Source organism: Pinus tabuliformis, chromosome 9 (assembly GCF_031772625.1).
Source record: "Pinus tabuliformis cultivar Carrire ecotype Pingquan chromosome 9, CPIR1, whole genome shotgun sequence".
Lineage (NCBI taxonomy): Eukaryota > Viridiplantae > Streptophyta > Pinopsida > Pinales > Pinaceae > Pinus > Pinus tabuliformis.
In genome coordinates, this window is record NC_142307.1 from 1,734,796,094 (window position 1) to 1,734,868,182 (window position 72,089).

At 35.6% G+C, this 72,089-nt stretch overlaps 1 pseudogene; it reads right to left on the minus strand.

The window, feature by feature from the left end:
• Nucleotides 1–36,324: 36,324 nt before the first annotated feature.
• LOC149155640 (salviol synthase pseudogene) lies at nt 36,325–36,726 on the minus strand (annotated as a pseudogene).
• Nucleotides 36,727–72,089: the final 35,363 nt, after the last annotated feature.

Sequence of the window (72,089 nt, forward strand, 5' to 3'; positions counted from 1 at the left end):
GAAGGCTGCAAAGACTGACACTAACATTGGCTCCAATGGGGATGGTAGCTCCTTGGAGGTGCCAAGAATGACAGATCTTTGGGAGAGCAGACCAATGCCTTATCCATTGGGCAATGGAGTCAAAAACTCAAGATGAAATGCATGACTGAAAACTGATGACTTGACGACACAAATTGACTCTCACGTAACTAAAATCTAACTCGATACTTAAACACAATCGAAAAACTGGAAAAGATGCTCAAGGTTGAGCTTATTGATCAAAACCTACTCTAATTGTTCTTTTCACCACTCGATCAAGTGAAATGCAATAGCCAATGCAACCATGTAAGCATCCTGGCTGCTATTTGAATTCTTCGTAAGTGCTCACTTAGGAACAACAAGGGAGAAATGTTGAAAGGCAACTCCCATGAAAACTTGGGATCAAGTTGACTACTCATAAACTTGCAAAGCATGAATTGATAGGATGACTTCAAGAATACTGCAACAGGATCTTCATAATTGATTTCCATTAACACATTACTACTTTGGTCCAAGTAATCTTCATAGCTAGATATTAAGACTTTCCTCACATTCATGCTGTCTTTCTTTGGTGATTGCAGCAAGTTATCAAAAGGATCCTGAAATTCATGAAAAAGCAAACTCTGGTGCTGATTCCAAACAGAAAAAAAGTTTCCTTTATCAATCTCCTCATGTGACTGCAAACCTTGGTCTAAGCTTTGTAATGAAATGTTTGTTAAACAAGACAATGAAGGTGACCTTCGAATTAGATTATTATCAACATTCTTTTCTGGAACATGGTTAGCTAATGGAGAAGAACTTTTACAGCAAACAGAATCCAACACATGAGCAATAGTATCATCGAAAACTTGAGAAGACTGCTGCGATGTATCCTTTAAACCTGTATGACATCCTACTGGCTGTTCATCTTTTTCTTTAGAGATATTACAAAGATTCTGTTTTATAAACTGAAATGCTTCAAAACAAAAGGGTACAGAATCCTCTTGCATCATTAAATCATGTATTTCGGCTGCCACACCTTCATCTGTAATTTGACCTTCATCCTCAACATTAAAACCTAGAGATTGTTGATTTCCTACAGGCTGCTCATTTGAAGATTTACTATGCAATTTACCCTTCAAAAACTGAAATGATTCAAAACAGAAAGGTAGGGAATCTTCCTGTATCATTTGATCATATGTGCCAGCTTCCATGTCTTCATGTGCAACTTGACAATCAATGGCATTTTGGGGCAGGAAATCTGAATATGAGAAGTCTTGAACAAGGTTTTTATTGCCCTCAAGATGGTCCAAATCAAGACTTGTTGACAACTAATTTCTGATTGCATGGAAGTTGTCTCTGATGAACTGAAATGAATCAAAACAAAAAGGCAAAGATCCTTCACTTACTTCAAAATTTGTTGCACTTTCCTCCTCACTGTCATAGCTGAAATGCATTAGCTGATCACTGTATTCAAGCCACTGAAAGTGAACTTCTTCCTCCCACAAACTAGCTGCTGATTTGTTTGCAAGATTAGCTTCTGTTTGGAGAACATAATCATCGTCATACTGATCAAACTAAGGAAAATCATCACTATAAAAAACATCATCAATCATACATGTCATATCAATAGATCTCCCTTCTCCAAGATGATCTATAAGACAATCATTATCAGATCTATAACAACTGGGATAAGAAAGAAGATGTTTTGGATCAGCAACTTGTTCTTCTTCAATCAGCGAGCCATGGGCTTGAACATTATACTCATTCCTTGCAGTGATATTTTGCATCATCTCTTCCAGTGCACTTACCAAAATGTCAAGCTTTACCTCTAGAGATGTCGATTCCTCCGGAACTATATTTTTCATCTCTTCTTCCTTCAACCTTGCCCTTCTGATCAGCAAATGAGCCTCTACATTTACTGCACTATTATGTATCTCTTCAAGTGTTGCAAGATTCCTTTCTCTCAACTGAAACTCCATTTCTGAATCAAAGGCACCCGGATAGTGCAAGAGAGCAGATCTAGGAGGAGGTCTTATATCAACCGACATTGAATAATAAATTTGATTAAATCTGGCTGAAAACTGTTGTACTATCTCCGGGCCTGGTAGTCTTTTCAACTGGTTATAATCTTCTAAAATAAGGAAAAGGTTATGTCCGATCATCCACCTATCGAGAAAAACTTTGACAAATTGTCGAAAATCTAAGATGCTTGCATCAGGCAGGGTTTTGAACCAACTCTTGACATTGCCTTGCAAAGAAAGAGCAAAAAGCCTAATACTGACATCTTCTTTATCAACTTCAAAAAGATCAAGAAAAGTCTCAACATTCTGCACATGTTTCTCAGTGTTTACATTCTTACATTCACCATCAAATCTTGGCAAATATAGATCATAGTTTTTGGGGAAAGCATGGAGAACAAAAGGTAAAACAAGAGGTTTATACCTATTTGGGATCCATCTGGTTAGTATAGTGGTGTATCACCAAGACTGGCAAGGAAGGGCTATAGCTCAGCGAGGTAGAGCACCTTGTTTACACGTGCGCCAATGGTTTTTGGGAGAGTTTATCGATTCGTCTGATCAACGAAATAGATGCTATGTGAAATAATCTTACTCTATAAATTTGTTTCTCTCGGGAACAATAGCATGACAAAGATTAAGTTCGATCTAATTCGAATTACGGATCTAATTGATATGGTCAATCCCAGCTCTGTTCAATGCCAGGCATAATGAGTATAATACGGGGACCTCAAAATAGATTCTTTTCGCTCTATGAACTTTTAGGTGTATGAAGTGTCATATTTTACTTTTGGAGCAATAAAAGAGACTCTATTTGAGTCAATCTATGCCCGAGCAAGGCAGACCTATGTCAAAAAAACCTTTTGAATAACTTTGGGATTGCTTCCGAAGGGTAAGAATTTGGAGCACATGGAGCCATATTAGTATCTTACCGGAAAGAGGAGAATGGCAGACTAACCGATCTTTCCTATAAAAGGTGTACGAGTATATACAAGAGCTACAGGATCAGGTTTTTTTTCTTTAGGCTCATCGCACTGAAAAGAGTCATCATGAGATGTGGGAAAAGTAAGGAGGCCAGGATCAAAGGAAAACTCAGTATTTACACTTTTTGAATAGATCGAGTGAATATTTTTATCACCTTTATCATACAACAAATTCTGAAAAAATTTCAGGACAGCTTCAAGAACAACAAAGAAGTAATTTACAAGAAAGCAGACTTGATCCTGAATACCATTCCATTTTGGATAAATGAACTTTTTGTAAGATCCTTCCATTGTCTCAGAGAAGAGTTAGTCCTCTAGTGGAGTCTCTACATTGAGTTGGAGTCACCAAATGAATGATTTCAGCCTTCTTATGTCTAATCATTGTCCACCATCAACCATCAGACCTAACTTGATACATGTACTGGGGCGATCATTTAGATCAGATGTTCATTTTATAAACTAGACTGGAGATTGACTGAAGTAGCTTTTATCGACTTGCGATAATGCAAAGAAAAAGTGTTTCGAAGGCTACCTGGCATAACTTCAGGCTCTGTTTGTATCTTATAAAACAAATGACATCAATAAACAAACCATTTTCTTCCCCAGTATGGTCGCCACTATGTTAGAGCCTAGATTTGCCTCACGCTAAAAAGATAAGGTTCTAGGTCCACATCAAACCATGCTCAGCCTCGTAGCTAGCCCTACGAGGAGAGGAGAGGGCTCTCTCCGAGTCAATCTCAACAAAAGATAATCAATGGGGCTGGAGATGACTGATTTAGCAACTAATTTTAGGCTAGGTATTAAGTGCAAAGTTTTGAGTTGAGTTTTTGGGAGTTTTGTTGGAAAAAAGGGACAGGAAAATTTTGGGTCCGGGGATGAGGCCTAGTTTTTGCAGAGTTCAGGTAGGGGCAAGATAGGCAGTAGTTTTGATGCTTTGGATTGAATGAATGGATGAATTAGACTAGTGAGGAGCCAAGGATGGCAAGAATGTCTCAAGAGTCCTCCTCAAACAGATGATAACATGAAGAATTAAACAAAATATCAAGGCAGAGCATAGCAGTCTAATGAATTCTACCTTAATCACTCATTTGTTCAATTGAAGAAGAAAAGAGAAGGGAAAATGATACACATAAAAATCAATGAACTTACAAATACATACAGAAACACACCATCAAAACATAGAGCCACATGGATCCCGACAATTGCTGCAAAACCCTGGTCTTTCCTTTGCCAAAATTGCAGAAATGAAATGTACAATAGAGTGCCAAGCAATCCCAAGTTTCCAACCGTGAAAATGAATTAGAAATTACATAATATATACAAGCCAAGCCTATTCCCTTGCCTCTAAGGTTCGAGCTCATTATTGTAGGAGTTGTTTGAACTAATTCTAAACAAGGAACTGAAATCTAGGTAGTCAAACAACTTACCCCTATATGCTAGGAAACTGATTCATTCATTTAATTTTCACCTTTTAGTGAATGAATCCTCTAGAACAAGTAAAAATGTGTGAATATTACATCATTTTTATCAAATTACATCATGAAAGGTCAAGATTTACATCAAAAAGAAAAACTGGTCAAAACTGGGAGAATTTCTAAGCTGTACAGTGAAAAATAGGCCAAAATTCTCTATGCGTCGTGCCCAAATTCTCTATGCATCGTGCAACTTTGGAGCTGATTTTAAGGCACTTCCTCAAGTCCAAATTGAGCCAAAGTGTGATTTTTGGAAAGCCCTTCTTGTCTACTTTCCAACCCAGGTCAAATTTCTGAATTTGGATGTCATTTGCCCCTCCAAAACCTCAATCTCCCAAGACTACTTCCTGTGTGTCAAAATAAGGGCAGTGAGGTCATTTTTAAGGTGTTTTTGACCCTTTAGGCAACCCAGAACTTGATGAAATCCTTAGGTAATCCATGAGCATACATAACGTTTGATGAAAAATCCAAAAATGTAAATTTTTCCTCTTGGAGATCTCCCAATTATAAGCGCGCGCCAAGTGGCACTATGTGTTGGGCAAAAAACTCTGTTTTGTGACCAAAAATTTCAAAAATGACAAAAGTTTCTCCAAAATCCTTGAAATTTGGACTGAACATTTATCATTAAGTACCATGCTCAGCAAAAAAGGCTTCAGCCAAGATTCAGAGTCTATCCTCCCTTTTTCGACATTTTAGTGCCCTCCTGGTGCATGCAGTTCTGTGGTAGAATCACTGTCTCGGTTGTATGATGTGTCGGTGTCTGCCAGCTCCATGGTGCTACAATATGTATAACAGGTGTATATTTTGAAAATGAGAAATAGGTTCTTTGTTTCCTCTACCAAAGGGAAATGAGGGATTGCGAGGAATATGGGACAGTAGGAAAGTGGGCTGTCAAGTGAGATTAAAGTGAAATAACCAACACTTGACTATGTTTAGGGATGTGGGGTTTGGGAATTTGTTACAAATGATATGGGATAGGGAGAATGATTAGGGAATAGTAGGTTTAAAGATAGGGAAAATAGGAAACAAGGATATGGGTAGTTTTGGATCATAAGGGAATGGGGGTTGGAAATGATAGTATGATTATAGGGAAACAGGGGATAAATGATTTTGGCACCAAAATCACATTTCAAAACTTAAATTCGAGGCCGTTTTCATAAGAAGTAGGATTTTAATTTCAACGTTCAAATTCTCCAAGTCAAATTCGAAAACCACACCAAAAAATATTAAAGAGCAATTGCGGGGTCAATCGGACTTACTCGAGGCAAATTGGCGCGAAGACAAATGATAAAACTGGCTGTTGGCTCTATGCACTGCGCACTAGCCCAACGCGTCATGCACGCCATGTGTGCCATGGCAGTGTATTTTTACACTGTGAAAAAATGCCCAATGCGCCGCGCATGCCATTTGCGCCGCGCACAAACCCAATGTGCCACGCCACCAAACCCTATTTTCAGTGCTTTTTGAAGGAGAATTTTGGAGGCCATCCTGGTGTTCAAATTGGGCGCAGGATAGCTCATTGGAAAGGTATTTGAGTCTAATTTCCAATCCAACTTGAATGCTTCAATTTGGAGCTCATTTTCCCTATAAAAAATCAAGTCTCCAAAGACTGGTCAAAATGTGCCAAATGAGGTTGCCTAAAGGCAGAGTGCTGTTGCAGTCAACTTTTGAAGGTGTTCCTCAACTCAAAATTAAGCTCATGATAGCCCATTGGAAATATATTTGTGTCTAGTTATCATTTGATTCATCAGGTAAGTCATTTGGCTAACCAAGCTAGGAGAAAACTTGATTTTACCAAGGTCACTTCAGAGGTGCATCAATTCTCCCGAGGAAATTGTATTTTTGACATTTCCCTAAAACCATGACACCTGTGTAAAAACTGAAGGATTTTTTCTTCCTTGGCCTATTTTGGACAAAAACCTCTCTCAGGTTTTCCAAATTCATCTTTCCTTGCTCAAAAACATCATTTGAGTAAAATCTACCCCGATGTGTGGAACAAGGGATTTATCGAAATGAAGAGAAATGAAGGGGATTGGGAGCTTCTAAATTCTTGAGGAAGTTTTGGGAAGTAGGGAGGGATGTTAGGAAGTAGGGGGAAGTGTAATATCAGAAATTGAGTGAGGGGAAGGGGTCCAAAAGGGCAAAACACAGACCTAGCCTAGAAAATAGGGTTTGTAGCAAGACACTAGGGTTTGTGAGAAAATGAGGAATTTGTGGGATCTCAGTGATGGGAAGTGTTTAATAAGGTACATTAAGGATAGAGGAAGGTGTATGAACATCAGGAACAAGTTTTACTGATGATTTGACCATCCAAGAGAAATTGCCTTCAAAACCCTATGAGAGAGAAATGAACCTTACTTAGGCACAACTGAAGCATGAACAAGGTGTAAAATGACCCAGTGGAACTTGAAATGATGATGAAAACCCTCTGAATGATGGTACACTCAGCTGAATGGTGACATGGACTGACACTTGGACAACTTTGATAAGAGTAAAAGCAAACCCTAGAGCTAGATTCCTAGTGAACAAATTTTGCTTGAAGACTCACTGAAATGACAAAATTTGACCTCGAAACCTTAAAATCACTTTGTAAGATCATGCTTGATCACTGGAGGAAGGCTACAAAGAATGACACTAACAATTTCATTTTTTCACAATATTGAAAAATGGGAAAAAAATATGCTTGGATTTGGTTTCATTTTTACACAAGCTAGAAATGGAAACAAAGTATGCTTGGGTTTGGTTTCATTTTTACACAAGCTTGAAATAAATATAAACTAGGGTTTAGTTTGGTTAGCATGGCCCCAACACAATGACTCAATTCGAGGTACATTCCCCCCAGGCTTCATTTCATTCACCTAAGTAGACTACTGGTTACTAACAGGTGGATGGAATGAAGCTGCGCTTACGTGATCAAGTGAAAGACTCGACTGGGAATTTATGAGATCTAATCAAAAAATCAAATTGGAAGGAAATTTGTTTAATTTTTTAGCAATATTGACACAGGAAAGAACCATGATCATGACACCTTGTTTCATCTTGTAACTATCTTGACACAATAAAAGAGCCATGCTCATAGGGACCTATTTTATTTTTTAATGAGGTTGACATCGTAAAAGAACTATCCTCATGGTACCTTGATTTCAGTCTATAAGAGGTCATATCTTCTAAGAGGTTCTCATCATATGGGAGAACAATGCTCTGCAAGGGATACATGTCGAGGAATCTAATGGAAATATCAGGTTCCAATTCCCCCAATACATGATGCACTATATCACTGAGTAGATCATCAATAGACACGAGAACATATTAGGGGCTGCATAGTACCCTGTGGTGTGGGTGATGCCACTTGCATACAAGGACTATTTATGGAATATGGTTGATCGGGAGTCAAATTAGGACCAACGAATTAAAATTGATCAATGGCCACAATTTTTCTTTCATGTGGGAAAATTATGACATGAAAGAGAGAAGAGACAAGAGCTCCCATGACATAAACATAGTCAAGACCGAGGAGTAAATTAAAATAGAAAGGGTCTTGAAAAACCATCACACCAATATAGATTACTTTTCCTCCCAAAGTAATAGGCAACTTCGGAGGGATCCCTAAGGGTTGACTGGTTCTTTTATTAAAAGCTAACATATTGTGGGAAATTGGCACAAGTTGCAGAGAACCTAAATATTTCCAAGTAGTGGGGGACATAATACCAACATATGTGCCTTCATCTATGATTTTTGTAGCTATGGGTATATTATAAGCATGTACCATAATCTAAAAGGTGACATAGGAAGGAAGAAAATATCCTCCCAGTCGACTCCAATCAAAGAAAGTGACTAAACTACATGGGGAGGGTGTGATCGGAATGGGAGGACTACCCTCTTGCGTTACGGGAATAGGAGGATCCCCCCCTGTACCATGGGAATAGGATGATATCCCCCTTCTACTATGGGAATAGGAGGATTAGACCCTAATTCTTTGGAATCTCAAGAAACTAGAAGAATTGCAGCGGTACGAGCTTCACTCTCTACAGATAGATATGATAAACTAAAAGCAGAATCGGGTCAACCATTTTTTAGAATGATGGTTGGTAGGAAATGGACTCATGGGATTCATTTTCAGAGAGGTTGGGATTGACCAGAGATGAATTCTTGTAAATCACTTGATAAACTAGTGGAGGATCGAGGGAAAGCTTCTGATAACTAGTCAGAAGATAAGGTTATCCAACACGCTATATGTTTCATCCATATAAGGAGAAAGGTGAATAGGATGATTCACTTCACATAACCTACATGGAAATTTGAATTTTCCCTTATTCCCATGGGCTTTACTATCACTAGTTCAAGGTTTGTCACCAACATGATGTTTAGAGGCTGATGACAAAGGTCTATGTGAACCTGCAGACCACACTTCTAATATCTTGGGAATACGAGGACATTCTCAAAGAAGGTGGTCATCCTTACAAATATTGCAATGAAATTTCAATTTATGGGGTTGATTGGAATATTTTCCAACATCAGTTGCATTTGTAGCAATGGTCAATTAGTTTCCCCTTTTCTTACTTTTCTTCTTATTAATTTTCCTTTTCTTTTTCTTATCCACTTGGTTACTAGCTTGCAGACTTTCACCATACAAAGATGAAGGAGAGGAAGAAGACCAAACATGCGAAGAAGGAAAAGGTTCAACTTTAGGCTCAACCCGAGGTTGATACTATTAAGGTGGAGGAGAGCCCAATTGAGGAGTAGTTTGGACATTCGGAGCCATAGTGGTAAAAGATAACCAAATTGACAAACCAACAGTAAACCTAGGAAGGGACAATGTTGCCATATAGGGAGCACCAACATTTCCAAAGGAAGGAAAATGACTAGGATTCTCTTCATAGGGGTTTCCTTGGTTGGTGAACTCGGGAATTGTTGCCATTAGTCTCAACCTAAAATATACTAAGGCGTATTTCCACAGGAAGGATGTTTTTCCATAGTCAACTAATTGATTTTAGAACTTAACAAAAATAAATAAAAAATGGGTAGCTAGGCATAATGGTTTACCAAGCAACCATGAACTACAATAAACACCTTGGTGAACCAATTACTTAATGTATGGCATCCAATCTCCACAAATGTTGTGTTCGGTGTATCATGGGATACAAGGTGACATACTTAGTTACCTGTGGATGGATAGCAACCTATTGGGGACTCCGAAAATATACGTGATTGTATGTGGCGTAACCATTCAATGAGAGCATTCCCATATACTTGCTATGCATGGAGTACCTCCGATATACCTAAAAGTACTGGATAATAGTCCTACACATTTTTGTTCATGGAACAGGATTTCACCCCTAGGATACAACATTGCAAAACAAAGATAGCTCCTACGGTTGACAACACTGGAACATGTCTCTAGCCTAGACCTTTAAATTTTTTCTTTAATGTTCCAAATGATCCTTAGTTTAATTGAGATAAATTTTAAAGTTGATCTTGGATTAAGTTTTGGTTTTAAGGCTGAAAGATAGATGTCACTTGAACACACCTATGATGCAACTCGTATGAAAAATGATTCTTTTCAATTCAATGAAAGATATCTAGTGTAGGAAAAAAATTCAAACATTGATGCAACAATCAAGTATGCAACAAACAAATCTTCCTAACTAGAATTTTTTCTTTCACTATTCCAATGCATCTACAAAAGGTAAAATGTTTTTTTTTTACTTTTCTTCTCAATGCATGAAAATGCACTTTTCATCTTTCAGCACTTAGAAATGTAATCTATTCTCAATGATAATCCCAAAAATGACTTTTCAATGCAATGTAATCTAATGCAATTCAAGAAGTAAACTTTGAGATGAAAGCTAAGCAAATGCAAATGCGATTTATTTTATGGTTCTCAAAAGAACTAATGCTGCTTTAATCAACAACAAATCGGTATTCCTTCCACACATACAAGTAGCATACATTATATTCAATTGACCCAGTAAATAAAGACTTAATCAAAATTCACCTTCACCACTTCAAACAATGGGTTGGGATTTTGAAAACCAATAAGAAATCATAAAAAATAATGGAAAGTTCTATGTAGACAGAGTAGGAGAATAGTTCAGATATACAGACACACTAGACCTTTCTAATAAAAACCCTAAACAAATCTCATTTTTTTGGCTTATTGCTACTTTTATGGTCAAAATCTGCGCTAAAAAGGTGGATCAACACTACTTTTATGGTTAAAACCCATTTTGATAGGGTCTTCAACATGATTGTAATGATCGACAGGGTCTTCAGCACGATTGTAATGATCGATGCTGACAGTGCGACTTTTTTTTGACAAAAAGTGCATCGAGTGAGAAAGACTTAGGAAAATGGGGTAAATCCAAAGAGATATCTAGACTTGACAGTCTAAAGAATGTACTTCTTAGCATGCAAATCCAAAATGACCAAGGATAATTTTAGGGGCGAATGTTCGCCCTTTGGCGAAATTAAGGGGTTTTAAATTTTTAGTGGGCGAATATTTTGTATCATAGTACATTTTTACAAATCACCTCAAATAGCCCACCTTATTTTAAGGGAGACGGTAAAAAAGGTAAATTTAGCCCTTGAAATTAGGACTTACAACCTTCCATTCGCCCATTTTCAAGAATAGGTTTTATTTAAGTGAATCCATTCGCCCATTTTCAAGAATAGGTTTTATTTAAGTGAATCCTATGGGCCAAATACCATATTTACAAAAGAGGTATGGTAAATTAATAAAAATATAAATAAATGAGAGGTATGGTAAATAAATAAAACATTTTTTATATTTACTCCATAAGTCACCTTATATACATGTAATGGTGTAAACAAATAAAAATATAAGTAAAGTGGAGGTATGGTAAATAAATAAAACGTCTTTTTATACTTACTCAAACGGTATGGTAAATAAATAAAAATATAAATATACTAGACGTATCGTAAATAAATAAAACCTCTTTTTATATTTAGTCCATAACCCTTGTTCTATTTATGAAGGCTCAAGAAAAAGGTTTTATTTAAGTGAATCCTATGGGCCAAATACCATATTTGTAAAAGAGGTATGGTAAATTAATAAAAATATAAATAAACGAGAGATATGGTAAACAAATAAAACATTTTTTTATATTTACTCCATAAGTCACCTTATATTTACGAACACTCAAAAAATGGGTTATATTTAGGTGAAACCTATGGCCAAAATACTATGGGACAAATACCATGGACTAGATTGTTATTAATACCATGGAAAAAACCATTATTAACCCTAATATTAGAATTAATAAAAATAAAAATGGCACATGGTATTGACCCATGGTATTCACCAAAATGGCACATGGTATTGACCCATGGTATTCACCTGGAATGTAGCCTATTTAAATGGGGGAATTAAACCAGCATGTAGCCTATGCTAAGATTCACTAGGACTTTACAAAGTTTTATTATTTAGTGAAAGACTCGCCAAGATCTTACAAGATTTTATAATTGAGTAAAATATTCGCCATGCCTGGTGAGAGATTCGCCAAAAAATTATATATACATATTATATTATTGATAAAATCGCCTTCCATTTTTCCTATATACCATGGAGATTTGCCCATTTATTATATTTATAAATTTAGGGGGGGTTCTTAAAATTTTCCCTGAAAATGACCTTAAATCATAGATCATAAGGAGGTTGGTCAAGCTAATCAACAAGACCAAACATAAAAAGGATGTTTGAAGGGCTATAAGCTCCCTAGTAGAGTCACCATTTTGTTGTGCAGGAAATCCTTTCTGCAGACATAAATGATCCCTTTAGTCCTATGGGAGGATCTAGCAACAAACTAGAAAAATATGTGCAAACTTTCTTATTTTACATCAGAAAATACAAAGGAAGATAGGTTTCCTACCTCACTCTAATGCTAACACTCGTTGATGTCATCCTCAATACTCTCACTTCCAAGTTTAGTCCTCTCTACATCGTTTTGGATGAATACCTACAAGGAAAATCAAACATATATGACAAAGGCATACATAGCATAATTTATTCTAACATAAACTATGTGACAAATCAAGGACTATCACACTAAATGAGTAATGATTTACACACTAAGGGAAAGAAAACACATAATGTATTATTAATAGAAAGTAAGAGAAGCATAAAACCACTTAATTCTTGATGTTGAAAGCCTCCTTTAGATGAGTTTCCAATTCTTATCCAAGACCTTCAAGCACTCCTTTCTCTATAGCAAGATGGACAACATTTAGGCATAGTTTCAACATAGGAGGGCAACCAATCATTAGCGAACCAAAAACTAACCAAAATTAGATGGTATGGGTTTTATTTATAGGGAAGGAGAGGGAATTGAGGATCCATAAAAGGAGGGAGAGGTTCCACATTTCGAGGGGAAGATCTGTAAAGTAGGATCAAGAACCAGGAATGGGAGGTCTCTCTCTAATCCTAATTCAACAACAATGAACTCTTCGTTCTTGAGACTTGTAGTAGGAGAAGATTCTTGTCCATTTTAGGAAAAACTTCCTGAAGAGGGCTAGTGTGGATTTTCCTATCAAAAGGTGTGCTACTAGCACAAGTCACCAGTTAGACAAAATGTTACAATCATGGGTTTGTTTGCTAAAAGTAGCATTGGGCTTGCAAAACTAGTTTTTGGACAAGTTATTCATAATTTATTCAAGGCAAGTCCTCTTCTTCCTTAGGGGATTCTTATGAACAGGTTTCATGATGAATACATTGTTTTTGACAGCTTTCGTCACTTTGCGACAATTGCGACATTGACGACAGAAAGTGCGACATTTAGGATATGAGACTGGGAGTGTGAAAAAACACTATATAACATCCTCCCCAGGAATACCTATATCTCCTTTTCGTTCCTTTGAAAGGGGATGACACTGATTACTTCTACCCTCTTGAGGTCAATTCCTACTTCTTCCTTTGAGACTATATGTCAAAATATTTTTCCTTCTCTGGGAGAAAATTGTGACTTCTTTGGATTCAAAGAAAATACATATTTCCTACATTTCTCAAAGGTTTGTTGTAAATGTTTCATATTCTCTTCATCAGACCTGAAGAACACAGTTAATTCATCTAAACAAATTACCACAAAATTATCTTTCTCCCTGTTGACACCTAATCATTGGGATTGGGTGAATATTTGTAAATAATGTGAATAGTAAATAATGGATAATAGGAATATGAAGAGACACTGGGAGGTGAAGCCGAAGAGTCTCTCCCTCCTTGTATATATCCATGAGAAATCTTAATGAATAAATACAATTTAATTTGAGGAGTTACCTCCTGCCCTGACATGGTATCAGAGCACAGGTCCCAGCCTCTATTTTTGGCTCTCTTCCTATCCTCATAACTCCCTCTCTACATCATTCCTGCCATTATTTCCTGTCATATTTTGTCCTCTTTCCCTATTTTCTTTGCGTCTGGACAAAGTTTTCTCTTCCTTATACATTGAACAATTTGATGTGTATGCTACTCTGGGTGTTGGAATAAGTTTGAGTCTGTTCATTCCTACAATAAGTTGGAGACTTTGTAATGCATGGTGCATAATCGGAGTGGTGCAATAGAAGCATGGTGTCACTGCTCAGCATGGTGCGACTCTCGGTATGCATTATGTTGGTGTGGTTGTTGGTATGCATTATTTTTTTATTCAAATGTTGTTGCAGTTTGGTTTGCCGTAGATTTGTTGTGTGTTCGTATGTGTTCCTCTGTATACACTCCTCCCCACGACATCAAAACTTAGTTAGATTCAATGTTGGTGCCTCATGGTGGGGCCTACCATGGTTCTGTTAATATATGTGATTCCATCATTTTCTTACACCATCCAAATACCATCGAATCCTCTCCAACATATTCATATACGACTGTGTTGCATATTCATATATCAGAATTGTCGTTCGGTTGTTGCCTAGGTGAAAACTGCCATAATTGACATACCATATTACCACACACTGGTTTCTCCACAGCTTGATATCACCATCTCTACATAATACGCTCCCACATATAACTATGTCTTTTCACTATGCATATGACATCACTTGGTGGTCATATGATTATATATTATATAATCATATAAATCCCCTCCCACGCTGTGTTAATATATCTTATACCACCTTTGCTGACATCCACGTAGACCTGAAACCACTACCTATGTTGCCATCCATGGGTATCCAAACCCTCCCCTCACATAGGCCCCCCTCCATACTACCTTCCCCATATACACCCTCCCTATATAAACCGTCACCAAATACACCTCCCCAAAATATAATGCTTATATATATATATATATATATATATATATATATATATATATAGATATATATATATATATATATATATATATATATATATATATATATATATATATATATATATATATATATATATATCATAATTGTATTTTTACAATTAGAAGTGAATTTTTTTTATATATTGCAGCAGATTACATGTTTACACAATACACATTTTTAAATGCATTCATTGATCACTATAGTTGGAGTAGTTCTCTCTAGGAAAGAGAACTATTGAGAATTATCTTGGAAGATAAAACATACTCTCATAATTCAATGAGTTATGGAATGGAGTTTGTGTAGGACAAGGAGTTAATGAACCTACAAATCCCACCTTAGATAAGGAGTTTGCCATTTGGGAAAACAAGAACAACAAGTCCTATGCCTTCATTGCAACATCTGGAAATGAAGAGATGAGTCACCATATTTCACAATTTTCAAATTCTTTTGAAGCCTCTCAGAAGTTGAAGGAACTCTATGACTCAAACTCTGAACTTGAAGTTGTCCAATTGTTGATTAAATTTCTCAATCTTGAATTGAAAAGTGATTATCCTCTTACCTTAGAATCAAAAGTAAGATCTATTTTGCATGATATCAAAACCACTTATTTTCAACCAGGAATTTCTCTCATAGATTTTTTCAAGGCACTATATCCCACTTATTCAAATTATCTAAGTCATTGCAAGCAAGTGGAAACTTGAAATAGATTACCTTTGACTCCCCTATGAAGATATTTGCTGAGAGAGAGAAATATTTTGGGAACAAGATAGCTCCTCAGTCCTATGAAGAAGATTTGTGTCTTGCACATAGAGAGAAGAATCATGCTAATATTCTTCTAGAGGAAGAGGTGGTCGAAGAGGAAGATGAAGAATACATTTCAGAGGCAGGGGGGAAGACACTCTCAAAGAGAAAATTCCGATCTTGCAATAGATATCGACATGATGCATATACATCTAAAATTCCTTGGAACAAAATCAAGCAAGAAGGAAATCAAGCCAAAGGTAAAAACAATGAAAAAGAGAAAGGTAAAGCACCTAAATCTTCTCACTATGTTGTGGTACATTGTAATATTGGAGTAAATTAAGACTTGTTTAATGCTTCACTTGCTTGTTGGAAAAATGATTGGTTGCTTGATTCAGGAGCAACTTGCCACATGAATTTTAGAAGAGATTTTTTTGAAGAATTTAATGACAATATTGATGGAGTAGTATAATTTGTAGGCAACTCAAAACTCAAGCCAACAGGGATTGGCACCATCAGGGTCAAATTGCCTAGTCTTCGAGAATTTCTTCTGCATGATGTTTTATATCTCCCACAGTTGAGGAGAAACTTGATGTCATTGGTCCACATACACTAGTAATGACACTAATTCATATGTTTGATCACAAGGCTGAGGTCAGAAAAGAATCAGGTCAATCACTTGTCATGAGAGGGATAGAAGAAGAAAGACTTCTGAAGCTACAAGGTACCTTTGTTAATGCACAAAACTTCTCATACAATTCTTATTATGATGAAGGTACATTTCCATCAAGTATTTTATGGCCTGCTAGATTTTCACACTTGAACTATGACAACCTTCTGTTGTAGAAGAAAAATGGTGTTACTAGTTTTCCTACAATTACTAGGAAACTTAAGCAATGTGATGCTTGTATTCTAGGAAATCATAGCAAATCGTACTTTCATGATTCACATTCCAGTGTGCATAGAAAAGTTAAACCCATTCATTCATATTTATGTGGTCCAATTCTTGTTCCTTCTGCAAATGGAAATAAATATATGATGGCATTTATTGATTACTACACTAGAATGTGTTGGGTTTATTTATTGAAGGGAAAATCTGATGATTTTCAAGCATTCAATAACTTTCATACATGGATTGAAAATGATGCAAAATCTCATATTGGATCTATTCACACTCATAATGGAAAACAATAATCTTCAAATGAATTTGAAAATTATACTTTGACGAAATGGGGTCAAACATCAAACAATTGTGCCTTATAATCTCCAACAGAATGGAGGAGCTGAAACAATGAATATGACAATCTTCAATATGGTACATTCCATGATGTTTTTCAAGAATGTAGAATTGATTTTTTGGGTTGATGCAGTTCTATGTGGTGTGTGTGTAAAGCATAGATGTCCATGTAATGTTATTAAAAACAAGGCTCCCTATTAAATGCGGTATGGCCACATTCCTTCGGTAAAGCATCTCAGGGTCTTTGGTTCCACCTGTTATGCCTTGATACCAAAGGAACAAAGAAACAAACTTGGTGCAAGGACTCGTAAGTGTATATTATTGGGGTATTCAAATAGCTCTGAAGCATACCATCTCTATGATGAAGTTAATAAGTTTGTTGTATCTAGAGATGTAATCTTTCTTGAATCTTCCAAAGCTGACAATGTTGTTGAGTGACAGATTGATCACTTAGATAGATTTAGACAAGAAAAATCATTTCAATAATTTTATAATCAGATTCCACATCTTGAAGGGGGGATTCCTATACTGGATCAATATGTGGAATCTTGTTCTGAATCACTCTCTCCCCCACATGAAGATACAACCACTGATGATACATTGAGTGATGTGATGGACATAATTGGGAGACTCAAGCTTGATTCAGTCCCAACTCAGTCAACTAAGAAGCTTGGACAATATCATAAATGTCGTCCAAAATGGCTGACAACAACACTTGAAAGTGTTCTTCCCGATGAGGTTGGAAAGATAGGAACACAAAGTACAACTAGGAAAAATGGAGGTGATGTAGATGATTATGATTCACCTATTGATATGGATGTTTCTGATGATTGTGAATTGAATTTCTCTACAGATTTTGAAACAACTTCCTTCCTAGAAACCGCTTCTCATGATGAATGGAAAGAAGTGATGTAAAAGGAGCATGATGCCTTAGTAAACAATGGCACTTGGAGGCTGGTTGATCCTCCATTAGGAACCAAACCAATTAGCTGTAAGTGGGTCTATAATAACAAGTGTAAATTTGATTGCTCTCTTGACAAGCACAAAGCGAGGCTTATGGAAAAAAAATTTTTCACAGAAGGAAGGGGTCAATTATGAGGAGACATTTTCCCCCATAGCAAAATGGGCTACCATCTGGACACGCTTTGCCTTCGCAGCTCATAACGGTAGGAAATTCCATCAAATGAATGTAAAAATTGCTTTCTTGAATGGGGATTTGAAAGAGAATGTTTTTATGTCCCAACTAGAAGGATTTTTTGTGAATGACCATGATCATAAAGCATGCAAACTTGTGAAATCCTTGTATGGCCTCAAGCAAGCACTGCGAGCCTGGTATGAAACGTTAACTGAGAATCTTTTGAAACTCAACTTCAGACATTATGATCTTGATGATGCAACATTATTTATCTAGAAAGTTGGAAGAATAGTTGTATATGTTGTGGTATATGTAGATGATCTTATGATGACAGGGAACAATGAGATACATTGCATCCATAAAGAACGAATTGAGGAAAGTTTTTGAAATGACTAACTTTGGATACGTTCACTAATATCTTGGTATTGAAGTAACTCAACATCCGAATTGCATATTCCTCACTCAAAAGAAATGCATTGAAGATATGTTGAAAAGGTTTGGCACGGTTGTGCGCAATCCTTTGACTGCTCCAATGGAACAAAACTTGAAGCTCACATCCATTGAAGGAAAAGAATTTGAGGATGCAACAAAGTATAAACAACTTATAGGAAGTTTCAACTACCTGACTACTACTAGAACAGACATTTCATTTGTTGTTGGAATCCTCTATAAGTTTATGCAAAATCCTTGTGAGGGACATTCGTCTACTCCAAAAAGAGTTCTAAATTACTTGAAGGGAACTCAAGACTTTGGACTTGAGTGTACACAAATGGGAAACTTCATCTTGATTGAATACTTTGATTTAGACTTCGATGGAGGTAAAGAAACTGGGGTATCTACTTTAGGTTATGCTATGATTCTTGGATCAAGAGCTGTCTCCTAGAGATCATGAAAAAAAATAGTTCCAACAGATTCCACAATAGAGGAAGAATATGTGGCAGTAGCTGAGGCAACAAAAGAAATTTTGTGGCTCAGGAAAATTCTAGAATATTTGTAGATGAAACAAGTGCATTGAAATCCACTCATCATTAACAACACCTATGCAATAAACTTGGCCAAGAACCCAAAGTTCCATGATCAAACAAATCACATCAATACAAAATGCCATCTGATTCAAGATCTTGTTGAGGTCAAGACAATCCAGTTAGGCCATTGTTCCACTTACGAGCAGATTGCAGAAATCTTCAACAAATCTCTTGGAAGAGAGTATATGTAAATAATGTAAATATTAAATAATGGAGAAAATGAATATGAGGAGACACAGGGAGGTGAAGCCCAAGAGTCTCTCCCTCCTTGTATATATCCATGAGCAATCTTAATGAAGAAATAAAATTTCATTTGAGGAGTTACCTCATGGACTGACACTCCCCAACAAACATTATATCCATGGCTCTTTTGAAAGTGTCTCCAGAATTCATGAGACCAAACGGTATTCGGGCATACATGAATCTTCCCCAAGGTGTGGTGAAAGTTTTCTCCTTATAATCTCCAAGATGTACAATGAATTGGTTGAACCCAGAGAACCCATCAATCATGGACAACCTTGATGACCCCACAAATGTATGCAAAATATAGTCCGTCTTGTGTAGGGGGTAATTATATTTTAGGGAGGCCCTATTTAGAATTATAAAAACCACACACAATATGATCTTTCCAATCTTCTTTTGATAGGGACCGGATTAGCCACCCAATCTCAATATCTCAAGGGAACAATAATTTTAGCCTCGCAAATTTTCCTAATTTTCTTCTCTATCAAAGGGAGAAGCAGAGGATTGATCTACCTCAGTTTCTTCTTATGGGGTTTAATTTTAGACTTCAAGGGGATCTTTTGCTAAATAATGATGATATTATAAGTTTTCAAATCATCATAAGGTCAGATGAAAATATCAGCATACCTTCTTAAAAGTTTGAGGTACTTTTGCTTATATCTCCCTAGAATCACTTTAGCCAACTTAATTAGTTTGGGTTGCTGATCTATGCCAATATTATAGTCTTCAATATCCTCTTCAGCCTCCTTCTTAGTTATTTTGATAGCCACATCATTAGCATTGAACAGTCTTTCCAATGGGACTAATCTGTCAGCCCAGGCAGTAACTCCACAAAACAAAAACTGATTCGTGTATTATTCCATTAGGTAGGTCTTTGTTATATACAATAGGGAGTGACTATTCAGTTCATCTCCTGATGACTGCTCACATTCCTAATTTAATTATTTACATAAATTCACCCAATCATGAAGATTAGGTGTCAACATTCCCCCCCTTAATCTAAAGGGATGTTGGTGAGTCCAATCATCATTCTGAATCGTTCAAGCTTTTCTCTTCCAAGCGCTTTGGTGAAGATGTCTGCAACTTGCTCATTTGTGGAACAATGATGGAGATGGATTGTTTTGGCCTCAACATGATGTCGAATCAGATGATATTTAGTATTGATGTGCTTTGTTCGATCATGGAACTTTGGGTTCTTGGCCAACTTTATTGCAGAGGTGTTGTCAATCATGAGTGGAGTTGATTGTACTTGTTTTACCTGCAAATATTCAAGAATTTTCCTGAGCCACACAATTTCTTTTGTTGCTTCAACTGCTGCCACGTATTCTGCTTCTGTTGTGGAATCTGCTGTAACTGATTGTTTGCCTGATCTCCAGGAGACAGCTCCTAATCCAAGACTCATAGCATATCCTGAAGTAGATACCCAAGTTTCTTTGTCTCCATCGAAGTCTGAATCAGAGTATCCGATCAAGTTGAAGTCATCCACCTGTGTGTACTTGATTCCAAAGTCTTGAGTTCCCTTCAAGTACTTTAGAACTCTTTTTGCAGCAGACCAATGTCCCTCACAAGGCTTTTGCATAAATCTGGAGAGGATTCCAATAGCAAATGAAATGTCTGGTCTGGTGGTAGTTAGGTAATTGAGACTTCCTACAAGTTGTCTATACTTTGTTGCATCCTCAAATTCCTTTCCTTCAATAGATGTGAGCTTCAACTTTTGTTCCATTGGAGTAGTAAGAGGATTGCACTCTGTCATGCCAAACCTATTCAACAAATCTCCAATGTATTTCTTTTGAGAAAGAAATATGGACTTTGGATGTTGGGTTACTTCAATGCCAAGATAGTAATGAACATAGCCCAAACCAGTCATTTCAAAACTTTTTCCCAATTCCTTCTTTATGGATGCAATGTAGCTTTCATTGTTCCCTGTCATTAAAATATCATCTACATATACCACAAGATATACAACTGTTTTTCCAACTTTATTGACAAATAAAGTTGCATCATCAAGATCAAAATGATTGAAATTGAGTTTGAGAAGATGCTCAGTTAGTTTTTCATACTAGGCTCGCGGTGCTTGTTTGAGGCCATACAAGGACTTCACAAGTTTGCATACTTTATGTTCATGTCCTTTCATAGCAAACCCTTCAGGCTCGGACATAAAAACATTCGCTTTTAGATCTCCATTCAAGAAAGCAGTTTTTACATCCATTTGATGGACTTTCCAACCGTTCTGAGCTGCTAGTGCAAAGAGTGTCCGGATGGTGGCCCATTTTGCTGTGGGGGCAAAAGTCTCCTCATAATCGACCCCTTCCTTCTATGCAAAACCTTTTGCCACAAGCCTAGCTTTGTGCTTGTCAAGTGAGCCATCAGCTTTATACTTGTTCTTGTAGACCCACTTGCAGCCAATTGGTTTGGTTCCAAATGGAGGATCAACCAGCTTCCAAGTGCCGTTCTTAATGAGGGCATCATACTCCTTTTGCATCGCTTCTTTCCATTCATCATGAGAAGGAGCTTCTTTGAAGGAAGTTGGTTCAAAATCTGTAGACAAGTTCAATTCACAATCATAAGAAACATCCATATCAACAGGTGAATTAGAGTCATCTACATCACCTCCATTTTGTCGGTTTGAATTTCTGGTTCCTGTTTTTCCAATTTCATTAGGATGAACACTTTCAAGTGTCTTCATCAGCCACTTTGGGGGACCTTTCTGAGATGGTCCAGGCTGCTCTGTTGATTGAGTTGGGACTGAATCAATATTCAGTCTCCCAATTCTATCAATTACATCACTTAAAGCATCATCCGTTGTTGGAGTTTCATGTGGGGGAGAGTGTTCTTCAGAAGAAGATTCCACATGTTGATCTAGTATAGGAATCCCCCCTTCAAGATGTGGAATCTGATTATCAAATTCTTGAAATGATTTTGCTTTTGCGAATCTATCAAAGCGATCAAGTTGTCGCTCAACAACATTGTCAGTTTTGGATGATTCAAGGAAAATTACATCTCTAGATACAAAAAATTTCTTATTTACTTCATCATAGAGGCGGTATTCTTTGGAGGTGTTTGAGTACCCTAGGAAGATACACTTACGACTTCTAGCACCAAGTTTGTTTCTATGTACCTTTGGTATCAAAGCATAATAGGTGGAACCAAAGACCCTGAGATGTTTTACCGAAGGAACATGTCCATACCAGAATTCATAAGGAGTCTTGTTTCTTATAGCATTAGATGGACATCTATTCTTTATATATGCAACACATAGAACAACATCATCCCAAAACATTATCTTTACATTTTTGAAGAAAAGCATGGATTGTACCATATTCAAGATTCTTCTATTCATTCTTTCAGCTACACCATTCTGTTGGGGATTATAAGGCACAATTGTTTGATGTTTGATCCCATGTTGGAGAAGATAGTTTTCGAATTCATTTGATGTGTATTATTTTCCATTATCAGTGCAAATAGACCCAATATGAGGTTGTGCATCATTTTCAATCCATTTATGAAAATTCTTGAATGTTTGAAAAGCATCAGATTTGTTCTTCAATAAATAAACCCAACACATTCTGGTGTAGTCATCAATAAATGTCATGATATATTTATTTCCATTTGCAGAAGGAACAAGCATTGGACCACATAAATCTGAATGAATGAGTTCAAGCTTCCTATGTGCTCTTGAATGTGAATCATGAAAAGACTGTTTGCTATGCTTTCCTATAATGCAAGCATCACATTGCTTAAGTTTCCTAGGAATTGTAGGCAAACCAGCAACACCATTTTTCTTCAATAAGCGGAGAGTGTCATAGTTCAAATGTCCAAATCTAGCATGCCATAATAAAATTGATGGAAGTATACCTTCTTCATGATGAAAATTGTATGAGAAATGTTGTGCATGAGTAGATGTTCCTTGCAGTTTGAGAAGCCTTTCTTCTTCTATTCCCCTCATGACAAGTGAGTTGTCAGATGCTTTTCTTACCTCAAGCTTGCCATCAAACATATGAATGGAGTGACCTTGCTGGTGGATGTGGACCAAGGAAAACAAGTTTCTCTTGAGCTGTGGGAGATATAGAACATGATCCAGAAGAAAGTCTGGAAGACCAGGTAGTTTAAGCCTGATTGTGCCAAGCCTTGATGGCTTGATTGTTGATTGATCTGCAAAGTATACTGCTCCATCAACATTGTCAGTGAAATCTTCAAAAAAATCTTTTCTATGAGTCATGTGACAGTTGCTCCTGAATCAAGCAATCAATCATTTTTCCATGAAGCAAGTGAAGCATTAAACAAATCTTCTTTTACTCCAATGTTACGTTGTGCCTCAACATAGTGAGCTGATTCAGGTGCTTTACCTTTGTCTGTATCATTAGTTTTACCTTTCTGTTGATTTCTTTTCTGCTCAATTTTGTCCCATGGTAGCTTGCATGTAGAGGCATCATGTGATCCATTTCTTTTGCAGCGAATGCAGTGCAGATCTGCCTTTTCTCCTTGAGAATGTTTGCCCCCCCTGCCTCTGAAATATCTTCCTCTTCCTCTTCGTCCACCTCTTCCTCTTGTAGAATCTTGAGTAGGATGCTTTTCTTTATGAGCAAGGCACACAGTCTCTTCAAAAGATTCAGGGGTTGTCTTCTTTCCAAAAGCTTTCTCTCTTTCAGCAAACTTTTTCACAAGAGAGTCAAAGGTTATATCTTTGAGATTTCCATTTGCTTGCAATGACTCAAGATAATTGGAATAAGTAGGATAAAGTGCCTTGAGAAAAGAAATAAGAGGAATATCCAGCTCAACCTTAGTGGAATTGATATCATGCATTATAGACTTTACTTCAGATGCAAGAGAAAGAGGATTATTATTTTGTAGTTCAAGAGTGAAGATTTTATCATACGTTGAACAACTACAAGTGCAAAATGTGAGTCATAGAGTTCTTTTAGCTTTTGTAAAGCTTCAAAGGCAGTTGAATATGACGAAATATGGCGACTCACCTCTTCATTTACAGATGATGCGATTAATGCATAAGCTTTGCTATTCTTGTTTTCCTAAATGACGAGCTCTTTGTCTAAGGTAGGCTGTACTGGGTCATTGTCTTCTTCTCCGACACACACTCCTTTCCACAACTCATTGAAAATAAGAGTGTGTTTTATCATCCGGGACCATTCAGGATGGTTCTCCTTGCCAGTGAGAACTATTCCCACCATAGATATGATTGAATGCATTGTAAAATCTGAGAGCTGTAAAAATACTTTTGCTGCCAAAAAATGTGCTTTTGTGGAGAAAAAAAACTTCTGTTGCTAAAAGAAAATTGATTCCGATATCAAAATGTATTCTAGCCTCAAACAATATATTAAACACAGTCAAACGCAAGAGCATTAACTATGTTAGTCACTTTGAAAATAGCTTTATGAAAACAACACTATGGCAGCCCAATAGCGTGGTATATATAGAACAGTAGCCACACCAAACATTATATACAAAGTGTATTAAAACCATCCAAACGCTATTCATATACTATTGACCATTGGAAGGCATGAATAGAATTCTGTTGCGCTAAAGATCTTCATCGCATATAATTCCTTGAAGCTATAGCAAATAAATGTTATTTAAATTTCAATACTATTCACACGCATATACTGTCATAATTTTAAATTTCAATACTATTCAAGAGTACTCATCCGGGCAGTGCCACCACTAGAACGGGGTCTCGGTTTTGGCCAGAGCTTGTAGACCGCAACTCCCTGGCAAAGCCCGCGTCCATGGCAGAAACGGTCACCAGGGTCTGCAAGAGCTGGACATACTTCCGCGTGAAAGTGAGGACGCCAGAAAGCAAGATTAATATCTAGCTAGAAAGCCTGTAATTTCGAGTACACATCCATCTGGGGCAAAGAATTCGATGGTCGAAGATTGGCTACACCATAAGTGTTTTGCCCTTCGTCAAATACATGAGTCGAATCCTTAACGGAAACGTTCTCTCCATCGGCAGGCTGGTAGGATTTCGAAGCGAGTTGCAAAGCCTGTTCGGGTTAGGCAAGGAGGCAAATGACCGACAATAGTAAGTGAGGTGGGAGTCCTTGGTTCTGCTCAATAGAACCTACAGCGAGCGGGAGATGCTGGGGATCCGCACAGTGATAGTATGCAATGGAGGATAGAATAATCAGGTGAAGCAATTCATGCAATGGAGGCACAGGTGCAATAACGCCCTTTTTTTTGAAACGTTTATGAACAGTGAGAGAACTAAATAGTCAGACAGGATGGACAGCGCTGGATATCGGAGCAGTATGGGCAGTATGGACAGTGGGGTAGTTACCATGTCAGGAGCAGCTAATTTTATGGAGAACCTGCTCAGCTATATGGAGAGCAGACATGGAGTTACAAGGGACACAAAGGCTAAAAAGAGTTGGCTTTGATACCATGTCAGCCCAGGCAGTAACTCCACAAAACTAAAACTGATTCGTGTATTATTCCATTAGGTAGGTCTTTGTTATATACAATAGGGAGTGACTATTCAGTTCATCTCCCGATGACTACTCACATTCCTAATTTAATTATTTACATAAATACACCCAATCAAGAATATTAGGTGTCAACATAATCCCTTTGGGATTATGTCCCCCTTTAGTCGGAAAATTCTCTTCCTAGCTATAGATTCAACCCAAGGAACTCGCACTTCAGCTGGTTCCATTTCCTCAACACCTTCTCCCTCTTAGTATATTACAGTGTTAGAAATCTCCCCAACCACCTCCACAAACCTTTTAATTTGATGTTCATCTTCGAAAACCTCACAATATTTATATTGTCAGGCACTCAAGGCCTACACCTAACTTCAACTTCATAGCTCAGTAGGCTATTGTTGGGGGTTTGAAAGTACTGATGGTTGTAGCCAAGGAATCTATGTTTCTATTTTTCTCTGTAGAAAAAAACTAAATATTGAATGCTAGAAATAAATATTCAACTCAATCCCACAGTTCATTTCTATAGGAACTAATTCTTTATTTGTTTCATAATCAACTATGAATCTCCAAAGACCGTCAAACATTCAATTTTTAAGTCTCTTGGAACTTGTATACCCAAAGTAAGGCCTCGTACTCAACAATGTTGTTTGTAGTTTTGAATTCCAACTTGTATGCAAGAGGAGTGATGTTACTCTTAAAGGATTTCAGGACTACTCCTACTTTGTTTCCTTCTCTGGAGTAGGCTTCATCAAAGTACAACTTCAACACATTGCCAACTTTTGTTTGCTACAATTTAACTTGGGAGGGAATCTCCACTTTGGTATCCTACATAAGTTGATCATCTATTTCTAACAAAAATCATGAAAGATCCTTTTCTAGTCTATATACTTTAGAGTTGTTGGAATTATATTCTCTTGTGATAGTTTTTACAAACCTCGATTCTCAATACAATCTATGCTTTTCTCCACCAAGGACTAGAATAGTGGCATATGTAAGGTCTAATTTGATAGACACTCAAAGCTTCATTCCCCGAGTATTGGAGAGGAGCATACCAATTCTTGTAGGAATATTTGTAACGACAATGTCCATCACCACACATTTAGAGGAAATTCGAGCTAGATTGGCAACCAGACATTTGATCATTCCCGGGAACTCGAATCTTTTGGAATAAAAGGAATATAATTCCTTATATGGTTTATTTATTTGCAAACCTATTTGTTCCATAATGGACAAAGGAATTAGATTATGAGAGGCTCCTAAATCGAGCATGCAATTATGCAACAATAAATCATGGATCACTAAGGTGGCATAGAATGGAGGAGTGGAAGGGTACTACTCCTCCACATGATAGCTAAACATGACTACAAACCTTTCCTCCTACCAATTTAGATTGTCTTGAAATGAGCAAATGAGAGTTACATCCATGAAGTTACTTAGAAACTTATTTTTTATAACAAGGTTGTTTCAATAATTCAGTGGAAGGCATAGATATCTTGACATTTTCTAACTCTTTTTGCAAGATGAAAATGGAAGGATTCCTATCAAATTTAACTGGCTCAACTGGTTCTTTATTATTTTGATGTATTTCCTTTGTTTTTACTAGTCTTTTCTCTTGATTTGAGGATTTAGACTTGGAATTCGTGGGGTTGCAGACTTCTCCCCTAGTCAGTGGATCAGGCTTGATAGGTTTTTTCCCTTTATCAGATGGTTTTGGGGGAGCGGGTTGGGCAGTTTCTTCATTTTGATCCTGAGTCTGGGATGTTTTCCTAGATCCCAAATCATATTTCCTATTCAATTTGGCTTGCACGAAATCAGGAAGTTTCCTACAATAAGCATCAATTTCTTCTTCATCCAAAGAAATGTTGTTATCCGCCTCCTCCCCTTCTTATGCTTCTATTTCAATTTATTCTTTTGAGAGAGTAAGTAGAGAATTGATTTTCTTGAACTTCAATGGCATCTTCAATATTTTATTCAAGGTTATGTTCTAGTTACAATGGAGGTTGTATTTTGTCTAATTGGTCCTTTCTATATCTTTTCAATAATTGAATAGGAGGTCTCCTATATTGGGGATTGAAGCTTATGTTAGGAGCTTGTTGGATCTGTCGAGGAGGAGTATTTATTCCAAACTCTAGCTTAACCATTTTATTTGAAAGATTCTTAATCAACTTATTCATTTCATATAGCTTCTTCTCTTGGGTATACTTTGTTTGGCCAAGGGAACTAGCCTCTTCTACTCTTGCAGGCACCAATCTACAAGAGGAACCAATCATTTTTTTCTTTGCAAGCACCCACTTACTAGAGGCACCAACTCCCACTTATTTGCAGGAACCAACCTACTAGAGACACCAATCTTCCTAATCTCCAAGAATAAAATTGCTTCAACCACTCTCTTTTTCATACATTTTCAGACTCATATCTGTGGCTCTTTAATTAAAATATCACAAATATAGAAAATTTAATACCAAATTTTATTTATTTCTTTGTTCTTTTCTTTGCAGCAATTTCTCTTCCTATGATTCTTTGGTTCAATTGAATTTACACCAAATCACAATAACTCCCTCATAAATCTACTTATTGACACTTCTTATTTTCTACGATAACCTTGCAATTAAAACTTTAACTCTTCATATCTATAAATTTGCTTGAAACAATAGCTCCATATCTCAACCAATCTACACATTCAGCCTCAGGTTAACACTCCTCTATTCATTCTATCTTAGATCATATTCATTTTACAGTTTTCTCCTTCTATTTCCTATAACACAACACTCATTATTGTTTATTTTTGAATTATTTCTCTTTTCGTGTGCCCATTCCAGTCTACACATTGATTTTTCATGAGAACACACACCTTTCATGTCATATTTCTTTAATTTTATGCCCCATACATATTAGATTTGTCCCATCATAATTTTCATTTTATTTTATCCCTTTAATGTTTTTTGGCACCTAAGACATCAAGTTTTCAACCATTAGTGCTCGAGTGTTTGGACTAAGGTATTAACACCTTTTCATCATATTCAAGACCTAAATAGTTATGTTGATATGATTTTCACTCTCCCTATATGCCTATTACCCCAATTCCTCAACTTCTAGCAAATATTAGTTCTGCCACATGATGGTACTTTCTCTTTTGGAATAAAAGAATATAAGTCCTTATATGGTTTATTTATTTTCAAACCTAGTTGTTCCATAATGGACAAAGACATCAGATTACAAGAGGCTCCTAAATCAAGCATGAAATTATGCAACAATAAATCATGGGTTACTAAGGTGGCTTAGAATGGAGGAGTAGAAGTGTCCTAATCCTCCAGATGAGGTCCAAACATGACTACAAGCCTTTCCTCCTACAAATTTAGATTGTCTTGAGATGAGGAAATGAGAGTTACACCCATGAACTTCAAAAATTATTTTTTATAACTTTGTTGTTTCAAAAATTCAGTCAAAGGAATAGATATCTTGACCTTTTCTAACTCTTTTTGTAGGATGAAGATAGAAGGATTCCTATCGACTTTAACTGGCTCAACTGGTTCTTTATTTTTTTTATGTATTTCCTTTGTTTGCACTAGTTTTTTCTGTGCATTTGGGGCTTCATACATGGAATTGATGGGGTGGGAGACTTCTCCCATAGTCGGTGGATCAGGGTCAATATGTTTTCCCCCTTTATCATCTAGTTTTGGGGGAGCCAATTGGGAAGTTTCTTCATTACGATCCTGAGTCCTGGATGTTTTCCTGGATCTCAAATCATATTTCCTATGCGACTAGGCTTTCATGAAATCATGGAATTTCCTACAGTAAGCATCAATTTCTTCTTCATCGAAAGAAATTTTGTGATCATCCTCCTCCCCTTCTTGTGCTTGTATTTCATTTTCTTCTTATGAGAGAGTAGAGAGTTGATTTTCTTGAACTTCAATGGCATCTTCAATATTTTCTTCACAATTATCTTCTAGTTATAGTGGAGGTTGTATTTGGTCTTGTTGGTCCTTTATTTCTCTTTTCAATAATTGCAAAGGAGGTCTCTTAAATTGGGGATTGAATCTTACGTTAGGAGCTTATTGCATCTGTCGAGGAGGAGTTTTTTTCTCCAACTCTAGCTTCACCATTTTATTTGAAAGGCTATTAATCAAATTATTCATTTCATCTAGCTTCTTCTCTTGGGTATATGTTGTTTGGCCAAAGGAACCAGCCTCTTCTCCTCTTGTAGGCACCAATCTGCAAGAGGCGCCAACCATATTTTTCTTTGCAAGCACCCACTAACTAGAGGCACAAACTCCCATTTATTTTTAGGAACAAACCTACTAGAGACAACAATCTTCCTAATCTCTAAGCATAAAATTTCTTCAACCACTCTCTTTTTCATACAGTTTGATGCTCACATCTATGCCTCTTTAATTAAAATATCACAAATATAACAAATTTTAATAACAAATTTGATTGAATTCTTTTTTCTTTTCTTTGCAACAACTTCTCCTCCCATGATTCTTTAGTTCAATTGAATTTACACCAAATCACGGTAACTCTCTCATAAATCTACTTATGGACACTTCTTCTTTTCTAAGATAGCCTTACAATTAAAACTATAACTCTTCATATCTACAAATTTTCTTGAAACAATAGCTCCATATCTCAACTATTCTACACATTCAGCCTTTGGTTAACACTCATGTACACATTCAATTTCAGATCATATTCATTTTACACTTTTCTCCTTCTATTTGCTATAACGCAACACTCATTATTGATTATTTTTTAATTGTTTCTCTTTCTTGTGTCCACTCCACTCTACACATTGATTTTGCATGAGAACACACACCTTTCATGTCATATTTATTGAATTTTATACCTCCATACATATTAGATTTGTCCCATCATACCTTCTATTTTATTTTAACATTTTCGCTTTTTTTGGCACCAGAGACATCAAATTTTCCAACCATTAATGCTCGAGTGCTAGGACTGAGGTATTAACACCTTTTCATCATATTCGAGACCTAAATGGTTATGCTTAGATGCTTTGTGCTCTCCCTAAATTCGTATTACCTAGTTCCTCAGTTTTTAGCAAATGCTAGTTCTGCCACATGATGGCAATTGTTTCATCATACCAAGTGGACATTACATACCATGTTGCTTTGTTAATTTGTACCATCCCCCTAGGCCTAGTAGCACAGTATGGATTTGTCAATATTTCAACCTCCCAAGGCCTAGTATGGGCTCCACATGAACCATGCTTTGGACGTATGCTAATTTGACATAAAAAATAAGGATTTGACGATTTCAACCAAAATGATGTACTTATAAAAACCTTGTCAAACCAATGATGTTATAAATCCCAAGGACCATGGGTCTCCCACATCAATCAATATAATTGACCAACCACGAGTAGCCACATGTTCCTCCTACCACCTCATCACTTCCCGTTGTACTTTTCCATGTCTCAAGGAATCTCAAATGATGATGGATTGTTATGTAAAATACCATCACAAGAGTGTCGTAAAATTTGTTAGATAGTGAATGAACATGTTCATGAGTTTTCTCACAAAGATGTGTCATCTAAGCACACAAACATTAGTTGTAAACTATTTTTTTGTCAATATTCCAACCATGGCATGTGATATCAAATTTTGGGAGACTATTATCTTTTGTGTCCAAATAAAATGATCCTAAAGTCATCTTTCATGGGATTGCATTCCTCTTCCCTAGGCTAGGTTTTCGACATGGACTCAATGTAGAAACATTTTTGTATTCAGATCTACATGCACCAAATTATGCAATCAAAACGAGATTGATGTAGAATATGCTATGTGAAAGATGTCAACGTAAACATTGAGTGCAAAGGAAACAAGAAGAAAGGTGTGCTAGTATTATAAATAACCAAAGAGTAGGGAGGTGAAACAGTGAATGAGGGGATCGCATATTGAAATGCGACTTGGGAAAAACACAGGTGGAGAGAGAAGAAAGGTGTGATAGTGCTATAAATAACAGAAGAGTAGGGAGGTGAAACAGTGAATGAGGGGGATTTCATATTGAAATGCGACTTCGGAAAAGCCGCAGGTGGAGAGACAAATATTTCAGAGAAATTACGATCTGTGGAGATTGTGGGAAGGAATGCGACTTATAGAGGTCACATAGTCACAGTGGAGGGCAGGTTGCACCTTATGGACACATGTATGAGGAATAGAAATGCGATTATGTGACCTATAGGAGAGATTGCAACTTATGGAGGTTGCATATTTGGAACTTCCAGACAGGTCGCATTTTTTGGTTTCTTATGTAAGGTTCCCACTTGCAATTTTGTGACCTACTGGCATTGGGACCATTCAATTCAAATTTCAAAAGCACAACTTAGCTCAAGTCACAACTGGGAGGTGAAACTTCAACCCAATCGCATTTGGGAGGTGTTACCTCAACCAAGTCACATTTGGGAGGTGAAACCTCAATCAAGTTGCATTCCCAAATCAAAATGGATTATGATTCTGTCAATAAGTAATGCCAGCACTGCACTTATATTCAAACTAGCGTTGTGCCTTGGAGTGATCTTCCCATTATTCATATCACGTGCTTGAAATTTTGATGCAATCACAAGTCAATACTCCAACAATCGATATACAAATAGCTCATAGCCTAGGAACGAGTCATTAATTACTAGAAACCATGGCATATTTGTAATTACACCAATAGGCATCCCCCCTATCAGAATCGATAAGTTAATCATTTTCTTAATTAATCATTTTGATCGGATGGCCTGAATTGAAAGATGCCAGTATATTCTTGTAGTCATCACTAAATCAGTGAATGAAATTTGCTACAATAACTTTCTTGCATGTCTAGAACACATACTTAGACCATACATAAATTAATTTTTTACCAAGCATGATTAAAAATTTACTGTGCCTCTCGTTAATAACCACATATGTATGATTAACAAAAAATGAAATGAAAAAAATTATTGTCGAACACTCGTCTTTCATAGTGCCTTTGAAAGTGGTCTCTTTGCATTCTAAAATGTATGCATGGTTGAATCATAAGGACATGTTTTGATCCATTACAATGACAGTTGAACCATTTATGCCCGACAATCATCCATAACCATGACAATGAGGTATGTAGGCATAAATTCGAGTGATAAGGACACATTTCATTCATTACAATGAAACTAATGTCTCTTTGCATTCTGAAACGTATGAAACCAGGTTATTCGCTGCTAGGGTTGTTTAGAGTATAATGTAGGTCGTTAATAATGTGCAGATGGTGTTATCGGGAAATCTAGTGTCCACTTGGAGCTGCTAGTCCCACTAAGACTAGTAGCTATCTTAGAAACAAACAAACTAAAACTACTTTCGTTTTCCTTTATGAGAAGTAGATAAGAGGGGAATGAAGGACACCAACCTGAGCTTTGCGCTTGGTTCCTTGCTCAGTTCCTCTCCCTTCTGACAGATCCTTGCCACTTCTCCTTCGTCTACCGAGCTTCAAAGAGCACCTGTGGAATCAAAGCAGCATAATACTATCAAAGAACAGAGATCTACAATCATAAACAATATAGGACCAGATATATATTGACCACACAAATGCATATATCATCAAACATACAAGAATGTGGAGGAAAACTTGAATAGCTTTATTAATATCAAAAATAGCAAAGAGGATTACAACCAATTGTTCTGACCCAGCGTCATCCTCCAGCATGAAAGCCCTTCTTTCCCCTCATGAAAAGCTTAGATCACCAAACACTATGATATTCCACCAAGAAACCAACAACACTTCCTTACAAGATACAAAATTCTAGCCTCTAGATCTCTGGGATGAGGGATCCATATATAGATGATTGTAGGGGGGTGAGTCGGCTTTCGGATTTTTACTAGTGTCCTCTCTCTGATAGTTCTTGATTCCACTTGGAGATTGATGATATCTTACTCATCCTTGGGTGAATTCATAGAGACAAGTGTCACAGGAGAAGTTTCTGGAAGATTCCATGACGATCCACCTTGTAAACTATCTCTGCCATTTGTCTACTATCGTCCATCGCATCCTACAGAAGGTATTTTTAGTATGCATTGCACCCTTTTTCACTGAGCAGGTGGGATGCATCGCAACCTCTGCACTGGGTAGTCTGTATGGTCCTGCTTTGACCAGTTCTGAGCAGTTTTCTGTGGAGAACTTCTAGGAGATGAAGTAATCAGCTGACCTTGTTCCTTTAGGGTATGAAAAAACACTTTTAGGGACTTAGGATCCCTTGGTTTATGGACATGTATGATTGGGGTTGCAGTGCCCAAAAATGTCTATAACAGATGGGTGGGTTAATGTATGACAAGGGTCGTTAATAATGTGCAAATGCTAGGAGCGAGGGCTATTCCTTGGGCATGGGCTAACCTCAACCATGTTGCACAGGAACTTACTGTCTCCTCAAGTAAGCCAACAATTTAATTTGATCAAATCCCCCATTATTATTATTATGTTGTAGTTGCTTGATTCTCCTCATGAATATATGTATCAAATTTTATACATTACAGATTTGCAGAATACATTCTCTTCATTCTCACTCTCATTAGTCTCACTCATTGTAATTATATAAATAAATTGCATGTTGTGTTGTGTACTTTGACTAGGGATATTGGCTCAGCTTATTTCATCGTAGCAGATAAGACCATTCTCAGCTCTGTGCATAGAAACTCGTTCGGTGATTAAATGGAAAATCAAGCAGAGTATTTGGCGTTCTGGTTTTTGAAAGCAAGTAGAGAAGCTAATTATATAAGGAGTAGAGAGTAGAGCAAAGATGAATCCCTGTGATGTCTCTGTGCATCTGATTGTATGGTTCCCTGTCAACTGGTATTTTTATGCGTGTATCAGTTCTGGTTCTGTTATTTTCTACATTTTATTAATAGTGATTCAATCTTTGGTTTCCAATTAACACTTAAGCTTAGGCCTGTTGGGTTGTTTCCCTTTCATATCGAGGTGCCTGTTCTCTTACATGCATTGTTAAGATCCACAGTGGAACCTCTGTTTACACAGGAAATCTTTGAAAAAGACTTAATCTGGACATAGTTCTAGACTTGAAATATTATTGAATCTGGTTCATACCCATATCGGGTCCGAACCATTATCGCATCGCAAGAACCACAAGTGGAGTGGAAGGGACCTTTGGAACCACTGAAGTCTGAACTCCGACAGCGTGGACCTGAACCATTATAGAGAAGAGTGGAAAGGTTATCGGGTTCGTGATTGCTATCACATCGCCAGATCGAAATGGAAGGAGCGAAGGTTCATAAGAATAATTAAAAAGATAAACTTACCTAGACAAAATTATCTTTATTTTTATTAAATCTTGATAATTTTTTATTTTTTGTTAACTTTTTCTCTAAATGTAAGTTCCTAAGAATAGTTAAAAAAGATAAACTTACCCCACAAAATTATTTTTATTTTCATGAAATAGTGATCATTTAATTTTTATCCTTTTTCTTTAAATATAATAAAAAATCTGGAAAAACATATTTAAATAGTAGTAAAAGTTCTTCTACGCTGTTGAATATATTTAAACATTTAAAATTACAATTTCGTTAATCCAAACTCTCTATTTTATTAACAATTTCAGAACATGATATTAGTGATTATTAAAAAAAAGAAAAACCAAAATCGATGATCTACAATGTGGAACCTGTGTTTAGGTAGGAAAATCTGGACTTGAAATATTATTGAATCTAGTTTATACCCATATCGAACCATTATCGCATCGCAAGAACCACAAGTGGAGTGGAAGGGACCTTTGGAATGCCGAAGTCCAAACATTGACAGCCCAAACCCGAACCATTATAGAGAAGAGTGGAAAGGTGCTGCATTGTTATCGCATTGCCAAATCAGAATGAAAAGAGTGAAGGTTCATAAGAATAATTAAAAAGATAAACTTATTTCGACAAAATTATCTTTATTTTTATTAAATCTCGATAATTTTTTATTTTTTATTAATGTTTTCTCTAAATGTAAGTTCCTAAGAATCATTAAAAAAGATAAACTTACCCCACAAAATTATTTTTATTTTTATGAAATAATGATCATTTAATTTTTATCCTTTTTCTTTAAATATAATAAAAAAACTGAAAAAACATATTTAAATAGTAGTAAAAGTTCTTGCGCGATGTTGAATATATTTAAAAATTTAAAATTACAATTTCATTAATGCAAGCTCTCTATTTTATTAACAATTTCAGAACATGATATTAGTGATTATTAAAAAAAAGGAAAACCAAAATTTATAATCCCTAGTGGAACCTCTGTTTATATAGGAAATCTTTGAAAATGACTTAATCTAGACTTAGTTCTGGACTTGAAATATTATTGAATCTGGTTCATACCCGTATCACTTCCGAACCATTATGGCATCGCAAGAACCACAGGTGGAGTGGAAGGGACCTTTGAAACCACCAAATCCAAACTCTAACAGCCCAGACCCAAACCATTATAAAGAAGAGTAGAAAGATTATCCGGTCCGTGATTGTTATCACATCACCAGATCGGAATGGAAGGAGCTTATAATTGGAGTGTTGGAATCGCTGATAGCGATTTCCGATACTCCACATACTATCGCATCGGGGTTATTGTAGGGCTATGTTATTGATCCGTTCCATGTGAAATGCCGACAGCGATTGCGGATAATTAAATTGGAATAATTAAATAGTGGGGATTATAGAATGGAACTCTTCAATTCGTCTGGAGTGCAACAACTGTAAAATGTATCTTACGTAAATACCTCTAGGAAGGTCCATACGAAGCGTAGGTGATGTCTGAATAATTATATGACAAATACTCAGTGGTGGTCGTCCCAGGTCTGCTGGGGAAAACCGGATCATGGGTTTTGAGAAATTCCTTGGCCACATCTGCAGCGGATACGACTAATGCAACGGGGGAGCTAACGCGTAGAGACATGAGAGGCCAGTATTTCAGAGACAAAGTTGCCAGAGTTCGGTTTGGAATGCCTCTGAGAAGAAGGTGGAGGTTTCCGAGAATGGGGAATTGAAATGGCCCCGGGGGAAGTGGCCTCCTTTTGCTTCCCCGGAACGAGAATCTCCATGCGAGAAGAAAAGTAGTGACTAGTATAATATAGAAGTATAAGCATTCCATAACTGGCAACTCAGAACCCAACTCATTCACCATTGTCATGACTCACTCCATACAACTGGTCTTCTGATCTAAAGTGATTCTTTTATACCCATCTGGTATGCTAATCCTTGTAATTTAACAAAGTATGTCCGTTTCCATTTTTTTTTCCAATTAAAGAAATCGTGCTTGAAGTACGGTTGAAATAGCTCTCAATGATATATTCTTGCGAAAGATTAAACCCTAAACCTATGATAACCGCACCTCAGCATCTAACCATTTTCCATTTTATCGTTCACTTAGTGAAGAACTTACGAAGCATTTATAATATTGTCTGATAGAAAGATTTATCTGTAACGTATTTAAGATTTTACAAATTCGTTGTATATATTTACTGAAAAGAAAAGATCGGTTGGTTACATATTTACGCAACATAAAAGCATCATAATGGTGGGGGATGAATGATTACCATAATGGGTTCTTCCATTAAAGATTTATCCAAATTATTTTCATCAAAGCATATATCACAAATAGCTATCATTTCTAGTGCCTGTATTAAGATTTTGGAACTATTTCAGATGTACGTATATAGTGGAACTATTAAAGATGTTGTGTATCTACTATTAAAGATGTTGTGTATCTATTAAATTATACATGTCCATATTGGTGAATAGTAATTTTAATAATAATAATAACTTAAATGTAAAAGTGTGGATATTATTTTGTATTAGATATTCATAAATATTAAGAAAAACACATTAATAATTATATTTTAAATAATAAGTATTAATTTATTTTCTTAAATACAATGGGAAAATCTATCATCAATGTATTGACTCATCATCACCATTATTCAAGGAAAACCATGTCATTTGATAGTCCATAAAATACTCCATAAGAAAGTAAGCTTTCACTCTTGTGGAAGGCTTGAAACCTATTTGCTTAAGTCCAAAGAATACAAACTGTAACCAAATAACTACAATTCTTTAACCAACTCTATGCCTAAATAGCAAATATAAATATAAAATATATTAAAAAAATAATTTGTTTAATCTGAAAAACAAAAAAATAAGTGAAATCTACAACAACAAAAAAAAAGCCCCCTCTTTTTATTTATCGAGAAAGAAGTCGAATTTCCCATTTAACACCTCGAAGATATAAATTTATTTTTTATTAAAAATAAATACTTAATATGTTTTTGTTAATTTTAAGTATTTAATAACTTTTAAAAACAGCTCTCAAACATATATTCTTGCCAAAAGTTAAACCCTAAACCTATGATAACCACACCTCAACATCTAACAATTTTCCATTTCATTGTTCACTTAGTGAAAAACTTACGAAGCATTTATAATATTGTTTGATAGAAAGATTTATCTCGAACATATTTAAGATCTGACAAAGTCGTTGTATATATTTATTGAAAAGAAAAGATCAGTTGGTTACATATTTATCCAACATAAAAGCATCATAATGGTGGGGGATGAACGATTACCCTAATGGGTTCCTCCAATAAAGATTTATCCAAATTATTTTGATGAAAGCATATATCGCTAATAACTATTATTTTTAGTGCTTGCATTAAGATTTTTGAAACCATTTCAGATGTACGTATATAATGGAACTATTAAAGATCTTGTGTATCTATTAAATTATACATGTTTATATTGGTGAAATAATAATTTTAATAATAATAATAACTTAAATGTGAAAGTGTGGATAATATTTTCTATTAGATATTCATAAATATTGGTGAAATAATAATTTTAATAATAATAATCTTAAATATAAAAGTGTGGATAATATTTTCTATTAGATATTCATAAATATTAAGAAAAACACATTAATAATCATATTTTAAATAATAAGTATTAATTTATTTTCTTAAATACAATGGGAAAATCTATCATCAATGTATTGACTCATCACCACCATTATTCAAGGAAAACCATGTCACTTGGTAGTCCATAAAATACTCCATAAGAAAGTAAGCTTTCACTCTTGTGGAAGGCTTGAAACCTATTTGCTTAAGTCCAAAGAATACGAACTCTAACCAAACAACTACAATTCTTTAACCAACTCTATGCCTAAATAGCAAATATAAATATAAAATACTATTAAAACAATAATTTGTTAATTTATATTTACAATATCTTCCAATCTGAAAAACAAAAAATAAGTGAAATCTACAAAACAAAAAAAAGCCTCTCTTTTTATTTATCGGGAAAGAAGTCGAATTTCCCATTTAACACCTCAAAGATATAAATTTTTTTTTCATTAAAACTAAATACTTAATATGTTTTTGTTAATTTTAAATATTTAATAACTTTTAAAAACAACTCTCAAACATATATCCTTGCCAAAGATTAAACCCTAAACCTATGATAACGACACCTCAACATCTAACCATTTTCCATTTTATCGTTCACTTAGTGAAGAACTTACGAAGCATTTATAATATTGTCTGATAGAAAGATTTATCTGTAACATATGTAAGATCTGACAAAGTTGTTGCATACGTTTACTAAAAAGAAAAGATCGATTAGTTACATATTTATGTAACATAAAAGCATCATAATGGTGGGGATGAATGATTACCATAATGCGTTCTTCCATTAAAGATTTATCCAAATTATTTTGATGAAAGCATATATCACTAATAACTATCATTTCCAGTGGCTGAGTTATGATTTCTGGAACTAATTGAGATGTACGTATATAGTAGAACTATTAAAGATCTTGTGTATCTATTAAGTTATACATGTACATATTTGTGTAAATTTTAGAATGTAAAGTGGGAAAGAACAATACAACATTATAAATGGTTTTGAAAGAGTAGAAAAACATTAAAAAATTTGAGGTAAATTGAAAAATAACAACACATCATAAATATATGGATTCCAAGTTGTAATTATAAGACATAAAATTTTGAAATATTATAGATAGAAATGTTAAAATTTGAAGTGTATAGGGTTGGAAGGGACCTTTGGAACCGCCAAAGTCCTAATTCTGATAGCCCGGCCCGAACCATTATAGAAAAGAGTGGAAAGATTATCGTTATTGCATCACCAAAAGAACCTAGCATTGCAGTGTTGGAATCGCGGCTATAACGATTTCCAATAGTCCACGTACTATCGCATTGAGGTTATTGGAGCACTATGTTATTGCTCCGTTCCATCTGAAATTGCCGACAGCGACTGCCGATAATTAAATTGGAATAATTAAATGGTGGGGATTATTTTGGCAGCGAACAAGGAATTAGGGATTATTCAAATCCGATGACGATGAAAATACAATAAATTTTTTTATAGCCTCATTAAAAAAAGACACAAAATTACATTAAGTTTTTTTTTAATCTCGATAATTTTTTATTTTTTATTAACTTTTTCTCTAAATGTAAGTTCTTAAGAATAATTAAAAAAGATAAACTTACTCCACAAAATTATTTTTAATTTTATGAAATAGTGATCATTTAATTTTTATCTTTTTTCTTTAAATTTAATAACAAATCTGAAAAAACATATTTAAATAGTAGTAAAAATTGTTCCACGCTGTTGAATATATTTAAACATTTAAAATTACAATCTCATTAATGCAAACTCTCTATTTCATTAACAATTTCAGAACATGATATTAGTGATTATTAAAAAAAAGAAAAACCAAAATCTATGATTGAACTGAAAACGTAAATATGGTTGTGGAAAATTTTTAGAAATTCATAACAGGCTTTTAGTGATGGTTGTTTCAAAAAATCCAAAAATACAAAAATGTAAATATGGTTGGAAAAAATAATGCAGTAAATGCAAAGATGATTTCTTAGAAAAACACTAGAAATGATGGAAATGCAAATATGCTTCCCATGAAAAATCCAAAGCTTCTAGAAATGTAAATATGATTGTTCTACAAAAAAAATAAAAATAAATAAATAAATAAATAAATCCCAAAATTGTGGAAATGTAAATATGGTGGCTAGGAAAACAAATGCAAAAACACTAGAATCCAAATATAACTACCTAGAAACATGGAAAATCCAATTAAATTACATATGCAAGATGCAACTAAAGCTTTTCAGAGTGATGCAAATACAATTTCACTAATAAAAATGTACAGTTTCATCATTAATTTCATAATTGAATTATCTTGTAAATATTGATATTTTTTGTTTGATAAATTAAATTTTAAATTTTAAATTAAATTAGAATTAATTTTTTTAATATAATTAGTACTTTTATGATTATCAAAAGAAAGAAATTAATAATTTTTTATGTTTTTTATTTTAATAATAATATTTTAAATATTACTTACTTTATATTTCTAGTATAAAGTAAAATTTATAGTTTCACTAAATATAAATTTTAGAATGTAAAGTGGGAAAGAACAATACAACATTATAAATATACATGGTTTTGAAAGAGTAGAAAAACATTAAAAAATTTGATGTAAATTGGAAAATAACAACACATCATAAATATATGGATTCCAAATTGTAATTATAACACATAAAATTTTGAAATATTATATTAATTTTGTCTTTATTAAAGATAGAAATGTTAAAATATGAAGTGTATATTAAAATTAATCAGAAAAAAATGGATATGTATCAAATTATCCATGTTCATTGTGAAACAACAAATTTTGAAATGTAAATGTAAAACTTATTTTTATTAAACATAGAAATTTTAAAATTTCAAGTGGAAAATAACAACAAAACATCAATTAATAAATGATAAGTATCTATTTTTGAAAAATATTAAATATTGAAATATAATTCTAAAATTTATCTTTGTTGAACATTAAATTCTTAAAATGTAAAGTAGATTAAATTTAATTTGAAAAATTATAGATATCAATACTAGTGAATGAGTAAGCTTTGAAATATATTTGTTAAATAATAATTTTTGAAATGCAATTCTAAAAACACCAAAATATGAAATAGATTAAAAGAATAAATTGAAATAGATGATGAATATAATTAGAAGAATAAATTATGCGTTCAATTATAGATCTCCAGTATTGATAACCATAACATTTAATTAACAATATTAATGAAATTAATGAAATTAACATTATTATTATAAATAATATTATCAACATTTAATATAAAAAATAACATTAAATTTTTTTAATTTACAATCTTATCTATTATTATTATTATTTTAATTTATTTATATTATTTATATTAATAAATAAATAAATAAATAAATATAATATACCATCAACATTAATAAAATTAAATATTAATAAAATTTTAATATTAAGTTTTAAAATTATTTATAAATGTTAGATATTAGGCTTTTGTGATTCATATTGTAAATGAGAGTGTCTTTAGGATTAATCACATTATTAGGATTTGGTCGACATTTTGAACCAACTAATGTGGATGAACCACATTAGTATTAATCCCTTGGGGTTTTAGTATTAATCCCTTGGGATTTTAGTATTAATGTAAATAAGTTGGGTTTAATAATATTATTCCCATGGTTGAATGTCACATTTTGACAAAGATTGTCCCACCATGAAAATAAACCTTGTTTATTTTAGTGTTTGTAATATTTATATTTGGGTTTACGAATGTTGGGTTTATATTATTCCCTTGGGTTTATTGGGCTTAATATTATTCCCTTGGGTTCATAATCCCTTGGGGTTTTAATATCAATCGCTTGGGTTTATTATTCCCTTAGGTTTATAATATCAGTCATGGTCAACCATGGTCAACCGTGGTTGAATGTCACATTGTGACAAGGATTGTCTCACCATGAAAATAAATCATGTTTATTTTAGTCTTTGTAATATTGATATTTGGATTTACGAATGTTGGGTTTATAATATTATTCCCTTGGGTTCATAATCCCTCGGGTTTTAGTATTAATCCCTTGGGTTTATTATTCATTTGGGTTTATAATATCAATCCCTTGGGTTTATTATTCCCTTGGGTTTATAATATCAGTCATGATAAACCATTGTTAGTTATAGCCAAACATGGTCAACCATGGTTGAATGTTGCATTGCGACAAGAATTGTCTCATCATCAAAATAACCCATGCTTATTTTAGTGTTTGTAGTGTTTATATTTGTGTTTAACAATGTTGTGTTAAGAATATTAGTCCAATGGGTTTAATATTATTTCCTTCGGTTCATAATCCCTTGGGGTTTTAGTATTGATCCCTTAGTTTTATTATTCCTTTAGATTTACAATATCAATCCCTTGGGTTTATTATTCCCATAGATTTATAATATTAATCCCTTGGGTTTAATATTATTCCCTTGGGTTCACAATCCCTTGGGGTTTTAGTTTTTATCCCTTAGTTTTATTATTCATTTGGGTTTATAATATCAATCCCTTGGGTTTATTATCCCCTTAGGTTTATATTATCAACAAGGGATTGTGACAACGATTGTCTCACCGTCAAAATAAACCATGTTTATTTTAGTGTTTGTATTGTTTATATTCGGGTCTAACAATGTTGGGTTTATAATATTAGTCAAATGGGTTTAATATTATTCCCTTGGGTTCATAATCCCTTGGGGTTTTAGTATTGATCCCTTAGTTTTATTATTTCTTTAGGTTTATAATATCAATTCCTTGGGTTTATTATTCCCTTAGGTTTATAATATTAGTCCCTTGGGTTTAATATTATTCCCTTAGGTTCACAATCCCTTGGGGTTTTAGTATTAATCCCTTGGGTTTATTATTCATTTGAGTTTATAATATCAATCCCTTGGGTTTATTATTCCCTTAGGTTTATATTATTAACAAGGGATTGTGACAACAATTGTCTCACCATCGAAATAAACCATGTTTGTTTTAGTGTTTGTAGTGTTTATATTTGGGTTTAACAATGTTGGGTTTATAATATTAGTCCCATGGGTTTAATATTATTTCCTTGGGTTCATAATCCCTTGGGGTTTTAGTATTGATCCCTTAGTTTTATTATTCCTTTAGGTTTATAATATCAATCCCTTTGGTTTATTATTCCTTTAGGTTTATAATATTAATCCCTTGGATTTAATGTTATTCCCTTGGGTTAACAATCCATTGGGGTTTTAGTATTAATCCCTTGGGTTTATTATTCATTTGGGTTTATAATATCAATCCCTTGGGTTTATCATTTCCTTAGGTTTATATTATCAATCATGATCAACCATGGTTGAATGTCGCATTGTGACAATGATTGTCTCACCATCAAAATAAATCATTTTTAATTTAGTGTTTGTAGTATTTATATTTGGGTATACCAATGTTGGGTTTATAATATTAGTCCAGTGGTTGAATGCCGCATTTAGACAAAGATTGTCTCACCATGAAAATAAACAGTGTTTATTTTATTGTTTGTATTATTTATATTTGTGTTTACTATATTACTCGAATGGTTGGATGTCCCATTTTGACAAATATTGTCTCACCATGAAAATAAATCATGTTTATTTTGGTCTTTGTAACATTTACATTTGGGTTTATGAATGTTGGGTATATAATATTAGGCCCTTGGGTTTAATATTATTCCCTTGGGTTCATAGTCCCTTGGGGCTTTTGTATTACTCCCTTAGGTTTATTATTCATTTGGGTTTTAATATCATTCTGTTGGGTTTATTATTCCCTTAGCTTTATAATATCAATCATGGTCAACCATGGTAAACCATGGTTGAATGTCACATTGTGACAAGGATTGTCTCACCATGAAAATAAATCATGTTTATTTTAGTCTTTGTAATATTTATATTTGGGTTTACAAATGTTGGGTTTATAATATTAGTCCCTTAGGTTTAATATTATTCCCTTGGGTCCATAATCCCTTGGGTTTTAGTATTAATCCCTTGGGTTTATTATTCATTTGGGTTTATAATATCAATCCCTTGGGTTTATTATTCCTTTAGGTTTATAATATCAATCATGGTAAGCCATTGTAAATCATAGCCAAATATGGTCAACCATTGGTTTATTATTAACTTGGGTTTATAATATCAATCATGATCATCTTCATTAATCTCTTGTATTTCTAATATCGATCCTTGCGCTTCTTGGTCCCTTACGTTTTTAATATTTATCCATTGGGTTCACTAATTCCTTGGGTTTATAATATTAAACCCTTGGGTTTATTAGTTCCTTGAGTTTATAATATTAGTCCCATTGATTTAACATTATTCCATTCGGTTCATAATCCCTTGGGGTTTTAGTATTAATCCCTTCATTTTATTATTTCTTTTTGGGTTTATAATATCAATCCCTTGGGTTTATTATTCCCTTAGCTTTATAATATCAATCATGGTAAATCATTGTCAATCATAGCCAAACATGGTCAACCATGGTTTTATGATTAACTTGGATTTATAATATGAATCATGGTCATCTTTATTAATCTCTTGCATTTGTAATATCAATCCCTTGCACTTCTTGATCCTTTAGGTTTTTAATATTTATCCGTTGGGTTCAAATTCCTTAGGTTTATAATGTTAGTCCCTTATGTTTAATATTATTCTCTTTGGTTCATAATCCCTTGGGTTTTTAGTATTAATCCCTTGGAAATGATAAACAAAAGGGACTAATATTATAAACACAATGTATACAAACCCTAAGATAAATATTAAAAATACTAAAATAAACATGGTTGAGTTAATAAAACCTCATAATAATAATAATAATAATAATAATAATAATAATAATAATCCAATACAATTGTGATTATTATTATTATTATTTTATAGTATTGTTATAATAATATAATAATAATCATAATATATTATTATAATAATAATAAAATAATATAATATTATTATTATATTATTATCCGATATTATAATAAGAATACAATATAATTGTTATTATTATTTTTATTATTTTATTTCTTGATAATCTAATTAATTAATATTAATAATATTATTATGAGTTTATATTATTATTATAATATTACTATAATATTCATATAATAATATATATAAATAATATGGTTGTTAATATTTATATAGTTATTAATAATCACAACCACATTGGAAAATGTGGTTGATATATGTTTGATATAGGCTGACTCAACCATATTTACCTTGGTAAATATGGATGTGCTTGTGACTAGTTCTATTCCAACCATTATTCTCTCCACCACTTTGCATATTATTTACAATCAAAATATCTAGATACATATCAAAATATCCCTAGGCTAGGTCTTCGAGATGGACTCAATGTAGAAACATTTTGGTATTCAAAGCTACATGCATCAAATTATGCAGTCAAAAGGGGATTGATGTAGAATATACTCTGTGAAAGATGTCGAGGTAAATGTTGAGTGCAAAGGAAACAAGAAGAAAGGTGCACTAGTACTATAAATAACCGAAAGAAAAGGGAGGTGAAACACCTTGTGAATGAGGGGGACGGGGTTCGCAGATTGAAATGCGACATCGGAAAAGTCGCAGTTGGACAAAGCGATTTGTGGGAGAAATTGCAATCTGTGGAGATTGTAGGAAGGAATGTGATTTATAAAGGTGGCATAGTTGGAGTGGAAGGCAGGTCGCATCCTCGAACACATGTCTGAGGAATAGAAATGTGATTATGTGACCTATAGGAGAGATTTCAACTTGTGGAGATCGCATATTCGGAACTTCCAGAAATGTCGCATTTTCTGATTTCCTATCTAAGGTTCCCACTTGCGATTTTGCGACCTAGTGGCATTGGGACCATTCAATTCACATTTCAGAAGCGCGACTTAGTTCAAGTCACGATCCGGAGGTGAAACCTCAACCCAATCGCATTTGGGAGGTGCAGCCTCAATCAAGTTGCATTCCCAAATAAAAATGGGCTGTGATTTTGTCAATAATTGATGCCAACACCACACTTATATTCAAACTAGAGTGGTGCCTGGAGCGATCTTCCCATTATGTATATCACGTGCTTGAAATTTCGATGCCACCACAAGTCAATACTCCAACAATCGACATACAACACCAAAATAGCTCACTGCCTACGAACGAGTCATTAGTTACTAGAAATCATGGTATATCTGTAATGACTAGTTCTATTCCATCCATTATTCTCTCCACCACTTGGCATATTATTTACAATCAAAATATCCAGATACATATTCAAATGTCTTTACATGGAAAATCTATCTCTCCATTAGTCATCAAAGTAATGCTTAATTTATTTCATCGCCAAATAATATCCAATGTGATTTGGATATTCCTTCATGTTGGGAATTTTTCTGGTAAAATCCCAAAAACAAACAAACTGAACACACATAGAGACAATGCTCTGTTTTTCTCTCCGCAGGATCTTTTCACAGGGAAGCTTAAAAAATAAAATTTGTCTGAGAACAGAGTATTACACACCCAGACAAAGAGATTTGTATTCATTAAAATATAATGCCTGATACATATTCATCCTCTTTTACTGAGAGGGATTCACCAAAAATACATTTCAACCAACAAAATATTTACTCTGTCTCCTTCTGAGATTTTACACTGCTCGGTAAAATTCTCATTTTCTTTTACTGCTGTAAAACCCTTTTTACATTTACTGGTGTAAAACTATTTTTACACATACTGCTGTAAAAATAAATTTTCATATGCAGCTCCACAAAAAAATTATGTGCTCTCACTCCCCGCACTGCTGTGCGATGTATATACTCCTTTGTTTACATGTTGTTCAACTCAAACTACAATCAACACATAAAAACCTTTTATGTTGCTCCCCTATTTTTTTTCGCTGCTGCGAGCTCACACATTGCACTGCTGTGCATATCCTCCTTGCAAAACTCTACGCACTGTTGTGCGATACATTACATTCCTCACACACTTGTCGACTCATAAAAACCATTTCTTGAAACATATGCGCTCCACCTGTTCTTTCGCTGCTGCATGCTTACATCTCTCCCATGTGCAAAATACAACAATACATAGCACGTTCCTTTTGTTTGGCTCGTTACATATATATGAATTAACCCTAAAACAAAAGCATATATGAAAACATAAAACGAACGTGCACTTAATTATTTTACGTGCCGCAAATAAAAAAAACTTAAATGTTTACCAACTTTCTACGACCATGTTTAAATTCGATTTAACTCTTTTGCAGATGGAACCGGCGGTCAACCAGACTTTAACTTTACTCCACGCAATGTCATTAATGTAGGCTCGTATGTAAGTTTCTCTGATGGACGACGGAGATCATTGAAGACAATTGGACGGTGGTCAAAGATTTCGGGAGCCCCTTTTATGCTGAGCGTTATGTCCCGATAGAAGGGTGGTTTTATGAAAGGTACGGTGGACGCGTGGCAAAAACTGATTGTATCGGATCAGTTTGTACGAAAATTGCTTCACAGCAAAAGGCGGTCCGATATGTGTCAGAGGTTTTGCTGAAGCGGTTTTTCCTGCTGCGTGCTCGCTGAGTGGGCAACTGACTAGCTGCCATCATTGTCCACGTCCGCGTCCGCAAACACTGCCTGCAGTTGGAATTAATATTCCAACACTCCCCTTTAATTTCAACTGCTGGGCATTCACTCATACCCAAACACTTCATCAAAAATTCAAAACTTTTCTGATCCAATGGTTTGGTCAGAATATCTGCTACCTGCTCCTTCTCTGCTCTTATGGAAAATTTAATTTCATATCTCTCCCTTATAAGAACATCCATATGATAGAGTTCTTCCAGGGTCTTCATCAAATCTTCAATCTCTTCCTCTGTCATATTGACAAGGGTGTTGGCAGTGAAGCCCATCTCAGCCATCTTGGCAAGAGTTACATATCAAACTCTATATTATTTAAACAGATCTTCAAGGAACTTTAATTCCTTTCTCCCATTCATGGGTTCTGCCCATTTCCTATCTTTAACTCCATCTTTTAAATAAACAGGGTCATCAACATGACTGGATAAAGCAAACAAAGAATTCATACCTTCATTTGTTGCCTCTTGTTCATTTCTCCTCAAGGGTGTCTCTTGCTGCCCTTGCGTTGGCACTGCTGTTTGGGGATGTACTTCAGTCATCTCCTCATCACCCTCATCACGAGACAAACAGTTTTTAACATTTACTGTTTTCTCTAAGCTTTCATCACAAGCTTTCTCCTCAATGAACTGAGGTTTTGTTGTCTTCACTTTTTCCATGCCTTTATAGGCTATCTTGAGAGTTTTCCATGCTTCTTTGGATGTCTTAGCTGCTGCTATCCTTGGAAACACACTCATCCACTGCTCGATACAAGAAGTAGAGGGCCTTAGCATCCTCCTTCTTATAGTTCTTCAACAGCTCTTTCTCTGCCTGAGTTAAGCTATTAAACTCATCATCATTTGCTGGTTTTTCAAAACCATCTTCAACAAATTCCCATAAATCTTCTGAGAAAAGAAAAGCTCTCATAACTATTGCCCAATAGTCATAGTTCTTTTCATTTAATAGTGGGAGTTGAGTATTAAACATACCCACGCTAGTGCTGGTGCTGGCCATTCCTTGCACTTCTTAACTATGCTTTAAAATGCTTGACTGTGTATTAAAATAACTGACTGTTTCTTCAACAGTAACAGAAAAAATCTGTGAGAAATACCTTGACTGAGTCTTCTCTCTGCTGGAGAAGTTGTTGCAGCAAATAAACTCCTTCCTTCAGCTTCTTTGTCACCTTCAAAGAGCCTAAACCTGCTCTGATACCACTGTTGGGGATTTTTCTGGTAAAATCCCAAAAACAAACAAACTGAACACACACAGAGACAATGCTCTGTTTTTCTCTCCACAGGATCTTTGCACAGGGAAGCTTAAAAAATAAAATTTGTCTAAGAACAGAGTATTACACACCCAGACAAAGAGATTTGTATTCATTAAAATATAATGTCTGATACATATTCATCCTCTTTTACTGAGAGGGATTCACCAAAAATACATTTCAACCAACAAAATATTTACTCTGTCTCCTTCTGAGATTTTACACTGCTGGGTAAAATTCTCATTTTCTTTTACTGCTGTAAAACCCTTTTTACATTTACTGGTGTAAAACTATTTTTACACATACTACTGTAAAAATAAATTTTCATATGCAGCTCCACAAAAAAATTATGTGCTCTCACTCCCTGCACTGCTGTGCAATGTATATACTCCTTTGTTTACATGATGTTCAACTCAAACTACAATCAACACATAAAAACCTTTTGTGTTGCTCCCCTTGTTTTCTTTCGCTGCCGCGAGCTCACACATTGCACTACTGTGCATATCCTCCTTGCAAAACTCTACGCACTGTTGTGTGATACATTACATGCCTCACACACTGGTCGACTCATAAAAACCATTTCTTGAAACATATGCGCTCCACCTGTTCTTTCGCTGCTGCGCGCTTACATCTCTCCCATGTGCAAAATACAACAATACAGAGCACGTTCCTTTTGTTTGGCTCATTACATATATATGAATTAACCCTAAAACAAAAGCATATATGAAAACATAAAACGAATGTGCACTTAATTATTTTACGTGCCGTAAATAAAAAAAACTTAAATGTTTACCAACTTTCTACGACCATGTTTAAATTCGATTTAACTCTTTTGCAGATGGAACCGGTGGTCAACCAGACTTTAACTTTACTCCACGCAATGTCATTAATGCAGGCTCGTATGCAATTTTCTCTCATGGACGACGGAGATCATTGAAGACAATCGGACGGTGGTCAAAGATTTCGGGAGCCCCTTTTATGCTGAGCGTTATGTCCCGATAGAAGGGTGGTTTTATGAAAGGTACGGTGGACGCGTGGCAAAAACTGATTGTATCGGATCAGTTTGTACAAAAACTGCTTCACAGCAAAAGGCGGTCCGATATGTGTCAGAGGTTTTGCTGAAGCGGTTTTTCCTGCTGCGTGTTGGCTGAGTCGGCAACTGACTAGCTACCGTCGTTGTCCATGTCCGTGTCTGCAAACACTGCCTGCAGTTGGAATTAATATTCCAACACTTCATGCCCTTAGGCTTGTACATGTTACCTTCCATGTGCGATTTGTTCCATTACATGTTACTTTTAAATGAAAGTCTCGATCCCTCTTGACCAGTGCCTTTTATATCCTTTGAATTCGGTGATAGAATATTTTGCTATCGCATATTTTGTTGGCTTTCAAAGTATCCTTTGCAGTTTTCACATGCACCATGTAGCAGCCTTTGTAATCTCTTGCCTACGTAACACTTCATGCATGCTTGTTCTAACGTGTCCTTATGAGCGCACTGTAATGTGTTGTCTTTAAGGTGATTTGTGCGCATAGTTCCAATTCTTTTGTCAATGTACATGTCAAGGGCTCCCATACAGTGCCCATTTATATATATTAATGCCATATATGTCTTTTTCAAAGTGTTATTTTTAGGTAGTCTTAATGTATGGGAAGGCCTTGTATTGTGGGTTTTATGATGATTATGATGATGGTTAATGAGATCAAATTGGTCTATCGGACCTATAATTTTTTTAGTTTTTAATTATCTGACTCCTCGTCTTTCTTGGCGAGATTGGTGCTGTAGCTTTCTTTTTTTCTTTACGGTCTTCCAACTTTCTTTATCTTGCATCCCCTTCATCCCTTTTGGTTCTTAGGAGATTGGTGTCTTAGCTTCGCAATCTATTGTGTTCGTCCTTTTGAAGATAGTTGGAGAAGAAGTTTGGTCTAAGAGATCTGCTTTGTTGTTAAATGAAGATTTATTTTGTGCGGTCAAATCCTCATAACTGTTGATTTGTTGGGCGGGGCTTTCTCCCTACGTGTCTTGAGAGTTGTTTTTTTCCTACCCGATTTCTTGTGACTTAGAGTTTTCTCTAGAGTATTCTTCTTTGATGATAGTGTAGTGCTCTTTTTGTGCTCCTTCCCACCTTGTAGATCTGTGGTGGTTGTTTTTAGCAAAATTTTTCTCGGAGGCTTTTGGGCAATTTTTGGCTAGATGCCCTGTCTCAATCGACTCACACTTTCGTAATCGAGTTTCTGGTTCCACACATAGTCTTTACTTGTTAGGTTTATTTCAGGTGGAAATTCGGTGTTGAAATCCATTTCCACACAGATGCGTGCATAGGTGGTTCTGGCATATTCCTCTATTTCTGGGCACCTACACTAAAATTTCCCAATTGCATTTCCAATGGCTTTTAGCGATGAGAGATTCCAGAGATGCAAAGCTAGGCTTGGCAATCTCACCCAAACTGGCGCTGAGGTTATTACTGCTATAGAGGGATCGAATGATGGATTCCATAGCTTCATGAATAGGCCTCATTTTTCCCAAAACCAAGGGCTGGAATCTAGAATTTCAGAATCTACTATAAAGAAACCCCTAGCATAGGGGTAGATATTAATTTCATCAAAAATGACAAGTTTCCATACCTCTGAGATCCAGTTGTGGAGGGCTGTCAGCCGCTGCCAAAATCCATTGAACCGGCAGATTATGGCACTTTCGGAAAACTTCAAAGCCTCATCCAGTGAGGCGTGGACCACTTGGACAGTGGGAACTGGGGCTTCACTGACGATATGGGCAGGAGCTTGCCCTCCAGAAGCGGATGCACCAGTAGCTATTTTCGCAAAGCTCGGACCCATATTTTACTTGCCCGTAGAACCAAGCCGTAGAGAAATAAAGTAGAAGATAAGATTAGATCTACATCTAGCCGCAGAAGATTAGATCTAGAACCTAGCTGCCTAGATGTAGATCTCACTGCAGAAGATTAGATCTGGAATCCAAAATGTGCAAACAAACTTATTCACTCAAAATTTTTAGATGCCGTTGACTAATCAGATCTCACCTAAATAGCTAGTGCGGATCAAATCGCCACATCCACTATAAATAAATAAGATCGCCACAAATCCCTGTCACAACCATCCAATTCTCGATCCTTATTGTATCACAATGGTTGTGAACAAGGCATGGAGCACTCAGTCATCTGGGTTTGCATTTGGGCATGCATGGGGGCTTTCCTCCACCAACCAGCTTCGGCTGCAATGGACTGCAACACCCTCACTCAGTAGATCACATCATGTGCCACGTATCTCACCCAGGGAATGTTGGTGCCACAGGAAGACAGCTCTTGCTGCGAGGGCATTCAGAGCGCAGTATAACCCAGAATGGTAGATCGCGGCAGAACCCTTTGCAGCAGATCGAAAATGGTAGATCGCCTCTAGATCGCCTCACAATGGAACCCAAAATGGTAGATCGCGGCAGATCGAAAATCGTTATGTGTATCATTGAATGCTCAAGACAGTTGGCTTGTGAATTCCCGCTCAGATGACTCTCTTCTCTTCTCTATGAAATATTTTCCTTTTGAGGGAATCTATTGTAGAGATGAGAGATACATCACTCCCAACTTCTACCTTATGTATTCAAAGGGCTTTATCGCAAGAGGCATGGTGAATATATCAATAATGTGTTTCTTTGTTTCCATATATTCCAACTTCACAATCTCATTAACCACTTGTTCTCAAAGAAAATGATACTTTATGAGCATATGCTTGTTTTTTGAGTTAAGAATAGCGCTATTGGACATACTAATGGCACTATCAGTATAAAAAACAATGGGAAATGGTGCATCATATTTCACCTTCATATTTTGCAAGTTATGCTTTATAAATAAAATTTGAGTGCAACATGGAGTATCTATTATGTACTCTACTTTAGTTATGGATAGTGAGATTGACGTCTACTTTTCACTCAACCAAGCCAGCAAAAATTTCATAGAAAGAAGGAACCACTGTAGGAATTGAACTCACTACTAAGAGGGGGGCTGAATTAGTAGTGTGAGGATTTATTAACTTTTTAAATATTTTTATCAAAACAACCAAAAATCAATAAAATATCAGCTAACATAATAAATCATCATAAAATCAACATATGAAAGCATCATGAACAATATCAGTCATGCACATAAGAGAACACAAAAATTTTCTGGTGGAAAACCCTCTCCAGTGCAAAAAACCACTCGCCACTATTGTTGCTCTGCTCAAATTTTATCAATCAAACAAATCATTTTACATAATCATAGTTGGCTATGTCCACCAAGGAAATTTCTTATACTAAATCAATTTTATGAACATCCATCCACTAGAATCCTCAACCCCCAACAAGCCTCGCCCAACACCCATTGGACTATGAGACTATTGATTCCTCAACTAAAGCTACCCACCACCATCAACAAGGAACACCCATCCCTTCTTCACTAAGCTATCTTGATATGTTGATAATCTAGGGCCACATTTTAAAATATTTCAAATTGGACCCCTCCACACAAGAAAAGAAATTCTTTCTCCAATAAAATCTCAATACAACCCCATTAAACACACACTCACACCAAAAATTCACAATAATATAAGTCAAAATAGCATAAATAATCTCCAATCAATACCTTGGGAAAATACCATGTTTATCCCAATACCATGGACACTTGTACCATATTAAACTCTAGGTCAATACCATGGGTCAATACCATGGTAATATCCGAGTCAATACCATAGGCAGATACCATGGCAATACTAATACCTATCATACCAATACCAAGTGTCGACATGGACCACACACAAACCAATACCAAGGTAATGATACCATAGTAATACCAATACTTGTAATGCCAATACTAAAACATCCTGCTATTAACAAGCCAACCAACATAGCCACGAGAAACATAATCATCTGCAATACATGCCCAAGTTGACATCAATGCCAACCATCAATCACTACGACACAACATCTGCATCATCATTGGCAACAATCTCCCCCTTTGGCATTGATGGAAACTCTTGCTGAACCATCCAACTGATGTTGTCCTCATCAAGCACCTCCCCTTTGACATGAGTGGAAAATGGTTAAACTCATCAATGGCATCATAACTGAAGTAACCAGTAACTGCCCCAAATCAACAAACAACAATCTCACTAGCTCCTCATAGAAACATACAACAGTAGCAATTTTTCCTGAGGCTACAGCATATCTCTATGTCCATAACCATCAAAAATAGCAACATCCTCAACAACAAAAAAACATCATATGCACCAACAAGAGTAGCTGCACTCAACTCAATAGTAGTGTGATCATCATAAAAAAAAATATGATCATAAACAAAGATCTCACCATCAATATGAGAGTAATAGTCATCAATGAAATGTCTGCAGAAAAATCATGATAACCACTAGCAAGAACAACAACACTCAAGGTAATAGTAGCAGATAGATGTAGCAACAACCATAATCAAGAACTCCAACATCATCAGCCTCCTTCTCAACCAAGGCAGAAACAACATACAAAACCATTTATACCAATGAACAACAACATTGTCCTGACTGAAACATAACATGCTCCCTGAAATGATAACATATAAGCAAGGCCAAAGCAGCAATCATGGTCACCCATATTTCATAACTGATCAGCTAACACATAAGAGACATAGTCCACCTCAGTATCATCATCATCATTATCCTACAATCATAAATTTCATACTAAAATTTCTTCCCCATGGATGATAGGACTGACTCTTGACCAAGGGCTTGACCACATAATACATGGCTTTATAAATATTTTACATAGTTGAAGCAAACGACTGACATCAAAAACTACATGGACTCAAAAATTACATCCTTCACCTGAAACAATGGAGCTATATCGATGATAACCAAGGACTGGCTAGCACTAATGTGTGTTTACACTTTTACAGAGCTTCATCATCAAATACATGACTTATGCACCGGATGATTACATCTTCTCACATCCTGGACTCTTACAAAAACACTAAACACATTAGACAAGATATATGCTCACACATAACCTCTTCCAGCAATAAATCATGTTAGCCCTGTAATCATCATGTATCATTGTTTAGCCCATGATATGACAGAGCTCTGCCCTTTCAGATAAAATTCATTTTCTCAATGGTCAATCCTACTGTCATAGTCAAGCACATCTCTGAAGATGACAATGAGTTCCCTTACTGTTGTGTCTTCAATTTCAGACGTACTGATATAAGAATTTTGCTGAAGATGTCTTCCTTAACGTTCTATTCCTCAATACTAGTGCCTTCTAAAGTCTTTCACAATCAGTGACACTATCATTAATGAGTATAGTGAATTTATTTAGTTCACAAGCCTTCAGTATATGGTATTATTCAAATCTGGGCTGTATAGGCTTCAAAATGATTCATAACACAATTTATGCCAATACTGCATGACAATTTCAATCTTCAGGATTTATCAACTTTAGAGTTCAAGTTCTTATCGAGTCCCTCAAATCAAGATTGGTATACCGCAAAGAAAGGCCAACCTAGGCCTTGTGGATTGATCAAGCCCTGCAAAATCAAAAGTAACGGTATCAAAATGATAAGAAAAAATAAATAAATTTCATTGGCTACTTCGCTGGTCACAGAGATAGACGAATGACAATCAAAATCACAATCAAAACCGTAGAGAATAACAAGACCCTTATGTACCGAATTTTTGTGCTTCGGTAATTATCTTGGATCAACTCTCATTCTGCTCAACGATTGCCCATTAAATAATTGGCTCAAATCATGGATCGACTTTAGAAGATCTGTCGTTATAGAGGAAGAACTTTGATTAAAGATTTTAAAATCCATGGATAGAGACTTCAAAACTACAAAGCATAAACTTCCATCTATTTTACCAATGAAAGATGCTTTGGATCCACAAGGTGACAAGGCGCCAACAGGCTGCTTAAAATGAGTTAGTTCATTTTCAAAAAATAATATTCCTTAGTGATGGCCTCATTTATTATACGACCAATGCAATGTGAAAATTCTCTAAGAACTACACTTTTCAATAAATTCAATGCAACAATAGTTATTTCAACATTACTTCAACCCACGAACCATGCCGAATCACTTTTCAATAAATTCAAATCAACAATAGTTATTTCAACATTACTTCAACCTACGAACCATGCCAAAATCAATGCAATGTGAAAATTCTCTAACAACTGCACTTTTCAATAAATTCGATGTAACAATAGTCATTTCAACATTACTTCAACCCACGAACCATGCCGAAAATAGAATTAGTGTTACACTCAGAAATTTCTGCAATAATCAACTTAAGATCCAGCGAGACCATTTACCCAAAATAAAAAAATGGATAATTATGATGTCCTGGTCCTAGAGAATCAAGGCGGCAGAAGTTATCAAGATCAGATTTTTGCAACTCAGATCCTTTCCAACAGTCATAAAAATACACTTTATCAGTCAAATAAAATAGTTTTTCTAGGGTCCGGTCAATCGTTCAATTGATGAGTCTCTCATAAACTTATAACAACAATATACATTGATGTCATTGTGCAAAAAGAGCTTCAAGCACGATAGTGAGGATCTTGGGAATGTGATCAAACTCAGCGGCCTCCAGCACCACGACCATTACAGTATCTTGAACAACGATCACAGAATACTGATGTTTGCCTCATGCTTCAATCACACCTCTGCCGTATTGTAGGAATCCTCTCTTATACATTTACACAAACATTTACACAATATGATAATCGGTACATTCCATGCAGGAATTCCACGCCTTTCATTTCACTTTCGATCATCTTATTCACAACATTAGAACCACAACTCTCATGAACAAATCACGACCTTGGAAAAACTTCGAAGCTCTAATCTGTCATTCTTAAAGCATGGAGAAACCTCCTCATTCATTCTTCCATGCCCGCTCAATGGTTTCGTTGTCAATGCGATTTAGCACGTAGACATATATGGAAATGATATTTGGAATTTGTTAGTCCATCTGTGAGCATATATGAAAACAAATCAACCAACCCTTATTTATTCCATTATGTATATTTGAATACCTTGAAGAGAATATCATCATTTTCTATGTCGTTGTTCCTACCACACAATTGTCTCCTCGAACATGAGCACCTGCTCGCGGTAATCTTCCCAGCACCATCCGCCACTTTGGAAACTCAAATAAAATAAATGCTTTTGATAAAGTGACAAACTGTTAAAAATGGAAGACAAAATTGAAATACTGAAACTAGCAGTTCACAAGTGAGCAAGCTACTTCTTGGGCAATACTGCACACATCCATTAATAATGGAATCAAACTATATAGGTTTTCATGAAGTTATGGAGATCAAAGAGTCTCCTGGAAAATAGAAACTAATCCTCATCTAGGGCACACCCACAATTGTGAAACAAACTTTTTCCAATATTACATAATTCTCCATTATTTTCAACTCTCCCACTTAATGGAGAAAGGGTTCACTTGCACACCTAACTTCTCCCTAAACAATTCAAATTTAATCTTCCCAAGGGGCTTGGTGAAGATATCTGTTGCATTATCACAGGTGTTACAATATTCAATAAAAAAAACTTTAAACTGAACCTTTTCTCTTACAGTGAAACTGAGCATCAATATGTTTTGTGTTTTTATGAAAAACAAGTTTATTTTCCAGCTTGATTGAACTTTGGTTGTTGCATTTAATCACTATAGCATCATTTTTTTCTCCTCCAACATCATGAAGAAGTTTCCTCAACCAAATTGGTTAACAGTTTAATAAAATGAAACAAACAACTTGATACTCTGGTTTTGCTGAAGATAAGGATACAATACTCTACTTCTTACTGCTCCAAGAAATGGCCTTGGACCCAACATTGAAAGAATAACATGTTATGGATCTTTTATCATCGAGACTTCCATCCGAGCCTGAATCTGAATAACCTGATAGTTTAACATCAAAATAATCAGTATATTTAATACAAAAAATTGATGGTTCCTTGAAGATACCTTAAGACACCTTTTGTTTTCATCCAATGACTTTCAAGAGGTTTTGACATAAACTAACTCAATATGCTCACTGAAAATGCTAAGTCAAGTCTAGCCGTAGTCAAATAAATCAGACTTCCAACTAGTTTTCCATACAGTGTAGCATCCACCTCTTTAGAATCATCATCATTCTAATGTTTAACATTCTGATGTATAGGTACTCAGGCAGCCTTACACTGATCCATTCTGAATTTCTTCAATAATCCCTTAACATACATTCCTTGAGTGAGAAAAGTCTAGCGAGAGTCCCTCTAGACTTCAAGACCCAAACAATAATGTAATTCTCCAAGGTCCTTCACTTCAATGACATTTGCACTTTTATTTCTTTATTCAATTCATTAGCATTTGGAGTAACAATGAGATCATCAACATATAAAGAAACCAACACAATCTCCCCTTTCAATAAAATATTTCATATAGATTTGGGGGTCATTTTTTGTTTTTCTTATAACCATGCTGCAAGAAGAAAGAGTCTATTTTTTCATACCAAGATCTGGGTACCTGTTTCAATCTATACAATTCCTTCTTTAATTCATAGACCAAATGTTCATGCCCATTTTTAATAAACCCTTTAGGTTGTGTTAAATATACCTCTTCCTTCAGTTCTCCATTTAAAAAAGTAGATTTCACATCTAGCTAGTGTAGACTCCAATGATTCTTTGTAGCTAAATCTATTAACATTCTAATAGCATTTAACTTAGCTACAGGAGAAAAGGTCTCCTCATAATCAATCCCTTCTTTCTGTGAGTACCCTTTAGCCACCAACATAGCTTTATATTTTTCTACAATACCATCTCCTTTGAACTTAAGTTTATATAGCCATTTACAACCTATGGGTTGTTTCCCTTCTAAAGTTCAACTAATTCTGAGGTTTTGTTTTTAATTATTGACCATATTCTTCTTCCATAGTGGACCTCCATTCATCATACTGATTTTCTTCATTATAATTCATGGGCTCAACAAAATTTAAAATACTAGTCATAAGAGCATAGTCTTTATACCTTGCTGGTAAGTGAGTCTGCCTACCTGATCTCCTTGGTAGCGGACTTGCCTCAAATCTGTCTTGCTCACCCCTGAATGGACTTGGATTGCTGATTGTACTTGCATCACTAGATTCTTTTCTTTTCTATTGCTTCTGCACATGGATGTCTTTGTCTTCATCATTGCTATCATCAATCAATAAAGGCATGTGCCACTCCTCATAGCTTTTGTCTTTGTTCCCTTCATCAACCTGTTCATGGAATATAACATCTCTACTCACAAAAACCTTGTGAGTAGATGGATTAAACAATTTATATGCTTTGAACTCAGAACAGTACCCTACAAATATGCATTTTATGGCTTTGGCATCCAATTTCTTCCTATCCTCCTTAGGAATATGTGCAAAATCTTTCAAACCAAATACTCTTAAATGACTGACTGCAGGCTTAAAACCATATAAAGCCTCGAATGGAGTCTTGAGATCAAGACTCTTAGTTGGACTTCTATTCTTTAAATACACTATAGTATTAATAGCTTCTGCCCAAAAACCATTAGATAGGCTCTTACCTTTCAACATGTTGTGTGAAAACTCAACGAGAGCTCTGTTATTTCTCTCTCCAACCTCATTCTATTGTGGAGCATGGGGTACTGTAAACTGTTGAATGATTCCATGATACCTGCAATATTTGATGAAGTTTCCAAGCTTGTATTCTCCCCATTCAAATGAGTAGAGAATTCCATTGACCTTCTCTGTCTTTTTTTCAACCATACTTATGAATTCTTTAAAATATAAAAAAGTATGACTTCTCTTTTTGAGAAAATATACCGAGGTATATATTGTGTAATCATTAACAAATAAAAAAAAGTAGTAAACTCCTCCTAAGGACCTTGTCTGCATCGATCCACATATATCAGTGTGCACAAGTTTCAGTCTATCTCGCTTTCTCCTATTTAAATTTGAGGGAAAATCATCTCTATGCATTTTTTCAAGTGCACATCCTTCACCATCAACATGTGCATTTCTTAAAAGAGGAAGTCCATTAACCATACCTTGTTTCTATAATAGCAATAGGTCATGAAGATTAATGTGTCCAAATATTTGATGCCAAAGATTCTATGATGTCATCATTGTTGAAGTTAAAGATTGATGTGGCGCTTGTTACACTAAACTTATACAGGCCTCCAACTCATATTCCAGATGCAACTCACTTCTGATGATCCAAAATATCCTTTATGCCACAATAAGTTTTAAAAAATTATACCTTCAAGTTCTAATTTGCAATCATGGAGACAAAGACCAAATTGTTTTTAATGCTCGGTACATACATGACATTCTAGATGCACCTGATATTACCATCGGGAAAAATCACTGGAATATCTCTATACCCTTTAATCTGGTATTCACTGTCATCACCAAGGTAGATGTTAGCACCACTGCTGATCTATTTAAAACTTTCAAACATGTGCTTATGAGTGGATGCTCCACAATCCACAAACCAAGTTTCTGCCTCATCAGTCTCAAAAGAGAGAGTAGAATTAGATACAAATAATTTGAGGTCATGATTTTGATTTTCATCAACAAAGTGACCTGCATGCTTCATATGCCTATGTCTGGCTTCATCAGTCTTCTTTTTGTAACAATTTCTAGCAATGTGACTAGTTTTACCACAGTAAAAACACTTAATTCCTGAATCATTTTTAGTTGATGACATACCTTGGAATGGAGTTTTTTTTTTGGTGTACCACCGCCTTTCTGTCCAGCTCCCAGTTTCCCTCTAAAAGGATTTTTCTTTGCCATCAATGCGAGATCTACATTCTAAGGCTTCAGATACGCTTTTTCCATGTGATTATCCATTGTGCAGGATTGATCTATGGATCCACCATACAATTCTAAATCTCCAAAAATCAATAGAGATGCTTTCAACAAGGAACACTAATACTCCACCAACAATCTTGACCATCAAAGCTCTAATGGCGATCTCGGCCACCAAGGCTCTAATGGCGATCTCGACTACCAAGGAAGCTATCTATGCTGGCATTCTCGATTTAATTAAAAAGAAACACAAAAAAAACAAGTACCAAAAACACAATCTCTGGAATGATCTCAACCTCAAAGCATCAAAGAATGTACCCAAAAACATAGTATAACCAAAGGAGTAATCTCGGCCTCAGCGGAACCACATGTGCTCTCGGCATTTTCTCCGGTATAGTTAGCAGATAAAAGGTTCAATAGAAGCATCTTTACCCATAGGTTAGAGCTACACTCACTGCACCACTGTAAAAGCTCATACCCATACTAGTGCTATGCTCACCGCACCACCGTAACACAAACCATGTTCTACCATGGGTTGACCAATTGTGGGATTCACTCAAAACACATTAGAATCCACCAATCGATCTCGATTGCATACGACATCAACACAGCGTGGCTTGACTAGTCGTGGGCTTCACTCAAAACACATTAGAATCTGCCAATCGATCTCGAGCACATTCGACATCAACACAACAATATCGGCCTCCTGCCAAGGGATCTCAACCTCGAAACAATGTTGGCCATAAAAAATGATAGGAAGACGAGAACACTACTTTCTCCTGGCCTCGTGCCACAAAAAAAACCAACCATTGGTGATCTACCAAGTCACCATGATCCACCATGCAATCCAGCTCACCACTGCACCAACGCGGGATTAGAATACCAGGTCCACGGTTATGACCTGCGGTATTGGAAATATGTGCAAGGAATTAGGAATAAGCATGAGATTCAACCCTAAATATGTGTTTTTTTCTATTATCCAGCACGTAAATGAGGGTCGAAAACCACGTTGAACTGGCTTTTGAGACAGAAAAAAACATGAATTCCGCATCAATGCCTCTCTCCAACCACCAAGGCTCTCATTTCTTCAGCCACCAAGGCTCTTAACTATGCTCTCAACTCAGCCACCAAGGCTCCACACTGCCACTAAGGATCTCTAGCCACCAAGCTCTCAAGTCTACCACCGAGGCACTCAATTCAACCACCAAGGCTCACTAGTTGTGATACCATGTTAAAAATGGAAGACAAAATTGAAATACTGAAACGAGTAGCTCACATGTGAGGAAACTACACCTCGAGACTACTTGGTTAGTACCACACACATTCATTAATCATGGAATCAAAATATATAAGATTACATTAATTTAGGGAGATCAAACTGTCTCCTAAAAACTAGAAACTAATCCTAATCTAGGACATACACAACTGTGAAACAATCTTTCTCCAATATTACATAATTCTCCGTTATTTTCAATGCAAACTCATTAAAAATACTCCCTTAAATCATGTGCAGCAAATATAACAATGTTTTGTTGAATGCTCGCTTGTTTGATATATTTAACAATAGAGGCTAGTCACAAATCGCATCAACAGAGGCTTGGTAAGCTAGACACAAATCACATCAATAGAGGCTGGTCACAAATTTAATTTCTATAAGATAGTGAGTAAGTTGCAAATTGCATTAGTAGAGGTTAGTTGCAAATTGCATTAACAAAAGCTAGTCACAAAACACATTTATAGAAGGAAGAGATTAAATCTCAAATAACAAATATAGTGGGTAGTCATAGGTCGCAAATTGGAAGTGCACACTATCTTTCTCACATGTGCTCGGGACAAACAATTTGCAGGTCACTCTTTGAGATAGTAATGCCAAATAACTGTGACTTACAATTGTGATTTTAAACTAAGGGTGTTTGGTGCTTAGGAAAGGTCAAAATTTGCAATTTCAGTGGCTAGTGAGGTTGCCACTACAAATTGTGATTGCGACCTATGATTAGGTAAACAAAGTATGAGTTTTGAAACATAAGACTGGGCTTACTAGTAAGTAATGGAAACCTTAGCTTGGTTGAAGGAGTGAAAGCCTACGAAATAATAGTAAAAATAGCTTGGGAATATTCCAAGTGGAGGGGAACCCAAACTCATCGTCCCTTGTGAAATTGAGTATGAATGAAGCTAGGTTGACCTCTACGATAGTATACCGATAGTGAATCACATATTCATAATGATGCATCTTATAAACCTTTAAACAATGAAATCTAATTCTCATTAAGAGTTGCTCCTAATGGCGATGAACATTCTGACTTAGTTGCAGCCTTTCCCAAACCTCGGGACATACAAAATCACACATAAGTACCAAAACAATATACTTTCCATGTAAATAAATAAACATGGAGGAATAATTATACAATATCCTTATCAAAATGAATGAATGCAGATGCTAGACTAAACGCCAGTGTCAAGAATGATGTAGGACAAACAGGCTTAGATATTGTGACTTGTGAACATACAATAATTGCAATGTTTGATGACTGAGTTATTAAATGTTTCTAACGAGTTTAAGTCACAAAAGTACTTACTAAGACCATGAAAAGCATAGGGGGACCTAAAAATTAGATATGCATGCTAAAATTTTGGGTGTTATTGTAGCAATTTCAACAATTAGAGAACCACTAGTAGAATCTAGCATCTCTTCCTACATCCCTATAATAGATTGAGTCTTTGAAGATTTATATGGTAATGAACTTGATGTTGTAGTTTCGAAAATTGCTCCACAATAGACATTTTTATTGTCTACATTTTGAGTCTAAACCAAGACCCATCATTAGGACAAAATCCCTCACAATGGGTCTTGGTTTAGACTCGAAACATCGACAATAAAAATGTCTAATGTGGAGAAATTTCCGACACCAAATTACCAATATTGAGTCTTGTTAGTAGTGAAACGAAGTATTGAACTAGATATTATGGGTACCTTTGTCATTCATTTGTCTCCTTCGCTTGGTCCTATTAGTCTTTAATCACCAAATCAAGAGTCCAGACATGTTAGCTTTTAACGATGATTCAAAGAACATGACATAGGGTTTATTGTATTTAGAAATTTAGAGTGAGTTTTCGATGTTGCTCCACTACCAGCAGCATGTCCATTACCCCTACAGAGTCACTCAAGAAATCACAAGCATTTCTTCACTACTAGCAGGCTTATTCAATACCCGAGTGAATTTCTTTACATCACCTCTCTACACAAGAAGCCTTTGTCAAACCTTTACCCTCTATTTAATTAATTTTTCTTCTGCATTCACATTGGAACCATTTACTGCCCATTTATCGTGCTAGGATGGATGAGGAGTCCTGACTTATTTGATGGGAAAGAGAGGTTATTCCTTTTTTTTCATAAACAAAGAGGCTTTCCTGACTTAGTTTTTCCCTCATGCCACTTTCCTACATAGTATAGAATTGACATGTGGACACTGAAAAGAAACCATTGAAATATTTAGGACCATGCCAAACATATACCATTGGAATATTCAGGACCATGCCAAACATAGGGTTTAGGTTATAGATATAGGTCACATGAGCTAATTAGGGTTACCACGAGCACCTATTTCTATTTTCATCATTAAGAGGTTAGACACAACATATGGTATTAATACCTATATCTATGAGAGGTTCCCTCTTCGAACAGCTATCACAACCACTTGAAACTATTTGGTTAGGGCTTCAACATTAGGGAAAAGTGACCAAATAGGTTCTTGTACGATTCCAACATATTCAAAGGGGTATAAGGAAATATCATCACAACATACAAGGTTTGCAGGAAGCATGCATATAAAAAGGCTTATGAAATCTCTTGTAGTGTTTTGCAACATAAAGAACAAATGCAAGTTTAGGTCAACAACCAGCAAATGCAATGAGAGGAGAAAAGATACTTGAAATACATGAAAAATAATGTAGTGCAATGTAATGCAAGAAAAAATATCTAACTGAGACTAAAAGGGCCATGTAATGCTTTTGTAGACAATTCGTAAATGTGATGCAATGAAGAGTAATGCAGGAAGATGAATGTTAGATAAGTGCATGACATAATGAAATGAATAAAACTACTTGCAGTAAAGAAAATATAAGAAACGCATGTCTAGGCCCTCGCTTGTCTAAACCTAAAACCCTGATTTAACGAGAGAGGATATCAAGTCATGTGAATTCAAACTCCCAATGCAGCCACTGTAATTGTTCCCAACCTACGAAACTAAAGAAGTCAATGATTAAGACCAGTATAAATTATTCTGCGACATCCAAGATACTTTCCTCTAGATCATGCACAAGAGAAAGAAGATCATGCCCACCAGAAAAGATTGTTCTAACTAGGCTGCAACTCTATCCTCATAAATAGAATGATAAACTTGAAAAGATTGAAATGTTTTCTACCTTCTGCATTCATTTTTTCTTAACCGTAAATTACGAACAAGAGAGACGAGGCATCACTTATTATAGAGGAATTCTCCAGGTATGACTCTTCCATCCAGTGAAAAATTATATCATGATTTTCAAAATGGACAACCTGAAAACCTTGAAAATATCTAAAAAATGAGTATTTATCCTGCTTAACTATGATAGGAGATGAATCTAGTGTGGAAACCATAATCTGATGTTGTTCATGGATCTTCTCCAGGATATGAGGGTATGACATAACCATTAGTGAGAGATAAAGTGCCTCACCATACTGACAAACCTCTGAACCTTCAAATGTTAGATCATCAAATATCATTAGCTTCATAATATCAATAGATGAATGCACATGGTCATCATTGGTTTTGATAACAAAATAATTGATGATTGCATCATTGGTTTGATTAGATGTTCTAGCATTGACAGATTGGTTATTCAAAAGATGAGATTATTCTAGTCTTAAGAATTTAGATGAATTGACCAGATGAGCTTCATGAAAGAGATGAGTTATGTGAACTCTTCCCTCACATATAGTGGATTTAAAACTATAAAAAAGATGGGAAATTTTCCTTTTCTTTTCCTCTTATGAAAGTAACATAGCACAAACTTTCACTTGATCACAATATGCACCATCTATGTGATAATTTGAAGGATTGGAAAATATTTCCAGTGTACTCTCTTCAACAAAAAAATCAGAGTACAAGGAGTGGTGCATAACAGCTAATAAAAGAAGAAAATATTCTCTTGAAGAAACATCACTCAAATCAAAATATTTTAAAAATGAGCTTTCGTCTAGCGAGATGATGTTGAGAAGAAAATATTGTGAGGAAACCATGATGTAACTTAGTTCAGGGATCTCATTGGTATAGTAATAACCTGACATAACCATCAACAGATGATGAAGTGCCTCAACTTCCTGACAAGTCCCTAAACTTTCAGAAGGTGGATCATCGAATTTTAGTGGCTTAGTGTGGTCAACAAGCGAATGTGAACAACCATCATTAGATGTATCATTGAATACCTTATCAACAGTATAACATTATTAAAGCCACTAATTTTATCAGATTTGGCATCTAACGCATGAGACTCTTCGAGGATTAAGAATGAGGATGAATCGATGAGAGGAATTTATAGAACGTTTAGAGATGTAGAATCTTCCTCTTCACTCGTTAAAGGTCACAAATTAAAAGGATCATGAACAAGGAATTGATTTTTTCATCTTATGATTGTGAGATAAAATCATCATGTACCTGATTGAACTAAAAGCCATCAAGATAAAGATCTAAACAGTTTAGAGAAATTTTTGGTGTGACAGACTCATCAAATGAATTAGGGTGTAGTGTGTAATGTGCTTAGGATTAAGGAAGATGAAATGAGTCAGGCAAAGAAACATCGATTCCAACTAAATTTGATCCAAAACTCAAATCCCACACATTAGTATCAACCTCAGGGATCAAGGGATCAACATGCATGTTATGCGCTAGGGTATCAATTGAACATTTGTTGTCGCTCAATACAGTCTAGCCTTGGTCATGACAAGGAGGTGAAGATAATAAGATATCATGGAAGGATGAAAGACAAGTATAATCATTTTAAGATTCATCAAACTAACTATCAAAGGATATTTCACCAATGTGGTTATCAAATTGAGATTGCTCCATTTGAACAAAGTTTATTTGAGCTTCCGAATCAAGACTGCTCTACTCATTTTCAGGCAAAATTTCTTCATTAACTGATGGGAATGAGATTTTGGGAGTTAATCGAATTCCCTTTCCCTAAAGAAATTGATCTTGAGGCCTGTGGGTTATGGCCCACAAAGCCTATTGGAAGCGTTTGCAAGGCTTTAAGCCTTAAACCATGGACTTACATTAGAATCAGAGCCACCACACTATTGGGTCTTTTCCTACCATATCGGGAGCTTAAAATATTCTTTCAAGCCCTAAAAACCTGATCCATATATATATATCAGAAAACTTAGCATATAGGTGTTCAAGCCTTAACACCTAGGCCACACATAATACAAAAATACACGAGAACATAGGAAAATTCCTCTTTGGCATATATCGAGACTTCAAATAGTATAAGTCCACATCTATATAGTTGGTAGTTCCACTCTCCTTGGCCCTTCTCGCTTCTATGATCTCCGATCCTTCCGACAGCCCGATTGGCCATTAATTTATCAGCGATATCACCATCAGCATATCGTCCATCTCTCTTCCCTGCTCTTTGACCTTCAGTCTCTCCAATATGCGATCGTCGATCGCATCTGGGCCATCGATTTGACACCAGATCCGAAGGCTATCACTTAATCATAACTTCACATCTGCAGTCGAACTTTGGCCAGTTCCGATAACTCCTAAAGAGTTCTTCCGATGCGATAAAGGATCTAGGTCGTTGATCTTTCAGCTTCAATAGTTCCTGTGTATTCTTGCCATTTTGATGGAAACTTTGCTTTGAACATAGTTCTCTACCATATATGTCTTCACACACGACATAGCAGTTATATATATATATATATATATATATATATATATATCTTTGGATCGCCATCGACCCTATAGTGGTCAATGGTCGATCAACATGCATTCACAATTGGGATTAAACCCTCAGCACACATATATGCATAACAAAATTGAAATATACAGGCACACAGGAAAACCCACAAACACACATGTATTATATTAACATAGCACGATTACAGCTAAGGAATTTCAGCCTTAGAGCAAAGCCTCCTATCAACTGCATTGTATCTATATCACTCTGTACCTACTACCCTCTCTATATATCCCTCTCTTGAACGCGCAGGTTCGTATATATGACAAGTATTAGATCGGAGCACTATGAAGGATCCGATCACATCCCCTCCTTGATTTGCTCCAACAAAAGCCCTAAACCTCTATAATTCATGCATATGTGGTAGAATACATATTGATAAGTCTCCTCGAGAATTTTATCCATCTTTTTCCATCTTTAAATCTATTTTAAAACAGATTTTGTCCTTATTTTGCTCCCCTGGTCCACGTCCTCTTTCTTTTTTCGCTTTGGATTCCTCCCTTTGACTAAGGGTGTTGGATGCTCTTGCATCAGACTCTTCAGGCACAAAATTTTATGACATCCTGGTTATATGCTTCTCCTGGTCCTTAGCAACTCTACCCACTGCATTTCTCCAGTGGAACTACCTTCATGATCTTTTGTGAGCTACAATAAAACCTCTGCAATAACAGTCTCCTTCTGCTACATGATACCTCACCAAGCTCTCCTCACTCAGTCTTTTGGCATCCTTCATGTTCTCTCCTCTGGAACCAATTGAGCATTCCTTGCTCTAGGTTTGCTACAAATCTTCTCACCTTCAGCTGTCATTCTATGCACGATAGTAACACCATAACTCTTCAGCCCTAAACATATGTACCTCCTGCTCCTTCTTCTTTCTCTCTGGAATCCTTTAACCTTCCCTTCCACACAGAATCTTTGTCTGCTCTAATACTAAATGATGAAAAGGAGATTTTGGGGATTAATCAAAATCCCTTTCCCTAAAGAAATCGATCTTGAGGCCTGTGGGTTATGGCCCACAAAGCCTATCGGAAGCATTTGCAAGGATTTGAGCCTTAAACCATGGAATTACATTAGAATCGGAGCCACCACACTATCGGGTCTTTTCCCACCATATCAGGAGCTTAAAATATGCTTTTAAGCCTTAAAAACCCGATCCATATAGATATCGGAAAACTTAGCATATAGGCATTCGAGCCTTAATACCTTGACCACACATGATACAGAAATACATGAGAATAGGGGAAAATTCTACTCTGGCATATAACCAAACTTGAAATAGTATAAGTCTGCATCTATAAAGTCAGCGGTTCCGCTCTCCTTGGCCCTTCCCACCTCTATGATCTCCGATCATTTTGACGGCCTGATCATCGATTAGCTTGTCGGCAATATTGCCATCGGCGTATCAGCCATCGCTCTTCCATGCTCTTTAACCTTTGGTCTCTTTGATATGTGATCGTCGATCGCACCTGGGCCATCTATCTGACACTAGATCTGATGGCTTTCACTTAATCGTAACTTCACATCCACAGTTGAACTTTGGCTGGTTCCGATAAAACCTAAGGAGTTATGCCGATGTGATAAACTATCTGGTCCGTTGATCTTTCAGCTTCAATGGTTCCTATGTATTCTTGTCGTTTTGATGGAAACTCTGCTTTGAACATAGTTCTCTGCCATATATGTCTTCACACATGACATAACAGTTATATATATATATATATATATATATATATATATATCTTTGGATTGCCATCAACCCTACAGTGGTCAATGGTTGATCAACATGCATTCACAATTGGGATTAAACCCTCAGCACACATATATGCATAACAGAATTGAAATATACAGGCACCGAGGAAAACCCACAAACACACATGTATTACACTAACATAGCATGATTACAACTAAGGCATTTCAGCCTGAAAGAAAAGCCTCCTACCAACTACATTGTATCTATATCACTTTGTATCTACTGCCCTCTCTATATATCCCTCTCTTGAATGCATAGGTTCGTATATATAAGAAGTGTTAGATTGGATCACTATGAAGGATCCGATCACATCCCCTCCTTCATTTGCTCCAACAAAAGCCCTAAAGCTCTATAATGCATGCGTATGTGGCAGAATACATATTGATAAGTCTCCTCAAGATTTTTATCCAACTTTTTCCATCTTTAAATCTGTTTTAAAATAGATTTTTTCCTTGTTTTTCTCCCCTGGTCCATGTCCTCTTTCTTTTTTCGCTTCGGATTCCTCCCTTTAACTAAGGGTGCTGAATGCTCCTACATCATTAACTTATTCATGACCAACAAATATTTTCATATTAGGACAAGAATCAATTTCATTTGATAGTGAATATGCAAGAGGATAATGGAATTTAAGGCGAACCATTTCCTCCTCTACAATCTGAGTTTTTCTTTGACTGACACCTGAAGCAAATGTTGGCATAATGAAATTAGGGAGCATAATACTAGAATCTTCTAATGACTGAATATCAACATTCAATTCAAATTGAGATTCTGACATAATTCAAATTGAGATTCCATGTCAGCAAGGGAAACTAGACGAGGAAACTCTCTCATTAGATCATACCAATCCCTCTCGTTCGCAAGAATTTTATAGAAAATGTTGAGAAATCTATCAGAAAAGTCTTCCATGGATTCATCCGGCCTCATTCTAAGTTCATTAATTTGTTTAAATAAATCCTCAGAAGTAGACTATTGAAAAGAAAACATAAACTCATTTATGGACTATTCAAAAGAATGAATAGAAACATACAACAAGGTTTTACACCATGACTTGGCACAACCTTGAAAGGTGAGAAATAAAAGTCTTCATAGGACATTATCATGACGAACATCATTAGAAGCAAAAACATAAAAAAATTGAAAGATATGCTTAGATGTAGAGTTTTTTCCTTCACCATCAAAACTATTCCTTAACAAGAGATTGAATAACTCGCTAGGGATTGAAATATTTACCTTCTTAGAAAAACAACCTGGAATAAGGTTATTGGAAGAAATTATTTTGAGATCAAATATTTCAAACTCCATAGGGTCAGGTTAACATCTATCCCCCTTCTAGTGCCAAATATTTTGATAGTGAAAAACGTCCCACCAACGGTTAGGGGGTCTCCCTGGTGTGAATTCCTAATTAGACCTCACGCTGTTTGGGATAGGATCCCCATATAGTATGTGGACCTTTATGCCACAATGTTGATTTCACTCTTGTCTATAAAAATGTAGAGATGTTAACATGAGGACAAGAATGAAATGCCCAGAAAAAAGGGCAAGAAATCAACCCATGATTGATAACCTGTGTAATAACACAATATAAGAATATAACAACATAATAACAAGGAGTATATCTCTAGAAGCATCCAGTTAGCTAAAAATCTAAGATATACACTAAGGAGAATTTACTAGAAGTTTACTGCAAATTAGTTCACAATAAATTACTAGTATAGCATGAAATCAGAAAGCAAAGATTCAAAGAAAACATATAAAAAATAAGCCACTAATTAGTTCATCAACATACACCCAATATGTAAGAACACATTCACTCATAGTAAAAGTACTAGATAACCATTACAAATACCGTGAAGATACATGGGAATCAATTCCAAAATTAAAGAATTTCTCATTAATCATGTTGTAAACTCATGTACATGTCCAACAATCCCATCAACACTAAGTAGTGGAATGCAAGCTACTCACTCCATCTTCAAGATAAAACCTTAGCCTCACACAACTCAACCTCTATCTACTAAGAGCATAGTGCTTCCAACTCCCTAAGCACAAAATAACTCTCTAATCGGTAGCCAACATCAATTGTTAAAAGTACACTCTAAAAGAGGCATGAGGGTATATTTATACAAATGAGGAGGTGGATTTTCATCTTCCCTGTGACCTTTCATA